Raw genomic sequence first — 71,441 nt, 5'->3', positions numbered from 1 at the left:
AGGACCTCCGAGTTGCACTCCACCACGCAGACACGTGACCATAGTGTATCACATGTGGCGATCAACTTTGGGGGCTGTAGCAATTCACCTGGCAGAGGTGTGTCTATCTGGAAAATCTTCACTGTTGAATATTTGTGCGGACTAAAACTATTACACGGAATTGTCTAAAACCGTTGTAGAGGTGCACTATTTTGCAAACTTCATTAATTTGCAGCTTGAATGTGAACTTTCAAGTTCAAATGGTCTCCCTTTTTCAACCTGTCAAACTTATCACATGTCACTAGTAGAGAAACGACTTTTGATCCACTTTGAAATTTGGCTTTAGTCCCGGTATTTTTCGTGCCCGGGACTAGAGAAACCTTTAGTCCCGGTTGGTAGTTCCAACCGGGACTAAAGGTCCCTGCCCAACGGCTACCGCTGCAGGCTTTTGCCATAGGGGATCTTTAGTCCCGGTTGGAGCTACCAACCGGGACTAAAAGTTAACTTTTACTCCCGGTTGGTCCCTCCAACCGGGAGTAAAAGTCTACTCCTGGCTGGAGGCTCCGTCCGGGACTAGAAAGGGACCTTTAGTCCCGGTTACTGTCTCTAACCGGGACTAAAGGTCCCCTCCTATATACCCCTTCTTCCTCCCTGAGCCCGAGCCACTTCGAGCTCAGTGTTCTTACTTCATCGTCGGCCTCTCTTCTTCCTCATCGCCGGTAATCACAAGATTTCTTCGATTCCTCCATCGATTCTTCGGTTCTAAAAGTTATCAACTTTATACTCTCATGTTTCATCAGTAGCATATCTCATTTTGTAGACTAGATATATGTGGTTTTTTATGGTGGATTTTTTTATTTGTAAGCCATTTAAGCTCAAAATCACTTTAAAGTTTGCATATTTGGATGAAGGAATGTTAAAGTAGTTATTCAAAACTAGTATTCAGCTTTTGTTTCTAGCATGCATAGCACACTTCATGGTTTAGAGATATAGAGAATTTTAGAGTTTTTAATTTTATTTGTTTATAAAATGAGAAATTTATATTATATTAAAAATGAGTATAGAGAGTAGATGGCAACTACTTCCGGGTCCTCGGCCTCTCATCGGGTTCCAAAGCGACTGAGGCCGGACCTCCCTCTCATTGCATGAGGCAAGTGTGAGGAGAAGATTGTGATGGAGTACCGAGTGAGGAAGGAGTGTCCCAACAAGGGTTGTATCTTCTATAAGTGTCCGGATCGTAATGTGAGTTATTTTATCGCATTTGATGATTATGGTTAATATATACTTATTTTCATGATGATTGTGATTAAAGTTCTATTTTTTGTTTTAATTTCAGTGGGATGGCACTAGATGTTCAGACTGGTACTGGGAGGAAGAGTATGTTGAACACATGCAAAACTCTCTTGCACAGGTGGCTATGGTGGCTGATGAGGCAGTGATCCTGCGGAAGAAGCCCATATATATTGAATAAACGCATGATCTGTCTGTTTTAGTTGGGATTGGTCGTGAAATCCTTATGTTGCTGAAGTGCATTTTAGCTTTAGTTTTTTTAGTGGTAGTTGGGATTGTCAACATTGTAGCGAAACTTTCATAAATTAATACCTTGTGTGGTGGCATGCATGTCATATAATTAACTAATTATGTTCTAGGTTTTAATATGGTATGTATGTCATGTAATGCAGATGAGCTGGCATTGGATGTATAATGCTGATCGTCGTTCCCAAGAGTTCATTGAGGAAGTGCATTCTTTCTTACGTGTGGTCGAGGCAAACAAACGTGATGGTTTCATGTGCTGCCCATGTGCTATATGTAAGAATTTGAAGGAATATGCTAGCTCAAGGAGTCTTCATTCACACTTGTTGAAGTCGGGTTTCATGCCAAACTATATTTGTTGGACGAAGCACGGAGAAACCGGGGTTGTAATGGAAGAAGGTGAAGAAGAACAATGGGACGATGATGACATTATTGCTGAATATGGTGCCTTCAATGATACTGCAATGGGGGAAGCTGAAGAAGAGGTAGGGGCAGAAGATGAGCCCGCTGATGATCTTGGTCAGGCCATTCGTGATGCACGAAGAGAATGCGAAAGTGAAAAGGAAAAGATCAAGTTCGAGCGCATGCTAGAGGATCACAAGAAATTGCTATATCCAACTTGTGATGCGGGGCAGAAAAAGTTGGGTACCACACTGAAATTGCTGCAATGGAAGGCAAAGAATGGTGTATCTAACAAGGGATTTGGGGAGTTACTAAAAATCCAAAAGAAGATGCTTTCAAAGGATAACGAATTGTCCGCCACTACGTACGAAGCAAAATAGGTAGTCTACCCTTTGGGATTAGAAATTCAGAAGATACATGCATGTCCTAATGACTGCATCCTCTACCGTGGTGAGGAGTATGAGATGTTAGATGCATGCCCGGTATGTCATGTATCGCGGTATAAGATCAGGCGAGATGACCCTAGTGATGTTGAGGGCGAATGTCCCACGAAGAAAATTCCTGCCAAGATTATGTGGTATGCTCCTATAATACCATGCTTGAAACGTCTGTTCAGAAACAAAGACCATGCAAAGTTGTTGAGATGGCACAAAGAAGACCGTAAGGTAGACAATATGTTGAAACACCCTGCTGATGGGTCCCAGTGGAGAGCAATCGATAGAGAATTCCCGAAGTTTGCAAATGACGCAAGAAACTTAAGGTTTGCTTTAAGTACGGATGGTATGAATCCTTTCGGGGAGCAGAGCAGTAGTCATAGCATTTGGCCTGTTACTCTATGTATCTACAATCTTCCTCCCTGGTTATGCATGAAGCGTAAGTTTATTATGATGCCAGTGCTCATCCAAGGCCCAAGGCAACCTGGCAACGATATCGATGTGTACCTGAGGCCACTAGTTGAAGAACTTCTACTTTTGTGGAACAGACCAGGTGTATGTGTGTGGGATGAGCACAAACAGGAGCACTTTGACTTGCGAGCATTGTTGTTCGTAACAATCAATGATTGGCCTGCTCTAAGTAATCTTTCAGGACAATCAAACAGGAGATATAATGCATGCACGCATTGTTTCGATGACATTAAAGGTATATTCTTGAAAAAATGTTGAAAGGTCATGTACCTTGGCCATCGTCGATTTCTTCTTACGAATCACCCCCTAAGAAAGAAAGACAAGCATTTTAAAGGCAAGGTAGACCATCAGACCAAGTCGGGCAACCAAACTGGTGAGGATGTACTCAATATGGTCAAGGATGTGAAAGTAGTATTTGGAAAGGCACATTACAGCGAACCTATTCCGAACGACGCCGACGGTCACGCACCCATGTGGAAGAAGAAATCCATATTTTGGGAGCTACCCTATTGGTAAGTCCTAGAGATCCATAGCACGATCGACGTGATGCACCTGACGAAGAATCTTTGTGTAGACCTGCTAGGCTTCATGGGTGTGTATGGGAAGTCTAAGGACACACTTGAAGCACAACAAGACCTGCGGTGTTTGAAAGAACGAGACAACCTGCATCTAGAGAAGATAGATGATGGACGCCATTACTTAAGTCCTACCAGCTACACTCTTAGCAACAAAGAGAAGGAAAGCATGTTTGAATGCCTAGCAAGCATCAAGGTACCATCTGAATTCTCCTCGAATATAAAGGGTATAATAAATGTGCTAGAGAAGAAATTCCTAAACTTAAACTATGCACCTACTTTTAAGGTACCTTTGTTTAAGTGCCAATGGGTAAAGGCGACTGGAGGCGGGATAGCAGTCATCAACCAGTATGGAATGACAATCGTGGACCTCATCAATATTGGGTACAAAGACGAACCGTTCATCCTTGCCAAGGATGTGAATCAGGTGTTCTATGTCAAGGACATGTCTACAAAACCGAAGAGAGGGAAAAACAACAACGACCCAATCAATGAACCAAAGTGCCACATAGTTCATTCAGGGAAAAGAAACATCGTCGGAATTGAAGACAAATCAGACATATCAGAAGATTATGAAAAGGATGACCGAATTCCACCCTTCACAGTGAACAAAGACCCAAGCATCCAACTAAATGATGAGGACACTCCATGGTTACGGCGCGATCATAACCAAGGGATATACGTTAAGAAGAAGATCATTGTTGTTCCCGCTTGATATAGTGATGTATTAGACCTATTATGTAATAATTGTGACTTCAGATTTTTCTATCGTGTATTCATATTTTCAACGATTTAAATGAATTTTTTGCTTGACGGTGGATTTCCTGTGGAGAATGTGTGATGAAAAAACAAATGATCAACGTCAATAAGATGTGAAAACTAATTTCCTGTCGAAAAGCAATAATTTTAATGATTTTAATTAAGTAGTACATTTTTGCATGGTGAAAATTATGATTATTATTTACACTATGTTAAATATTTATACGGTAAAACAAAAGAGTTTAGGTTACAGATTTTTCTTATGTACAATAATGCAAAACCAGGTCCAGGAATTCTTTTTATAATTTTTTTGCTAATATTTTATTTACAAGGCAATTAACAACTCTTTGCATATTTATATAAAAGAAATATATAAAAAAAGAAAAACTTCTAGAAACTGGCGGGAAGCCAAACTGCGCCCACCATTACTCCTGAGTGTATCAACCACCCAGGACTAAAGATGGGCTGTGTTTTCGCGGCCCGCCAAAATTCCCTTTACTCCCGGATCGTGGCTGCACCCGGGACTAAAGGTCAGACTTTTAGTTCTGGTTCTAGCCATTACCCAGAACTAAATGACCTTTAGTCCCGGGTGTGGCTTCACCCAGGACTAAAGGTCCCCCTATATACCGCCTCCTCTCTTTCCCCCTCCATCATCTCTTGTTCTTCGTCGAGAGCCACCGCGCCGCCACTGCTCCTCATCGCCTCCAGCACCACCTCCACACATGCGCACCTCTCTCGCCGTCTCTGTCGGCGGCCTGGCTCATGCCTCTCCCGTTCGAGCGCAACGCGTAGATCTAAATCCGCCACCATCGTCCTCGCCCTCACCCAGATCTGATCTGGAACCGCCTCCGTCGTTGTGATGCCATATTCGCCACCGTCGTCTATCCTCGTCCTCATCATCGCCAGCTCCACGCGCCTATCTCCAGCACTGCCTCGTCATGCGCGCGCTTCGTCCCCAGCCCACACGGGCATGCCTCCTCTCTCTGGCTAGCCGCTTGTCCCTCGTCCTCGCCGAAGTGCCTCGTCCTCATCATCACCGCCTCGTCACTCGCGCGTCATCCCCGGCTCCACGTGCACGCGTGCATCACCGCGCGCTCATCGTCTCCCTCGCTGGAGCGCGTCTTCCGCGTCTCATCATCTCTGATCGACGATCCAGCACTGCCTCGTCTCCGTGCCATCCTCACTCGTCACCCCGCCGGCCTCGCCTCGAGCTCGTCACGCCCCGTCGGCCTCGCCACTGTCGTTCACACGTGCCGTATGTCAGCATCCTCTCCTTCCTCGTCCTCAACGGAGTTGGTGAGTACATAGTGTATATATGTGTGTGATATAATGATGATCATGTTGTACATGTATGTGAGTGATGATCAGTAAATTATGTGTGTAAGTGAGTCAGAGTGAGTGAGTGAGTGTGTGTGTGTGATGTGCATTTTTTTGGCATAGAAAAAATAGAAAAATAGATAGAGCACATGACTCAGAGTGAGTAATGCTTTGGAGACTTGAATTTTGAGTGTAGTTATTTAATTAATTTTAAGCACATGACTCGATTCATTTTATAGATATATGGTTTTTATTTTTTATAGATATATCTAGTGGTGTAAAAGCTAGATGGCTACCCCGAGAGACAACATGGATGAAGAAATGATGGATATTATCAACACCGGTACTTAATTTGCCGATGGTAACCAGCAGGATGTAGATGACGGGAGTCAATACCTGGCTCTTGAAAATAACCAAGAAAATATCGTGCAAGAAAATACTGGTGAGGTATATATATTTGAATATTATATATATATATATATATTTGAATATCTATCGTCTATTATGTGTACACATGATATTTATTTATTCTTTTTTTATACGTAGCCCTCTGGATCGACGACCACAACGGCGAAAAGCAAAAATATTCGAGACCCGAAAAAGCCTCCTGAAGAGATCCTCAAAGTACGTTATATAAATATATTCATATATTCATAATTTCTTTTATTGCTCATATATATAAGTAATCACGTGACCAACACACACATATATATATATATATTAATACTTTTTCTTTAACTTTTATTGAAGACTCTATGGTTGAAGGAAAAAGTCATACGACGTGACCAACTGAAAGCAATTCAAGAGACCATAGCATGATTTCTTAATGACCAGGTCTTAAACTCCGCCGGCGAGTTCTACAATGACATGAACGAAGCATGGAAGTCAAACCAGATAAAGTGAATTTGTTATCCCAAGGATATGATAGAATATACAATGCAAGCTTTATTTGTAATATATATATATATATATATTACATGCATATACATATATTGTACGTTATTTTATGTACACACATATATATATATATATATATATATATATATATATATATATATATATATATATGTGTGTGTGTACATAAAATAACGTACAATATATGTATATGCATGTAATATATACATTAGTTTCATAGTTCAGTTTGTACAAAATGTTCGAACATTATAAACGTGTAGAATACGTATATTATTAGCAGCGTAGAATGCGTATTCAAAAACCAAAACGAATCATCAATTGAAAATAAAAACAAAAAAAAAGAAAACCTTTAGTCCCGGTTGGTAATACCAACCGAGACTAAAGGGCCGGCCCACGTGGTCAGGCCGGGAGGCCTCTTTAGCCCCAGTTGATATTACCAACCAAGACTAAAGGTGGACCTTTAGTCCCGGGCGAGAAACCGAGACTAAAGGAGGGGCCCTTTAGTCCCGGATTCGTGCTCTGAAGGGGTTTTCCAACCGGGAGTACAACTTGTTTCTGTACTAGTGTGTATTGCTGTGTGAATTTGAGTCCTGCTGCAGACTATTGTCTTGCTAAGTTTGCATGTTCAACAGCCGGGTATTTTTTAGCTTTTGTTAATTTTATTTCTCCTAAGATACTATTGTTTGTTTAATTATATATATTCGCAGAGAGGTTCTTGAGGCGGCAGAAGGATCATGTACGTTGGAAAATAGTTTCATCACCATGTTGCTGACTTGCTGTGCGCTGCTAGGTGGACCATTTTGTTGAACAAAGCTGAAGCAAGTGTATGTAGTCATTAGTCAATACCAATGAACTTTGACACGGTGACCTTCAGGTCTATCTTTCGAAATGAGACTTCGATCCAAAGGTTCTGGATTTGTAGCACAGAACGTAGGGCAAATGCATGCCTGAAGAAATGGATTTGCATTACTCCTTGAACAAGCGCCTTGTCATGTTAAATCCATTTTGTCTGCATATTTTCGTGGCCGCGTTTTGATGTGTTCTTCAACGATGTGCGACTATATAAAGTTTTGTTTTTAAAATTGCTATAGTATATCCTCTCGACAATTTTCTCCCACAATTTTTATTTCTCATTCATCTCTTCCTCTGCTCCGACTTCATTGACACCTCAGATGATGTTAATGTACAAAGTTCATCGTTAGAGTTTTGTGGTTTAGAGTTGTGTTTTTCGGAGATGTCGATATTAGAGTTGTTAGCTTTGTCGGTAACAGGCCAGCCCAATGGAGATGTGAGTGCGGATGTTGTGGCAACACTAGCCGCCAGCCATATGAGGTGGAGTAGGCTAGTTGGAGAAGTCAAATGCAGGGGTGCCATGAATAAACAATGTTAGGCTAAAGATGGAGTGGATGATGGTGACAGTGAAGGCAGCTAGGGACTTGTTCAGAGAGCAGATCGGAGGCGCTCAAGGTATCTTTGAGCGTGAAAAAGTTTGTGTACGGACTGAGACTCTAAGAGGGGCTTAGGTGTGATTTATGCAACTTAAAACTAATGGTCTATAAAATATAAACCCTAGTAACAATTATGCAAGATATTTATCTAGATGTGCACTACGGTTTTGCTTAGTGTTTGTTATCTCTACCGAAGAGTTTTGCATCCTAGGTTCTAGTCCTATCAACTAAGTTAGCAAGCTTGACTAGGAAAGGTAAATCTCATAACCTTAAAAAGCAAGTAACTGTGGAAGTTTAAATGAGATAGAGAATGCATACTTCTGATGGTGGTATTTTTCATAAGGTATAGAGAAGTTCACGCTTCTCCTTAGCCCTCGTTGGAGCCCCTCGCAAGAATCAAGCTCTCGGTCGGGTAATTCCGTGGATAGGCCCTGGACCTTCCCCACGCGCAAGTAGATCTCTAAGATGACCTCTCCTAGACCCCTGCCTATCGTCTCCACTATCAACCTTCTGGTAGAAATAACACGGGTCCCGTTCCCTCTAGTACACCATCGGTAGCCACACCACAAATGCAGTTGATGTGATTTCGCAACATTACAAGCCCCTCTACAATAATGGTGCGCACACAAGCACTGATTAGTAAGAGGTATGCAAACCTCACTAAACACTAGGCCTAAGCCAAGAGCAAGCGCTAATATGGTGGTCTAACTAGCCTACACACTTCGTAAAGCGTTGAAGTTAATCACCTAATCTTCCTTAAGCACTATTGGTGGCTAGAGCACTCAGAAATGAGCCTAAACTAATTAGCAACTTTCCTCAGCTCCAACTACACTCAAATGGTTGGCCAAGGGAGTATATATAGCCTCCCCCCAAAATATAGTTGTTGGCAATAGACACTTTTTGCCTAAACAGTCATTTAGCCCGTTTAAACACCGTGTAAACGCTACATAGTGGTGCGTCGTTTCGTTTAATCATTCATTTAGCCTGTTTAATTGGTCATTTAGCCCATTTAATGGACTATTTAGCCCGAATAATGGCTAAATGGTATGTGACCGACTATTTGCCGTTTAGCATGTAGGAAAACACTTGCGATCACTGCACTCGTGTAGTGATCACCGGAAAGGTCTAGTGATCTCACTGGAGTTTTTCGGTGCCTGCCACATCAACTAGCCGTTGCAACTATTGGACGGCCTTTTCTCCGGTAGTGGATCTCCTGAGTTTTCTGTAAGGATAGAATGGTACTGCATAGCCTCTGCATAGCACCTAGTTTCTCTAGTGCCTAGCACCAGAAGGTTCTGATGCCTCTGTCTTCTCTCCACTAAGCCTCCAACTCTCTATCACCTATCATCCGATGGTGTGGTTTCTATTGATCACCGGGTAAGGTCTCTTCTTCTTCTCTACCCTCTGCCTATACACCTAGCTAAGCTGAAGGGTCAAGATGGCTGACTAGAGGGGGTGAATAGTCCTTTCTAAAATTAATCGTGTCGGCTAACCATAACAAATTTAGAATTAAAACTATCGGTCTAGCCAAGACTACACCCCTCTATCTAAGTTATCAAGCACCTTAAAAAGATGCTAAACAAGCAATAAGGTGTTAGGCTAGCTAGAGCTCACCTAACCAACTCTAGAGCAAGGTCACACAAACCTATGCCACTAGTACTTCAAGCATAGGGGAGCTCCTACACAACTAGTAAGCAAAAGCACAAAGCTCCTAAGCTCACTAGTAATGCTCAATAACAAGGCAACTAATGCCAAATTAGAGAACACAAATTACTTAGCTACACAAACTAAGCAATGTGACTAACAAGGTTACTAAAACCAAATTAGCCACGTAAGGGAGCTACTTCTATGCTACACAAGCAAGAAGGTAACTAGCAAGCTACATAAGCAAACTAATTATAAGAGCAACTATACAAGCGCAATGTATAAGAAAGTAAATACAAGCTTGTATAACGGGGATGCAAACCAACGGAAAGACAAGGATGACACATCGATTTTTCTCCCAAGGTTCACGTGCTTGCCAACATGCTAGTCCCCCGTGGTCTTGATCGCTCACTTAGTGGTTCGGCGGCTAATTGGCATCCCCCGCCAAGCCTGCACATCGGGCACCGCAAGAACCTACCCCACAAGTAAGGGTAGCTCAATGATACGCTCTACTAGTGTTGCTCTTTGTGGCTCCCACGGGGTGAGCACAATCCCCCTCACAATCACTTCTCTGGAGCACCGCACAATCTTCTTTGCGTGCTTCAACAGAGTCACAAACCACCAAGCCATCTAGGAGGTGATAACCTCCAAGAGTAACAAGCACCACCGGCTTACAACATGATCACCTAGTGCCACTCGATGCAATCGCACTAGAATCGCTCACTCACTCGATCGGATGATCACTATCAAGCACAAGTGAGTTAGAGGGCTCCTAAGCACACCTACATAAGCCACCAAGGCTCAAGGATGCTCAACAACTAGCCCAAGCCTGAGCTCCACCTCTATTTATAGCCCTCAAGCCAAATAGAGCCGTTGGAGCAAAGCTGCTAGTTTCTGCGAGGGCACCGAACACGGCGGTGCCACTCCTAACGGACGAATTCCAATGGCTAGAAACTAGCCGTTGGTCATCGGGCAGGGGTGGCGGTGACCATCCAGCTAGTCACCCGAAGACCCCTCTCTCTAGAAAATTAGGGCAGTGCACCGCTGTGATCATGGCGGTGGCCCCCTCGCCTTTTCTTGCTCTCTACCAAAAAGAGGCGGTGCCTCGACGGTGCACCGGACATCCCATGGCGGTACCACCACCCTCCACATGGTGGTGCACACCGAACATGGCGGTGCCCTAGCTCTTCTACATGCTCTCGGTCGAGGTCAGGTGGGCACCGCCCTAGGGGTGTCGGTGCCACCGGACACGGCAGGGCGATGCCCCCAGGGCAGCACACCGAGCCTAGTTTCACCTCCTTTTCATCACTTTTTCCAACACCTTTGCAAATGTGCTAACACCACCAAGTGTTCACCACCTTGTGCATGTGTGTTAGTTTTTCACAAACATTTTCCAAAGGATTAGCACTCTTTTCTCATTGCCACTCGATCCTAACACGTATGCAAAGTTCGATCGCTCAAGTGGCACTAGATGACCGATATGCAAACAAGTTTGCCCCTCTTAATAGTACGTCCATCTATCCTAAACCCGGTCATAAACTTCTCTACACACCTATGACTGGTAAAATGAAATACCCTACAAATATACCTTTGCCTTGCGCATTCCATTCCATTTCTTCCAATGTTGATGCAACATATACACCAACCATATCACAAATGATATGATCCACTTCATATCATTATGCGACCTTGTTGGTTCATCAATCTTGACCTCACTTGCTTTTCACCGTTGTCTTCGTCCATCGGCGCCAAGTCTTGCTCAAACCGCACTGCCACGCGGTCCATCGCTCCAAAGCCTCCAACTTACCTTTCACGCTTGCAGCCGATCCATCAAGCCAAGTCTTGTTATGATCTTCTCCACCTTAGTCACATGACTCAATGTCATGTCTCATATGCAATGAGCTCCTTCATCACATGTGTGAGCTTTGCAACATATCTAAACTATTTCACCGTCATGGCATGAGTTGCTCACACAAGTATACCTGTGGACTAATCACATGTGTATCTCACATTTAAACACATTAGTCCACCTAGGTTGTCACTCAATTACCAAAACCAAACTAGGGACCTTTCATAAGCCCTGGTGCTTAGCTTTCGGTGCCTCATTGGAGTTTTTTCGGTGGGTGCAAGTTGATCGAACCGATCCTTTTGTCCACCGACCTATTCTCTGGTGCTCCTCCTCGGGTTACCATCGGAAGGTTCTAGGGCCTATATGCAGTGCACAATTTGCTCCTTAGGTTACCATCAGAAGTTCCTTTTGTTTGATGTCTTGGACTTCTTACATGTCTTCTAAGGTCTTCACAACAACTCTTGTCCTTGCTGGAGGTGTTGATCACTTGATCTTCATGTTGCCTTGTCCAAGTCCATCATTGCACCCATTGAACTAAATGCCTTGTATAGTAATATTAGTCCAAATGATCATGTTGTCACTCATCACCAAAACCACTTAATGGCCCTAACTAGGTGCCATTTTCCTTACAATTTGGATGGAAAAGGCCCAAGCAAGAAGTATAAATGAGAACCAATGGATCAAAGTTGATGAAGATCCAATGGGTCAAGTATGATCCAAACCGCAAGGACCCAACCCAACCGCTGTTGCTCTTTGTCTGCTCCTTGTCGCTGCCTCGATCCTCCTCTCTCCCTACCTATGACCTCGTTGGTGGCCTGAGCAGCGGGGACCTGTCCCCTCCATAGTTTTAGTTTTTTTGTGTTGGTCCTTATTTAATTTAGGGTTTGGTTTTCTGACAGCATCGATGAGGTGGCGGCAATGATGGCGCATTGAAATAAAGACTCTCTAGCCTCTTCCTACCTTGATGACATTTGATTTGACGTCGGTGAAGGGTTAGTGAGAGCTTGGTCTATTAGATCCGTTGGCTCTCTTCGGATCTTAGCGGCTGGTGTGTTTATTAGGGGAAGCGATTGGTAGCCTTCGATGCAGCGATTACGCCATCTTCTTTCAATCTATTCTATGATAAGGTCTAGTTTCTTAAACACTCTATTCTAATGGTGAAGGATTGTAGCCTACATTTTTTAGGGATTCGTCTAGTCGATGTTCTTTCAGTGTGTTCTAAATCTCGTTGATGAGTGGATTTTGTGGTCTTCAAAGCTTTGTATGGCAAGAGTGTTTGCAGGTGCGCGTTTCCTTTGTTGTCTATTCAATGTGATTCTCAATGTTTGACATGTGGTCGACGATCGAAAAAACAAGATGATCAAATTGGTGTTGGATGTGCTCTTATGTTTTAGAGGTCATTTTGTGTCAAGTGATTCATGTTTAGTACAATCAATTGTTTTCTGATGAATATCATATGAGACACTCTTTTGAATGTCTTTATTAAAAAAATCTAAAGGGTCATGTATTGGAGGAGGGTTTTTTTTTACCAGAGTGCAACTTCTATAAACCTTTTTTGGTTTTATCACAAAAGGAAAACTATAAATATGTATTTATAAAGTTTCCCTCATGACTAAGGCCATGTTTGGATCTTATTTGCATAGTGATTCTAGATAGTTGTGTAGAATCTAGATTAAAAAAAGGAATAAGGGGTGTTTGTATCTTGTTCTCATAGAGATTATTGGCTTTGATAATGAAAATCTCCAAATAGCAAGTTGTAGATAGATAGTTGGATTCTAAAATCTATTTAAAATTTAAGTGTTTGGATATTATTTCCATTTTCTACTTTATTCTCATTTTTCTTGGACGATCAAACAGGGACTGATTGATATTCATGACAACAACATATTAGGACGTTGAAAACGACATTACTTGAAACCGATTGCCGATATATATATGTGTTGTCGTGCGAGACAAGGACTCTTGCCTCTTGCTGGACCATCTCGTTGATCTCTGCGTGAAATTAAAGTGGCTGGAAGTTGCAGGGGTAGCAATGGCTTCTAGTCAAACATCATGTTCGCTTGTTGGTTTCAGTCAGGGTTTATCAGCTAGCCAACAGTGTTTTCCTCTCACAACAAACCAGCATCAGTCGGGCTTATCAGCTCAAAAACCAACCAACGAACAGGCCGAAAGATGAGGTCTGCAAGCGACATGTTCTAGTTCTAGTCAAACATGAGGTTTGCATGATAAAGTTTGTACTAAATCCGGATTTAGACACGTAAATCTTTTTTAATGGGTTAATTAGATCTATGCCATTATAAATGTAGTGTTTTTAAGATCCACCATTATTATTCGTCATATAGGAACCATGTCACTATAACTCAGTGTCTATTTAAGTAAGACTCCAAACTAAAGGTTGGATGCATGGCCATGCATCAGACTCAACCGGTTGTGCCATACACCACGCTCAACCTAACGAGATGTACAGGGATTGTTGCTTCACTAGGATGATATATTGATATCGGAAAAGGTTGCTACATGGATTGAGGCACCAACTTTGACGCCGGTTAAATGGAGCAAGATTGACGATCTGTGCCAATTGTTCATTGAGATGGGAAATAATAGACAACAAACCATAAGACCGGGAGTAAGATCAATGGTCATGCTAACCAGTTGGAAAATTTGGAAAGAAAGAAATAACTGCGTCTTCAAAAAGGTTAGCAGGACACCGCTTCAAGTGCTCAGTGCAATACACAGGATGAGGCAAGGATGTGGATATGCGCTGGGAACAAGGACCTCGAAATGATTCTACCAATGCACGCGCAGCCGGCACAAACTGCGCCAAATGGGATGTTAGCATAGACAGTGCTATTTAAGTTGTCGTTAATCTTCGTGTAAAGCGAGTTCATGTACTTTAGGGGTGGTGCGGTCTTCACTTCATTGTGAAACCATGCAAAAATATAGGCGCGGCTTGCACATGCATAGCCTTGTAAATTGCTCCTCTTACCGATAAAAGCCGATGACGGATCTTCCAAAAAAAAACACTCAACGGATTGATTTAAGATCACTTTTTGTTGATTATCAAAGTTATAAATCTCCCTTTGTAGCTATTTGATTATAGTCCCCTTCGTTCTAAAAAGAATGAATTCTTATTTTTCAAGAAGTCAAATAGTTTAAAATTTAACTAATAAAATTAAAAATACTAACGTCTATAATACAAAATAAGTATAATTAAATTAGTTATGAAATATATTTTTTCTATTAAACCTAGTTGGAGATATAATTGTTAATATTATTCACTGTAAAATTAGTCAAACTTAAACTAGTTTGATTAGCACATATCCTATAATTGTTTTTTTTAAGAAAGTAGTAGCTATTTCTTCTTTACGTACAATTTGGTTTATTAGTCACAATATAGCCCTATTTAAAATGAGAAATGCTAGCGTCCGGACATTCGGACGGGGCTAACTTTCGGACGCCCGCACGCACGTCTGCTTCACGTGGGGGCTCGCACCACTCCCGTGTCCCGCGCCGCTCTGTGTCAAACGCTCGCTCCATCTCGATCTGCGCCCGCACGGTTTCCCACGCCTACCGCTCGCGTTCCCTCCACACCCACGCGCATGCAAACAGGCCCAACATATGGGGTCCACCACAACATGTGCAAGTGCAACACCAAATCTACTTTTGCAATGTCCGAAACTGTTGAAACACTTGTAACATACGTCTGAAACACGAGGAAAACGTGTGTGTAGCCATTGCAAAATATATGCAACATCTAGATGAAATACTTGCAATATATGTGTGGAAACATATGCAACATCCGGATAAAACACTTATAACATAAGTGTGAAACATATGCAACACCTAGATAAAACATGTGTAACATCCGTTTGAAACAGTTGAAAAATTTAGAACAGATGTTTGCAATATACGTGTATAGCCATTGCAACATATGCAACATCCCGATCTACTTTTGCAACATCCACATGAAACACTTGCAACATGTACATGAAACACCTGAAACACTTGAAATATACGCTTACAACTCCGAATCTGGGTCTGGCCACTTCGGATCTCGTGATGTCGCGAGTTGAGGTCGAGTGTCGCGACGACACCGACATCGACAGCTGCCACGACCTCCTGGTAGGGAACGACGGCGTCGGTAGCACCTCGACGCGGTGTGGGACGGGGCATGGCGCGATGAGGCGGAGTGGGCGCGGCGGGGGATGGAGCACGACGTGGCGGCAGACGTGGCGTGACTCGAAGTGGGATGGGGGCGCCGCCGCGAGGCAGCTTGGGGCGGGCGGATAGCACGATGAGCCGCAACGAGCGATGCAAGGAGTTGGGGATATCTATCGGCTGTCGCAGTGCAGATGGAGTCGACAGGATAGCCTAGATGGGTCTATTGTGCCGGTCGCTGTGCCAGAGTGAGCGTGGAGCAGTACCGATTTAGAATACTGTTGATTACTCGTGAACAAACGGCTTCTGCTCACTCTTCTTCCAGGCCTCCAGGGCACATTGCCTTTTCATTTCTTTTTTATATTTTTTTCTTGCTTGCTGCATTGTGATGTCTGCGGCAGCAACAAAACACAACAATATGCTGGATGCACACACACGGACGGGCACATGCGACATGCCAGCCACAACACGGCTTCTCAGTGTGCCACTGCCGCGCGTAGCCTGCGGCCTGCCGCCTGCCGCCTGCCGCCTGCGGGTGCCGGGTGCGCCTGCGCGTGCGCATTCCACTACACTATACGTCCGCACTTTCTTCCTCTCAAACCAGCTCTCTCCGTAAAGGCGTAAACCCGCACGCAACCATCCCAAACCCCCCGCCGCGGCCCGCGGAGGCGGAGGCGGAGGCGAGCCGGAAACCCTAGCGACCTATACGAACCCCGACCGTCGTCGCCGGCGGCGGCCATGGAGGCACCCTTCGATTTCAAGATGAGAACCATTCTTTGCCTGAACCGCAACCTTTCGTACGGCACCACCGTGCCGGACATGGACTTCTTCGAAGCCGCGTTCAAGGGCGACATCCCCCGCCTCAGGGGTAAGCCGATCGCCGACAGCCCGACCTGGAATCGATCTCCGTTGCGCGCCGCCGATGCGGCGGCCGCTGGCCCCCGGCCACGCTGGTTTCGCCTTGCATTTTGCTTTGCGCTGGGGTTTTGGAGGGGTTTCCGCTTTGGCCTTGCTTCGCGGGGAGCGCGGCTACTACATAGTAGTATACTGGTATTTGTTTGGTCTAACTGCTGTTCACGGATTCATTTTGTGATGGGACTGAAGAGATGGCGAGCGGCAAGGACGCGGAGGAGAAAGCGCTGCTAGCGGACGTGTGCTTTGACGGCCTGGGCCCGCTCCAGGTGGCGGCGCGCATGGGGAGGCTGGACGTCGTCAGGTACCTGGTGGAGGACCTCGGCTTCGACGTCAACCACGGAAGCACCGGGTTTGGTATGTGCGCGCGTTAAGATTCTGCTCCTCTGATGCATCGATGAGCCTCTGATTTTGCGACGTTCGTCATAATTTATCTACCTGTTCCATTAGAGATCCATTAAATCTGAAATGCTGGGTTAATTAAATTCGTGCGATTAAATCCGTGGACTATTGCTTGACGTGGCCTGCTATCATTGAAATTTTGCATCTTTTCTTGCCAATTGTCAAGGATATTTATCAAATATCAACTCTGTTTTGTTGGCTTCTAGCTAACTTGGCTTTTCACTAAACGTCATATTTGCAGCTAGATAGGCCCTGTTTGGTACAGCTTATCTGGGAAGCGATTCCCAGATAAGCTGCACAAATAGAGTAAAAGCGGCGGTCAAAATAAGCTGGTCTGATCCAGCTTGTGCTTTTTAGTACAAATGGGAGCTGTGGGAATAAGCGTGGCCAGAATAAGCTGCTGAAAAACATGGCGTTTGACTGTTGATTTCAGCTTATTTTGGCCATAAGCAGCTTATAAGCTATACCAAACAGGCCCTATATGTTTATTACCTGTGCAAGTATCCTGTGTACATCACGTGCTCTATAGTTGGGACTTGCCGACTTGGTAGATTTGTAATTGTACTGATGATTACATTTACAGGCAGTGACTTTGTTTCAATCTTATATGGCAGGTTTGACAGCTTTGTCTTCTGCTGCATTGGATGGGAGACTGGACACTGTGAGATACCTTCTGGACAACGGGGCTGATCCAAATATGCAAGACAAACTTGGCGAAGTTCCTCTTCACTGTGCTGCAAAATATGGTGTTCCCTCAAAATTTTCTGAACTTTCTATCTGCAGATTTGCTGTTGTATAAAAGGAATAGATATAGTACAACAGATTATTGTGCTGGGATAGTTAGCATTTCTGGTGCTGCTCATTTCCTGCCCTTAGTGAGATGTGGTTTTCTTGTTCTTTGAGCTTTCTTACAAGCTTTGAAAAGATTAATTGTTGATCTTTTGTATGCTTTCCCTATTTTCTGTCCTTTAGTACTGTCCAATAATATAATAAGTGTGCTCTTTACCTTTTGACCCCTGGATGAGATGATGTTGAGGACATCACTACTTTTCCTTCAGTTTCAGATACCTTTTTTTTTATTGCAAGTTTTAGAACTAGCAGTCTCATGACTGGTATTTGAGATCATATAGAACATATGGTTAGGTTCTTCCAGATGAGTTTTACCTAAATTATATGTTCAGAATGTATGATGAAACCATACATTCTAAGATTATATCCTTGTTGTTTAGTCAATTTGTGTAAGAATTCTTATGCTCATGGTATTTAGGAGAGTAAAAGTTTGTAACTTGGATTTTTGTGCTTTTTCTATAGGGCATGACAAAGTAACAGAGCTGTTACTATCTAGAGGAGCCAGTGTTGATCTAACTTATTTTCATGCGACGCCACTACATATTGCTGCTGTCTACGGGAAGGCCAGTGTCATGAAAATTTTATTGGAGCACCATGCAGATGTAATTAACAAACTCCACTCTTCTTAACTTGTGTTTTGTATGCTACCTTGGTAAATAATGCTAATGCATGTAGTTTGTTGGAGTACACTTCCAGTGTGACCTTGTCTCAACTTTTTAAGTCTTTAACTCTTGATATTCATCTGTACTTCCAGTTACTATCAGCTCAAAATCATGTAGAGAGTTGTCAGCTGGAATAAACATTTCATCTAGACCTGTTGTTTTCTACAGTTGCATCTTCTTATTTCCTTATATTTGCGATTGCTCAATCTTTACGGTATAGCATGAGGTTATGGATAGTGCCTTGTTTTTCATCTTTAGTTCCTTCTCACTTTTAAGTATGGACATGGGGAAAAATTCTTGCTGTACCCTCTATGAATTCTGGTTATGTTTGCCACTCAATACAGATATATGTTTCACTGTCGCTTTTTTTTTTGGAAGGCTGTTGTTACTATTAACGCTTAGCGATTCCTAAGAAAAGCATGTTACAAATTGTCATGATCCTTCAGTATTTTATGCTGACTGCAAGCAAAGGCAAGGTTACTTATAATAATAGGGGGTATGTTGAGTTTCTATATGTTTGCTTGAGGTTTTGAATAAGATGACCTTGCATTTGCATCTTGATGTATTCTGTACTTCAAAATATTTTGGCTCCATATTTCTGGTCCAGCATTTTATGTATTGCATAGATCATAATACATTTTTCACTAGAGGTGATATTTTCTTTTTCAAAAAAATTGTAGCCGAACATGGTTTCAGAAGTTTTAGGTACACCATTGGTTGCGACACTTCATGCTACTACGGAAGGACTTGAGGAATGTATTTCTTTGAAGTGTGTGAAGGTACTTGTTGAGGTCAGTTACTATTTCACCTTCACTTAATGTCATTGTATTAATACCATACTCATTCAAAACTAATCCAAGCCGTGGAATCAGCATATAACCGGACCATTTGTACCTTTTAATACAACGGCACACATCTTTTCTGCGGGTTTGAGAGTAAAAATATATTGAAAGTCTAATCTCATAGAATGAGTATGGTATTAACATTTTTTGATAACTTGCTACAACTTTTAATTATATGTAATTCATATCTACAGGCAGGTGCTGATGTGAATTCTACTGATCCTGACACTCCCTTAGTGGTCGCAACTACTCATGGCTTGACTGACTGCATTAAGTATTTGTTGAAGGCTGGTGCAAATGCTAACATTCCAAATAGTTGTGTGAGTATTTTTCAACATTTTGTATTCTTTTTACCTGCTCATTGTTCTTGGTGCTTGCAGTTTTGTTAATCATGCAATGCCTTCCGGTATTTTTTTTTGCCAATAGATATATATATACACTTCTACTGAAGGATCTATTTTTTTATTTTGTTAATCATTGGTTTTATTTAGGATACTTGGGAAATTCTGGCATAAGCATATTTTTGTTGTTTTACAATAATACCTCTTCCTAAGCCATACAATCAATATTCTACAACCTTCATGTTAGTGACTAACAGTTTGTTACCATGTGGCACATCTGTTGATAGCTTCCCTATTGCTACTGCCGCTACTATCCCATGGTCAAATGTAGTCTTTAGTTTGGATCCTACAACTAGGACAGAGGTTGTGCCTTGTTATCTGGAGACCTGTGCTCTTGAGATTTTGGGCAGATGTACTTAAGGAAAGTGGTCTCGAATTTGTGGTAGTTCCAGCTAGTTACGTGAAGAACTAGAATGTCGACATGAATATTACTGAAGTACATATAATTGTCTCACTTGAGTAGTGCTTAGTGTTGAAAAAAGGGAAATAAATAACGTTGCTTCTTTTCTTTCTCGAAGACACAATACAACTACAGATGTCCTTAAGGAAATTGGTCTCAGATATAAGTCTGTTGCAAGAAAAAGGAAGTGCTCTTGGTCATCACAATAGCAATGCTTAATTGTTTTGTATTGAGTTAAATACATCAGAGGTACATGGATTTGTCATGTTGTGCCACTTAGGTCTACAAACTCTGGAAACCCATATGTTCATAAAAAAACATATGTCATGCTATTGTGCCACGTCAGCAAGGAAGCACCACCAAAGCGTTATGGATTTGGGCGCATCATTTAACAAAGCTTAGACTGTCTCCAATAAGGAGACCTAGACCCAAAATGGGTAGCAAGAGACCCAAAATCAGCCTCCAACAGAGTACGGGAGACCTATTTTGGGTTGCCTGAGAGGCACAACCCAAATATGAGTATCCTCTCTCCTGGAAACCCATTTGCAGAAAGGATTCTCTTTTGGGTCTTGTTGTTGGAGAAGATGCCGAATAGGTATTGAACCTTTTGCATGTAGCGCTACCCAAAGGACGAATGGGTCTTGTATTTTAGATGTTGTTGTTGGAGATAGCCTTAGAGACACAGAAATGCATTTTCGGAGTCCATGGACCTAAGTGGCACACCGTGACAAGTTCATGGACTGCTGGTGTATTTAATTTTTTTTTTTGTATTTGTTGCATTCTCTACTGTTTATGTGTGCTGAGTACAGATGAGTCTTGAGAGATCCATATCAGCCTTTTCAGTTGTTACATCTATGCCTGTATGATGTCTGTCATATTTTTTGAATCACCTGACATAGTACTTCTAATAAGGTTCCTCTTCTTGTGTTGCCTAACAGTGTGGTGCTATGCCAATAGAAACTGCCGCAAGCTGTGGAAGAAGAAAACATGTGGAAATGCTATTTCCTTTCACTTCTCCCATTCAAACTGTGTCAACATGGACTGTTGATGGAATTATTTCTCATGTCAAATCGTCAAAACATTTGAAACATTCAAAACATTCAAAGCCCAAGGTATGAACTGTATGTGTTCGTACTTTATCCCTCATTTGCAAGATAGTCTGGGCACATCTACAAAAGGCCAGAGCACCCACACACCATAGTTGTTAAAATCTATGATATTACTATACGATTTTACGCCTTTACAATCTTAACTAAGTGATCTGATTCTATGATCCTAGTCAGTAGTCTACGTTTCTATGATTTTTTTTATGTTTACAATCTTATAAGAAAAACTATAGCTCATGGGCATTTTGCCAAGAAGACCTCACGCGGGTCGAGAAAACCCCCGAGCCCCTACCCCACCCATACACAACGACACTAGCTCATGTGAGAACGACCATGACCTGGGCCAAACCTTAGACCTATGCTTTGGCGTGGAATTTTTTTTAACCGTAGCATGAAATTCGCTCCCACGGGGAGTCGAACTCAGGACATGAGGAGTGCTACTAGAGCCTCCTAACCAACTCAACTCAACTAGAGGCCCATTCGTTGATTACGGTCTTATGTTGGTTTTATTGTGGAGTCTGGTTTTGTTTGGGTGGTTTTATAGATGAGGTAGGTTACACCTTCTAGTATGGTAGGTTTGGAACCATGTTAAGAACTCTCATCGTATAAGAGGGATTTGCTGACTCTATGTAGGTACTCTTACCTTTGTATCCTTTTTCCTGCCCAGAACTTCTGTTTCTCTACTTCTGCTATTCAATGTGCTCTCTTCCATTGTTTTTGTCTTTTCCACCTCTGTTCTTCTTTCGTGACCAAACCACAATTCTCTGCCAGGTATTAACAGACCAATAACATACTGTTATAATCTTCCGGTGAAGTGGATTGAAATGAGGTGAATACTGTACCATGTCACCATGGTGGCATTTGCTTGCAAAACAAGGCTAGGTTGAAATCTTAGTTTACACCATGTTTTTTAGTTATTGCACTTACATTTTTTTAAAGTGATGGTTTGTTTTAACTGTATGCAACTTGGTTATTTCTGAAATCCTTGCATATGTTAGCGTGATGTCACCTCATTGAACTTGGCAGGCATTATATATTTCATGGTTTAGGTTGGGCCATATGATGAAAGCTCAAAAGTTAAGCTGAAATTAGATGGTGACAAGTCTGTTGGGAGAAAGAACTATCCTGCCACATCAAAGCTATATGGGGAGGTCAGTGATATGATTTACATTTTGTTTTTATTATGCTCATCTGAAGCTTGATTTGTCTTCATAATTTAGGCTGAGCAATATGATAAAAGCATGAAAGATGAGCTGAAATTAAATGGTGACAAGGCTGTTGGGAGAAAGGATTACCTTACCCGCATCAAAGCTCTATGGCAAGGTTGGTGGTGATACTAGGAGGAACTTTATGTTATTATGCTCTTCTGATGCTTGACTTAACCTATGCTTGCATTTGTTAGTCGCTGAATTCTCACTCTTGGTAGTAGGAGAATTCTTACTCTCATCGAGAGAGGATGACACTAGGAGTTGGGGCAATTTTCTTGTCTATTTCTCACACAAGCTCACACAAATGCCATGCCAACCTGAGGGGTTGGGGTTACATATTTATAGGCTTCTAGCCAGCCAAGCATATGCTAAGATGCTTGTCGGTGTTTTGGAACCGGGGGTCCCTCAACCAACGAGTGAATTTGTACTGCGTGTCCCTAATCCCGGATGGTGATGCAAAGAGACACAAGGTTTATACTGGTTCGGGCAGTCGAGGCCCTACGTCCAGTCTGAGAGATTGATCTTGTATTCCTTGCACCGGAGTGCTCGTGGTAGGGGGTTACAAGCTGAGTGAGAGAGGGAGCTAGCCCCAGGTCTCGGCGAGGGTGGTGCGAACTGCTTGGGGCGTTGCTCCCAAGCAGCGTGGAAGTGCGTGATTCTATCGGTGTGTTTTTGTCCTTCCGCCCCCCCCAGAAATGGCCCTGGCTACCTCCTTTTATAGTTACAAGGAGGAAGCGAGAGGTACATGAGAAGGCTACTATTTGCTGACGTATTCCGCTCCCTGAAGCAGTATGGCGTCGTGGGAGTTCCAATCGATGTCTAGTCGGTATGGTCTTCAAGGCTGACGACATGCCGCGCTCTTGTACTTTTGTTGACTTGGTGAAACGCCGAGGCCTGGTGGCTGCTGTAGTAGGCTGTGCCGAGACCTATCGCGCTGAGGCCGAGACCCACTGTGCTGAGGCCTGCTGTGCCGAGGCCTTTAGCGGGTGGCAATGTGAGGTCTGGGCGGCCATCGTCGATAGTTGATTTGGGCGGAACAGTGCCGAACATGCGTCTACAGGATACGGTGCCCTGTATCGTCAGTAAGGGATGGTAAAAAGGCGATTTGACCGTTGTCCTGTCGCGGCATGCTGCCGATCGTGGCTTTCGTAGTGAGGGCAGCTGGGTGCATTAATTGGATGCGATAGCCTGCCAGAGTGACTTTTGAGGTGGAGGTGACGAGATTGCGGGACGAGCCCAGCCTCGGGCGAGGCGGAGCATGGCCAGTTCGCCCGAGGCCCTACCGGGAGTCTCGGGCGAGGCGGAATCCGAGGCTCATCGGGGGTCTCGAGCGGGGCGGAGCGGTCGGTTCGCTGGCCCCGAGGTCACAGGAACCCGGTTCTGACTCCCCACGTCGTGTCCGTCCTTGGTGCAGGAGTTTAGGCAGCACAGTAGCCGGTAACCCTTGCACAGTCCCGTCGTGGATGGCAGGGTGCTGACGTGACGGACGTCTGGTCTGCCACGTCGCTGCACTGCGCCGTCGTGTGATTTGTCGGAGTGGTTGAGCGCCTCGATGGGACGTGCGGAAGTGACATGCTGGTCGTACTCGGTCTTGTGCGTCGTGGGGCTCCAGTACGGCTTGATGCAGGACATGGCGGGCGACGTGCGGGTTGCCGTGTAATGACGCCGTAGGGGGCAGCGGCTATGCCGAGGCCGAGCCATCGCGGGGGGCTCGGTGGTCATGGACCCTCAGGCTGCCGAGCCCGTGAAGCAAACTGTCGAGGTTCTTGGGGGGAGTTATTGGCCTTGGGTACTGATTCCGAGGCTACAGTAGCCCAGATGTGGCTCCCCACGCTGCATTGTCCTCGGTGCAGGAGTTGGCAGCGTAGTGAGGCATGGGCGTCACGGTGGTTAGTACAGTGGCGGGTAACCCCTGCCCAGTCCTGCCTCCTGTCCCATCGGCCATTCTGCTGTACTGTGCCGGGCGTGCGGCTGTTGTCAGGGGCAGCAGTTGGCAGAGTCGTCGTGACACGACGTTTTGCCAGAGGGACGGGAGAAGGAAGAGGTGGCGGAGTGCTGCCGAGCCCGCTTTGCGCGAGACAGAGGGTCGGTGGCCCGGCCGAGGCCTTTGACGGGGAATCGGCCGAGGCCCGTGGTGAGGGGCCTCGGGCGAAGCGGAGGGTCGGCCGAGGCTCGCGGCGATGGGGCCTCGGGCGAGTCGGACAATCGGCCGAGGCCAGCAGCGTTTAGCTGGTTTCGATCTTTACGAAGTCTAAGCGGTCGTTTTTTGGATCTTGCTTAGGGTACCCCTTCTCACGGTATCCGACAGTAGCCCCCGAGCCTTGGGGGGAGTGGAGGCACTCCCCCTGAGGTTCTGACGAGAATTGGCTCTTGATAGTTCCTGTCGGGATGGTGTTTTGTCTTCGAGGTTTCGGTGGGTGCGCGCGAGCGCACCCGCCGGGTGTAGCCCCCGAGGCCCTGGAGGAGTGATTTCACTTCTCCAGGGGCTTTTTTCTCTTTCGAGTGGGGAGTTACATTGTGTTTGCCGGGCCCGTGGGTGCGAGTTCGGATCGCAGGGCCTCGACGATGCTGCGGGAAGAGCCCCTTAGCCTCCGCCTGGAGCGAGAGGGCCGTCAGGGGTTCACCCGGCTTTTTGTACGACCCTCGCGCTTCCTTTTCGCTCGGAAGGAGGGTTTGTATTGCCGAGCCCCCTCGTGTGTGAGCCCAAGTCGCTGGGTCTCGGCAAAGTGTCGCAGGAAGAGTCCCTTAGCCTCTGTGCGGAGCAAGAGGGCCGTCAGGGATTCTCCTGACTTTTTATTCGACCCTTGCGCTTCCTTTTCGCTCGGAAGGAGGGTTTGTTTTGCCGAGACCCCTCGTGTGCGAGTCTGAGCCGCTGGGTCTCGGCAAAGTGTCGCAGGAAGAGTCCCTTAGCCTCTGTGCGGAGCAAGAGGGCCGTCAGGGATTCTCCTGACTTTTTGTTCGACCCTCGCGCTTCCTTTTCGCTCGGAAGGAGGGGTGGAAGATGCCACGCTACCCTCGGTGGGCGCGAGCGACGGCATTTCCGGTGAGCTGTTATCGGGTAAGTCCGAGTGGAGGCCCGTACCCCGTTCGCTGGGGGTCGGCTAGCGGTCCTGAGACGCACTCCAAGAGTACCGGAGGGTTTCTCTAGTGGGTGCCGAGGCCGTTCGCTGGGCCTCGGTGGCTCGGTGCCTCCCTACGGTGGGATCCCATTCGGAGACCTCCCTGCCGGTCTCGGACACGATACAGGGCGCGCTCATACAGGCTTGCCCGTAGTCGTCCCTGACTCTTTTGCCCTGGGGCGGCTGTCGAAACCCCTGGGGGCCCAGCCTTCGAACCCCTGGACCGTAACGGGCTTGGGTCGCTTGTCTTTATCTCGGGTGCAGGAAGAGCCCCCGAGCCTCCGCACGGAGCGAGAGGGCGGTCAGGGGTCCTCCCGTCTTTTTTGCCCGTCCCCCGCCCGTCCTTTTCGCTCGGACGGGGGGGGGGCTGTTTGCCGAGCCCACTCGTGTGCGAGCCTGAGCTGCTGGGTCTCGGCAAAGTTGCAGGAGGGCCCCCGAGTCTCTCGCGCGGAGCGAGAGAGCGGTCAGAGGTCCCCTGGCTTTTGGTTCGCCCCTCGCGTGTGAGGGTCTGACTGCCGAGCCCCCCTCGGGTGCGAGCCTAGGTCGCGGGGTCTCGGCGTCTTTTTGCAGAAGGAGCTCCCTAGCCTCTGCACGGAGCAAGAGGGCCGTCAGGAGTTCTTCCGGCTTTTTGAACGACCCTCGCGCTTCCTTTTCGCTTGGAAGGAGGGTTTGTATTGCCGAGCCCCCTCGTGTGCGAGCCCAAGTCGCTGGGATTCGGCAATGTGTCGCAGGAAGAGTCCCTTAGCCTCTGCACGGAGCAAGAGGGCCGTCAGGGATTCTCCTGACTTTTTGTTCGACCCTCGCGTTTCCTTTTCGCTCGGAAGGAGGGTTTGTATTGCCGAGTCCCCTCGTGTGCGAGCCCAGGTCGCTGGGACTCGGCAACGCTTTGCAGGAAGAGTCCCTTAGCCTCTGCGCGGAGCGAGAGGGCCGTCAGGGATTCTCCTGACTTTTTGTTCGACCCTCGCGCTTCCTTTTCGCTCGGAAGGAGGGGTGGAAGATGCCACGCTACCCTCGGTGGGCGCGAGCGACGGCATTTCCGGTGAGCTGTTATCGGGTAAGTCCGAGTGGAGGCCCGTACCCCGTTCGCTGGGGGTCGGCTAGCGGTCCGGAGACGCGCTCCAAGAGTACCGGAGGGTTTCTCTAGTGGGTGCCGAGGCCGTTCGCTGGGCCTCGGTGGCTCGGTGCCTCCCTACGGTGGGATCCCATTCGGAGACTTCCCTGCCGGTCTCGGACACGACACAGGGCATCCCAAGCGTCTCGCTTGCTTGGGCCTCGGCCTCGCATAGGCTCGCCCGTAGTCGCCCCTGACTCTGTTGTCCTGGGGCGGCTGTCGAAACCCCTGAGGGCCCAGCCTTCGAACCCCTGGACCGTAACGGGCTCGGTGCCTGGTTCCTTTGCCTGAAAGGAATCGGGTGGGGGTTACCTCTCTCCCTGCGGTTAGCAACGGCAGGCGCGCCTTTTGAGGCAGCTTTTTCGGGGAGGTGAAACGGCGCCTGCTGCTGCTGCGGTTGGGCGCGACGTGGCGTCAGTCGACGGGACGTAACTGCACGCGCAATTAATGAGGAGGGAGTGGGCGGTAAGACCGGATCTGGACAACCGCGCCGGATTTCCTGGGGGAAACTTCCCCGATTTCGTCGCCCGGTGGTTTCGATTCGTCCCTGCATAAATACGCAAACAGCCTCGCCCTCTCCCTCCTTACCTTTTCCGCGTTCGCTTTTGCTGCCTCCGTGCCGTCGCTGAGAGCATAGAGCGCCGGGGAAGAGAAGTGCGAGGGCGAGAGATCGAAAGAGAGAGGGAGAGAGATTACCGCCGTAGCAGCGTCCTCCGCCGCGCAATGGCTGGTGGTCCCGTCATCCTCCCGGCGGATCCCTGGGAGCGGTCCGACGTCACCGAGGAGAAGCTGCAGTCGCTCGTGGAGGCCGGTCTTCTTCGCCCGATCACCGACCCCGACGAGCCGGAGTGGATTGCTCCGGGGGACGAGTCGGAGCCGAGGCCGCGCGACGGTTACGTGGTGAGCTTCGTCGTCTTCCACGAGCGAGGCTTCGGGTCGCCGGCGGATAGCTTCATGCGGGCACTCCCGCACTACTATGGCGTGGAGCTGCACAATTTCAGCCCCAACTCCATCGCGCAGGCGGCCATCTTCGTCGCCGTCTGCGAGGGGTATCTGGGGATCGCTCCCCACTGGGAGTTGTGGCTCCATTTGTTCCGAGCGACGTTCACCTCCAAGCCGGGGGGAACGAGGGGGGCTCGGAAGGCGCAGAGGGCCGGCGGCTGCACCCTCCACGTGCGCCAAGACCGGCAGTCCCTTTGGAGCCGTCTCCCTCGTCGTCGGTGTCGGATTCTTCGAGCGACGGCGGTGGGCGCGAGGTGGGGACGGCCTGCCTGGAACACCTCCCCGACATCAGGGAGATGGTTCCCGGGGCGCCGGCAAGGAGCCTGACGCCCCTAGGAGGAGGAGGAGGTGTCCCGGGGCCAGTGGTGGCCCGTCCCGGCGCCGAGGCCGGCACACCCGAGGCGCGGGTGTCGGAGGAGCGTGCCGTCGGCCCGATGGGTTCGACGGTGGAGGTTGAGCGGGTGACGGTGGGGGCGACCCCATTATCTCCGCGAAGGGTCGAGGAGGTGCCGGGGTCCGACGGGGACCAGCTGGCGCTGGTGGACACCGGGGCCGCGCTGCTGCCACCACCGCCGCCGTTGCAGAGGGGGCGGACGGTGTCGAAGCGGTTGCATCCCCGTTCGCGGTAAGCGTCTTTCCTGGCGGAGTCCGCTTCTTGTTTGCCCCTTGGTTGCATGCTGACCTTGGGAGTGTCTTTTCTTGCAGCCAGACGCTTCTGGTGGGAGACCCTCCCTTGGCGCCCCGTAAGGCGCTCAAGGTGAACGTTAGCTCTTCCGCCCATCAGGCAGCGGAGGCGCAGGCAGGCGTGCGACGCGGCGCGGCGTCGGGTGAGGCCGTTTCGGAGGAGGCGGCTGCCCAGGAACAGGGGGCCGAGGCGGCCGCGGAGCGAGTGGAGGAGGAGGCTGCCCAGGAACAGGGGGCCGAGGCGGCCGCGAAGGAGGCTGCCCAGGAACAGGGGGCCGAGGCGGCCGCGAAGGAGGCTGGGGCGTCTGCTATTGCCGAGGCCACTGAGGGCGAGGCCGGAGCCCCCAAGACCTCCGACGTCAGGGCGGTGGACGCCGAGGCCATCAAGGTAGAGATGGCGGAGGCCAGAGCCCTCGGGTCCGTTGAGACCGAGGCGATGGAGGTGGAGACGGGGCAAATTTTGGCGCCGCCCCTGGTTCAGACAATCTCGTCTGATGATTCCTCCCGAGGGAAGGAGGCGGCGGACGTCGAGGCGGCCAGTACCGCGGAGCAACCAGTCCCAGATCCCGCCGAGGAGAGTTCGGCTCTTGTCCGGCTACGGCCCGAGCCTCGCGGGTGGAACTTCCCGCGTGTTTTCTGGCGGGACCGGGCTGACCCCGAGGGGGAGCCCGTGTTTGCTCTTGAAGATACTGCAGAGGGGGGGCATTGGGACACCCTCGAGCAGTACCGTCAATTGGCAGTGCGGTCGCTGCAGACAGCGATGACCATTATGGGTCAGGACTTGCCCGGTGTCACGCGGGTAAGTACTTTCCCCTCTCGTGCCGCGTTGTTTTCTCTCCGAGCCCGCTCGCAGTGTTTTGACGTGTGTTTTTTGTTTTGCCTCCTTAGGAGCTCGAGACCCGATCCCTTGGGAAATCGGTGTTCCTGCGAAATGAGAGGGATATCTGGGACCAGCTCCGGCGCCAGAAGGGCTTGCTTGCCGATGCCCAGGGACTATTGTCGGCGCGGAGTGCGGAAGTGGAGGACCTCCGCCTTCGTTGTGCTGACATTCAGGCGGAGTTGGCCATGGCTAAGGAGCAGTCCGCCCCTCTGGTGGCCAAGATCAAGGAACTGGAGGAGGAGCGAGACTCCTTCAGGCTTCGGGCCCAAGAAGCGACGGCCTCTGCGAAGGCTACAGCCGGGCAGCTGGGTGCGGAGCAGAGCGAGCATCAGGCGACAAAAGTCGCCCTGGCAGAGGCTACCAAGGCGGCCGAGGCCTCTCGGGTCGAGGTCTCAGCCTGGAAGGGCAAGGCCGAGGGTAAGTTCCGCTGAACCATGTTCCTCGTTCCATTTGCTCTTTTTGTCCTGGTTCGCGCTTGACTCCTGACCCCTTGCTGCGACGTAGATCTGGAGAAAGAGGCCTCCCAGGCGGCTGAGGCCTCCGTCGCGGCGCAAGCAGCGCTGGATGTCGAGGTCCGGGAGCACGAGGCGCTGCGCAGCGCTGTCCGGTCTGCCTGCGAGGCTCTGGACGTCGAGGAGGTCCAATCAGCTAGCTCCCTTGGGAGCCGCCTCATCGCGTTGAGCGGCCACGTCCGCGAGAGACTCCGAGGGGCGTTGCACACGGGTGTCAAGCGCGCCCTGGCCGTCGTCTCCTCGCACTACGCCATCAACCTCGAGGCTGTCAGCGACGGCTACGTGTTGCCAGAAGATGACGAGGAGGCTGATGCAGAGGTCGTGAGGCTGTTGGAGGCGGCCGAGGCACCTGGCACCGCGTTGGCCAAGCTGTTGGAAGAAGAGGTGGTCCCTCCCGCGCCAGCCGCCGATCCTTGAGCTTTGACCTGGGCCAAAAGGGGCCATGTAACCGGATCGAGTTAGTTGCCGAATCGTGACGTTTTTTGTGGCCGTCGAGGCCCTTAAAGTATTTACGTATGTGTGCTTCTTAACCGTTTTCCATTCTATTTCTAAGTTCGTGCCCTCTGTCTCGATCGCGAAGAAATCCCTCGGAACCTAAGCCGTCCTTCGGCGAAGGGTGGTGAGGGAGCTGCCGTAGCCCAGAGGCGTAGGCCGTTCTCACGACCCGGCCGGCCCTTTGGCCTCCAGACAGGCTTTTGGTCTTTGGGTTTCTTGCGAAGGTCCCGTCGGAGCGCGAGAGAGTTTGGCGTGGAAATTTTCGGAAAAACGGTTGAGAAATGGTGTCCGGGACTTAGGGGGGTTCCCCCTTTTTAGCCCCCGAGGGAGGCTCGACTTTGCAGAGGCAGAGCCGAGTCTCCCTTATTGCGTTATAGTGACGTCGAGCCCCTATCGATAGACAACCTCTCTGCAAAGAACTTCCTCGGAACCTAAGCTGTCCTTTGGGCGAAACGGTGGTGAGGGAGCTGCCGTAGCCCAGAGGCATAGGCCGTTCTCACGACTCGGCCGGCCTTTTCGCCCTTGAGACGATCTTTCGGTCCTTGGGTTCTATACAGCCGATTTGTCTATAAGGGGGTTCCTCGAAAGATTATAACAATTAAAGAACGCTTCTTTATTTATTTCGAGAAACAATGTAAACAACGTTTGGAAATTTAAGGGTAGAAACGACGTAGCTGTTCTATGTTCCAAGCGTTGGTGAAGATTTCGCCCTTCTCGTTGGCTAACTTGTAGGTCCCGGGCTTCAGCACTTGAGCGACGATATACGGCCCCTCCCAGGGTGGGGTCAGCTTGTGGCGGCCCTTGTTGCTCTGCCTCAGTCTCAGCACTAGGTCGCCCACCTTCAGGTCCCGGCTTTGGACGCGCCGGGCTTGGTAGCGTCGTAGGGCTTGCTGATACCTGGCTGAGTGTAGTAGCGCGACGTCGCGGGCTTCCTCCAGTTGGTCGAGGGCGTCTTCGCGGGCAGTGCGGTTGCTTTGCTCGTTGTACGCCTGTAGCCTCGGGGAGCCGTATTCTAAGTCAGTGGGGAGGATGGCCTCGGCTCCATAGACCAGGAAGAACGGCGTGAATCCCGTGGCTCGGCTCGGGGTATTTCTTAGGCTCCAGATGACTGACGGGAGTTCGGCAAGCCATTTCTTGCCAAACTTCTTCAACTGGTTGAATATTCTGTGCTTAAGGCCTTGTAGGATCATGCCGTTGGCACGCTCTACTTGGCCATTCGTCCTTGGGTGCCCTACGGCCGCCCAGGCCACCCGGATGTGGTGGTCGTCGCAAAACGTTAGGAACTTGCGCCCGGTGAATTGTGTCCCATTGTCAGTGATGATGGTGTTAGGAACCCCGAACCTGTGGATGATATCCGTAAAGAACAGCACCGCTTGCTCGGATTTGATCTGAGCGATCGGACGAGCCTCGATTCATTTAGAGAATTTGTCGATAGCTACCAGCAGATGGGTATAGCCCCCGGGTGCCTTCTGCAGAGGCCCAACCATGTCCAGTCCCCACACAGCGAATGGCCATGTGATGGGGATGGTTTGGAGGGCTTGGGCCGGGAGGTGCGTCTGTCGAGCATAGTACTGGCATCCCTCGCAGGTGCGTACTAGCTTTGTGGCGTCGGCCACCGCTGTTGGCCACCGCTGTCCGCGCCACCCAGCTGACAAGCCAGGCGATAATCGGCTAGCCATAGCTCAGGGTTCGTCTCGCCGCTATACTTGGTGAGGTTGGCCGGCTGTCGGAACCGGGCGGGGAAAGGAGCAACGCGGATGGCCCTGCTGAAGACCCGAGGTCCTGGCGGCTCAGGGGAGGGGCTGCGGTCCTCACCACTGTCGTAGCGACCGCCTCGGTGCGGGTGGTAGCCTCGGGCGGCTCCGTCGTCGTGGCGCCGTCGCCTGCCAACTACCTCGTGGTCGCCTTGTACCTCGCGTTGGTGTCCAGGTCGGTCGCGCACCGAGGGGGCCCTGTTGACCGTCGGCGCGCGAGCGGGCTCGGGACGGATCGAGGCATCCTGGCCTTGGCGAGGTCGTGCCGTGGGTTGCTCCGAAGTGCCTCCGCGCCGGCGTGAGGCGGAACTTTCGGCCTGTTGCACTGCTGCGGTCTCGAGGAGGTCGCGGAGCTCTCCGCGGACCCGTCGCCCTTCAGTGGTGGAGGGCTCGGGCATCGCTCGGATCAGCATCGCAGCAGCTGCGACATTCTGGCTAGCGCGGTTAAAGATTGGGGGTGGCTCTCTGCCCTCGTTGTCGTTAATGCGGTGATGAACGTTGCGGGCCCGCCCTCGGGCTCCTCCGCCCTCACCGCGCCCTCGCTGCTCCTGCTCGAGAGTGTCCCGGAGCTGTTGCAGAAGGAGTCGGTCCTGTTCGACCTTGGCCTGAAGCTTGCGGAGCTGCTCCAGGTCTGGGCGACGATACCCCCCGTGGACGAGATTCTCGTTCCGTGCTGCCGGGGCTGCGAGACGCGGAGGCGTGGCACCACCCGTCCCCGCCCGGGGCGGTGAACGAGTGCCTGTCCCTTCTTCCTCTTCGCCCACCGTTGGCATCCCGAGCCCGACGTGGAAGCATTCACGGGATGGATCGTAAGTCCCTTCGTCGTCGGAGTCGGAATAGCCGAGGCAGTAGTCGCTTGCGGCCAAGAATTGGCGTAAAGCCCCAGGGTTGTGGAGTTCGGAGAAATCCACCCCGGGCCACGCCTCGTCCTCGTCCGAGGGGTCGGAGTGGGTGCTCAGGTCGAGAGCGAAGCGCTGGCGGCGTTCCGAGGGGTGCTCGTGAGCGGCAGCGTAAGCGTAGGCGTAGGAGGTGGCGGCATTTCTCAACCCAAAGGGGTATGGGAACGGGGCCGTCTCCAGATTCTGCCCCGCCGGGGTCGGTTCTTCAGGGAGTGGCGGAGCGGAGTTAGATGACTGGGCATCGTCGTAAGCCCCCGGCGATTTTCCTTTGTCCAGGCTCAGGTCGGACAGGTCCCCAGTCAGGGACCCCGTACCAACAGCTGGTCGCAGGATATCGGCGGGGAGTGTCGTGCTGCCCCGGGCTCGCGTAGCGTCGGGGTGGCCTTGCTCGCGCCGTGCCCGGCGAGCGTGGCGAGAGCGGCCGCCCGGACGCCGCCTACGCCTGGGCTGCCGGGGCGCGACTTCGTCGTCGGACGGTGGGGTTCGAGGAGCGAGGAGCACCATGTCGTACTCATGCCCTAGAGACATGAACTCTAGGCTCCCGAACCAAACTATGGTGCCGAGGCGCAATGGTCGTATGTGGTCTGCCATCCGGAACTTGCTAGGATGACGAAGCTGACACGCAGAGTCCCCTACCTGGCGCGCCAACTGTCGGTGTTTTGGAACCGGGGGTCCCTCAACCAACGAGTGAATTTGTACTGCGTGTCCCTAATCCCGGATGGTGATGCAAAGAGACACAAGGTTTATACTGGTTCGGGCAGTCGAGGCCCTACGTCCAGTCTGAGAGATTGATCTTGTATTCCTTGCACCGGAGTGCTCGTGGTAGGGGGTTACAAGCTGAGTGAGAGAGGGAGCTAGCCCCAGGTCTCGGCGAGGGTGGTGCGAACTGCTTGGGGCGTTGCTCCCAAGCAGCGTGGAAGTGCGTGATTCTATCGGTGTGTTTTTGTCCTTCCGCCCCCCCAGAAATGGCCCTGGCTACCTCCTTTTATAGTTACAAGGAGGAAGCGAGAGGTACATGAGAAGGCTACTATTTGCTGACGTATTCCGCTCCCTGAAGCAGTATGGCGTCGTGGGAGTTCCAATCGATGTCTAGTCGGTATGGTCTTCAAGGCTGACGACATGCCGCGCTCTTGTACTTTTGTTGACTTGGTGAAACGCCGAGGCCTGGTGGCTGCTGTAGTAGGCTGTGCCGAGACCTATCGCGCTGAGGCCGAGACCCACTGTGCTGAGGCCTGCTGTGCCGAGGCCTTTAGCGGGTGGCAATGTGAGGTCTGGGCGGCCATCGTCGATAGTTGATTTGGGCGGAACAGTGCCGAACATGCGTCTACAGGATACGGTGCCCTGTATCGTCAGTAAGGGATGGTAAAAAGGCGATTTGACCGTTGTCCTGTCGCGGCATGCTGCCGATCGTGGCTTTCGTAGTGAGGGCAGCTGGGTGCATTAATTGGATGCGATAGCCTGCCAGAGTGACTTTTGAGGTGGAGGTGACGAGATTGCGGGACGAGCCCAGCCTCGGGCGAGGCGGAGCATGGCCAGTTCGCCCGAGGCCCTACCGGGAGTCTCGGGCGAGGCGGAATCCGAGGCTCATCGGGGGTCTCGAGCGGGGCGGAGCGGTCGGTTCGCTGGCCCCGAGGTCACAGGAACCCGGTTCTGACTCCCCACGTCGTGTCCGTCCTTGGTGCAGGAGTTTAGGCAGCACAGTAGCCGGTAACCCTTGCACAGTCCCGTCGTGGATGGCAGGGTGCTGACGTGACGGACGTCTGGTCTGCCACGTCGCTGCACTGCGCCGTCGTGTGATTTGTCGGAGTGGTTGAGCGCCTCGATGGGACGTGCGGAAGTGACATGCTGGTCGTACTCGGTCTTGTGCGTCGTGGGGCTCCAGTACGGCTTGATGCAGGACATGGCGGGCGACGTGCGGGTTGCCGTGTAATGACGCCGTAGGGGGCAGCGGCTATGCCGAGGCCGAGCCATCGCGGGGGGCTCGGTGGTCATGGACCCTCAGGCTGCCGAGCCCGTGAAGCAAACTGTCGAGGTTCTTGGGGGGAGTTATTGGCCTTGGGTACTGATTCCGAGGCTACAGTAGCCCAGATGTGGCTCCCCACGCTGCATTGTCCTCGGTGCAGGAGTTGGCAGCGTAGTGAGGCATGGGCGTCACGGTGGTTAGTACAGTGGCGGGTAACCCCTGCCCAGTCCTGCCTCCTGTCCCATCGGCCATTCTGCTGTACTGTGCCGGGCGTGCGGCTGTTGTCAGGGGCAGCAGTTGGCAGAGTCGTCGTGACACGACGTTTTGCCAGAGGGACGGGAGAAGGAAGAGGTGGCGGAGTGCTGCCGAGCCCGCTTTGCGCGAGACAGAGGGTCGGTGGCCCGGCCGAGGCCTTTGACGGGGAATCGGCCGAGGCCCGTGGTGAGGGGCCTCGGGCGAAGCGGAGGGTCGGCCGAGGCTCGCGGCGATGGGGCCTCGGGCGAGTCGGACAATCGGCCGAGGCCAGCAGCGTTTAGCTGGTTTCGATCTTTACGAAGTCTAAGCGGTCGTTTTTTGGATCTTGCTTAGGGTACCCCTTCTCACGGTATCCGACAATGCTAGTCTAAGATGCTAATATGCTGTCCTAGCTAAGATGCTATCCTCTAGTCTAAGATGCTGTCCTCTAAGATGCTGTTCTCTAGTCTAAGATGCTGTCCTAAAAACAGAAAAACAGCCACAAGGACCATGACCATGTGAGCATCACAGCCCCACAAAGACCAGCCACACATGAGACTTGGCCACTGCCACGCCGCGTCGTCCCGACGAGCAGCGAGACAGAGGGGTTGTGCCACCTGCACGTTAAGGACGTAGAGTCGATTTGCGCTTCTGGATACCTTGGCAAGAAGGCGACGACGACGATCCCAAATCCTCATGACTCCGTCCTCAACCACCACGCGCGAACCGTTCTCATCCAGCTGTCCCAAGCTGATGATGGAGTTCCTCAACGCGGGGATGTAGTAGACTCCGGTGAGCAGCCTGTGCTCACCAGACACGGCGGTGAAGATGATGGAGCCGACGCCCTTGATCTCCACGCCGGAGGCATCCCCAAACTTGACGGAGCCTCGGACGCTAGAGTCAAGCTCGGTGAAGAACTCCCGTCGACCGGTCATGTGATGGGTGGCGCCGGTGTCGAGGCACCACCCGTCAGTCTTGTCGTTGCCGGAGCTGTCGCCGAGGAGGGCGTGTGCTTTTGGCTCGTCAAGGTGGAGGAGAGCTGCTGCGGCCGGTGCCGCTGGAGGTAGCTCGATGCTGGCATGTGCCATGAACAGAGCCGGCTCCTCCTCCTCCGCCTGTGTGACGTGGGCTTGGCCGCGTCGTGGCTGTCGACAGTCCTTGGCCCAATGGCCAAGCTGGCCGCAGTTGCGGCAGGCGTCGTCTCGTGCCGGCTTGTGCCTGCCGGCGGCGCCGCCCTGGGCGCCTCCGCGGGCATCACCCTCGGCACGTCCTCGCGCCCCGGCCTGGGCGCCTTGCGTGGCTTGCCACGCTTGCGGCCGCCTGTCGCGGAAGAAGGCTCCCCCTTCCTCCGGTCACCTTGGCTGGCAAGCCACTGCTCCCGAGTGAGGAGGAGCTTCCCGCCAGTGGTGATGGGCCCCGAGAGGGACTGTGGCTCATCGCTGTCGACGACCTTGAGGCGACCTATCGCCTCCTCGATCGACATCGTGGAGAGATCCAGCAGAGACTCGATCGAGCGAGCCATCTGCTTGTACTTCTCGGGGACGCAGCGGAAGAGCTTTTCAACAGCTCTCTCCTCGCCGTAAGTGTCGTCGCCGAACTGCACCATCTTCTGCAACAGAGTGTTGAGACGGAGAGCAAAGTCATCAACGTCCTCACCTGGCTTGAAGGCCAGGTTCTCCCACTCCTTGCGAAGTGCCTGCAGTGTGGACTTGCGGGCGCGGTCGCTGCCGATGCGTGCCGCAGTGATGGCGTCCCAAGCCTCCTTGGCAGTTCGCTTGCTGGTAAGCGAGAACTGCATCTCGGGCGGGACTGCAGCGATGAGAGCATCTAGCGCCCGTCGATCTAGGTCGTAGTCGACGTCGCCATACCGGACTGCCTCCCACATGTGCCGCACCTGGAGTTTTACCCTCATCACCGCAGCCCACTCGACGTAGTTGGTCTTGGTGAGGGTAGGCCACCCACCGCCGGGACCGACGTCCCTGACAACAGCCTGGAGCCCGTGGTAACCACGGTACCGATCCGGGGAGAGAGAGCCACGCTGCCTGTGAAGGCCGCGCTCTCCATCGACCTGTCGGTACCTATCCGGGGAGAGAGAGCCACGCTGCCTGTGAAGGCCGCGCTCTCCATCGACCCGTCCGCCACCGTTGCCGTGCGCGCCTCCTCCAGGAGCGCCACCGGCGCGTCCGCGCCTGTCTGGGCTGCCGACGCGCTCGTGGGCGTGCGCGGCTGCCCCAGGAGCGCCACCGCCGTGCGCGCCTCCTCCAGGAGCGCCGCCGGCGCGTCCACGCCTGTCTGGGCTACCGCCACGCTCGTGGACGTGCGCGGCTGCCCACTGCGCCGCCCGCGCTCGCGCTGCCTCCCTCCCTAGCAGCTCGAGGTCTGCGTCGGCGGTGTCGTCAGCGGAAATGGAGCTGCCGTTGCTGCCGCGCAGAGCCTCGACCTCCGCTGCCACCGCACGCGCTGCATTCGCCGCCGCCGCTGCCTCCGCCTCCGCTCTGGCTGCTGCCAGCTCCGCCGCTGCCAGCCTCGACGCCCTTGCCGCCGCCGCAGCGGTCTCTGCCGCCGCTCGCTCGCGTTCCTCTGCCGCGGCAAGTTCGGCCTCCTGCCGACGCCGCGTGCTCGAGGCGACCGAGCGCTGAGACTGCCCTGCGGACATGACGCGCTACGGGGGGCTGCTGTGTGGAGAGAGGGCTGCTTCAGACGAGCTAGGAGAGGAGTGAACAGGAGCGGCCGGAGGAGCTGCTGCTGCCAACAGCTGGGGCTGTTGTGGGGCTGGGAGAGAAGATGAGCAAGAGATGCTCAGGCTACAGGATAATACGGCTCTGATACTAGTTGTTAGTCGCTGAATTCTCACTCTTGGTAGTAGGAGAATTCTTACTCTCATCGAGAGAGGATGACACTAGGAGTTGGGGCAATTTTCTTGTCTATTTCTCACACAAGCTCACACAAATGCCATGCCAACCTGAGGGGTTGGGGTTACATATTTATAGGCTGCTAGCCAGCCAAGCATATGCTAAAATGCTAGTCTAAGATGCTAGTCTAAAATGCTAATATGCTGTCCTAGCTAAGATGCTGTCCTCTAGTCTAAGATGCTGTCCTCTAAGATGCTGTCCTCTAGTCTAAGATGCTGTCCTAAAAACAGAAAAACAGCCACAAGGACCATGACCATGTGAGCATCACAGCCCCACAAAGACCAGCCACACATGAGACTTATCCATCAGCATTAACACTCTGCATTAGTAGAGGGGTGTATACTTTGTTTACACCTGCTTGTGTTTGAAAGACCTGAAATCAAACCTTTGTTTTCAGGTTGCAATCTAGAACCTTCATCAGACATCAATATACCATTATGGCATTGATTATAGTCATACACTTTCGATAGCCGGACCCATGCTGACGGCACCGAAATCCTGCCCCTCCCGCGGGGAACTAGTACCAGCAATAGATAGGCCCGTCCCTTCTTGGGCAACCCTTAAAGTCTCTTCTTGTATGGACTGAAACAAGACAAACTACTCGCGGGACCCACTTCTGATCTCTTTCTTTAGTTTTCCGCTTTATTCCTTTATTAGAAAAAAGTAGCTTTCCTTATTAGTAGTGCTAGTATCTTTTCATAATGATTACTTTTTTTTTTCAGAGAACAAACTTCCTAGATTTTGAGAAGCTGAGGCATTGCCGGCTGGGGGGACAATTGATCGAAACGAATAACAACTAGTCACGATTAGGGACAAAGCTCAGCTAGTATATGGGTGCGTTTGGTTGGGCTTTTGGCTTTGGCTTTTGGTCCCAAAAGCCAAAAGCCCAACCAAAAGGGCTGTTTTTGGAGGCTGTTTTTTCAGAAGCAGCTGTTTTTTCGTAGTATATTTTTGAAAGCTGGTTTGACCCTGCTTTTGACTTTTAGCTTTCTGCTTTTTGAAATTGGTGGAATAAAAAACTCTTCCATAATTGTTTCAAGAGAGATAAAGGTAGAAGGTATATTTTATACTTGTTTAACCAAACAGCTTTTAGCTTTTCTACAGCTCACAGCCCACAGCAGCTTTTTCCCACAGCCACAGCTCAACCAAACACACCCTATGTAATGTGTTCAAGGCGCATTTCCTCCAACGACTAGACTAAATAATATGGGCGGAAGGATTGACTTAAACGTTGTTGCATGAGCGGCTTCTAAATGAGTGGTTGATAATTGTCTGCTGTTGTCAAAAGTTGTTGGATTGTGTTGCTCACTGAGTTTGTTTGTTTGTTTTTTTTGTTTTTTTTGTTTTTGTTGTTGTTGTAAAAAGCACTGAGTTTGTATGTGTTCTGATACAGGCAATTGAGCTAGACCCAGCTGATGCAACACTGTATTCAAACAGGAGCTTGTGCCTTCTTCAAATTGGCGAAGCAACAGAGGCTCTGTCCGATGCCAATACTTGCATTAAGATGCGACCTGAATGGATAAAAGGTTACTACAGGAAAGGAACTGCCCTCATGTCACTCAAGGTTAGATCGAAAGGGCATAATTCCTCCTGTATACCGTTTTATGTCACCTAGTGGTATATTTATCAGCTCAAATCTTCATCCCAGGAGTACAAAGAAGCATGTAATGCGTTCATGGCTGGGTTCAAGCTAGACCTTTCAAATGCTGTGATGGAGAGAATGTTCTGGTAACCTTTTATTGACCACAAAACCTTTTTTTTTTTGTGTGTGTGTGGATCTCTTCTCTGGTTTCTTTGGCATGACAGTAAGCCATTTGTATCATGTGCAATGGATATAGTAACCGTTTAGATATATTCTCATAATAATCACAAGGTTTGGTGAACTCCATTTTTGGGATAAACTAATCATAAGCTTATGACAGTTCTGCCAGAATAAAAGGATATATACATTTTAAAGAAAGATTTTATTGAGGGAGAAAAGTTGTTTCTTATGCCGGCTTTTATGGAGCTGTTTAATGTTCTTCCATATTTTGCAGGGAGGCAGCTGAGGCCATGAAAAAGGACCATGTTGGTACAAAGGACTTGGAGTCCATCGATTAGAGGAACCAGCACTGACATGTCCAGGCACTGGGGTTTCTTTTGTGCTGCCTATTTTGTATGGGGATTCTTTTGTGCTGCCCATTTTGTACATATGTAGACAGCCATGGTGATTTCCTGCTACGAAGAATTGTCCCATATACTATGATTCATTTCTCGGCTGGCTAATGAGCAGCTGTGGACTGTGGTACACGGGCCTAATGAGCCGAATGGTTAATTTCTGGACTGGCTAAATGGGCAACTTGGCGGAATATTATTTATATGGGCCAAGGCCTTGATTTGTCACTTTACGATCAGTGATAAGGAGCGATCTCACTCTCTACATTATGATCAGAGTTCCATCCGACTATCCAGGTTCCATTTATTCTTTTTTTTCCCTGCCAAGTCACACGATGAACATGAACATCGTGATCGAATGGCTCAATTCAGAAAAGAAAGAACGAGAGAAAAACGAGCACTCGGGTTGTTGAACTTGTAGCATTGCACATGAATTCAGACAATCGCTGGATTCTGAAGATGTCTCGCTGGATTGATTCTGGAGGAGTATTTCTCGCTGGATTCTGAAGGAGTATGTCCTTTCTAAAATATATGAGACACATGATTAAGCATATATGGATATAAATAAATTAATATAATCCCAAAGCAACAGGACCAATCAAGAGTTTGGGGAAGGGGGGGGGGGGGGGGGGGGGGGGTGCAATCGTGTCAAAGAGAAGAGTTTTAATCTTTGGGATGAATCAGTTTGTCTTTCTCGGGGTCTTTTTCGCAAAAGCATCGGGGGCTAGGCCTGGTCGGCTTTTGGCCTGTTAGACCTTAGAGCCGCGCGGCGTTTGGGCACGTGTCCTGACCTGGCCTCTCCCGGCGCCCCTGCCTAGGCCTGCCGCAGCGCCCCTCTTGGGCCTTAGCCGCGCCGGACCTTTTTGTGGGGTCTCGAAGGAAATTTGTTTTTCCTTTTTTTTCTTTTGCTGCAAAAACTTCAAAAATCCACCAAAACTCGTAGGAAAATCAGAAAAATGAAAAATAATTTTTTGTTAGCTTTATAATTTTTTTCTCTATCCTTAGGTGGTGTGATATCCATAGGTGTAATTAATTCGTGCTTGCATTTGTCATATAGGTCCCATGGAGACCACAAACACGCCTGAACGGATCTCCTACTTGCAACATAGGAGCGGTAGGTGCTCCAATGGATCTCCTATACAATTTCTTGTTACTAAATTTTTAGATGTCCTAAAAATATCATCCTCTTCCCTAAAGAAAGGAGAGCCCCTCCCTCCCCAATACAACAATTTTTTGGTGTGTGGACTTTTTCTGAGCACGCACCCTGCCTTCCTCCCTCCGTTTTGGCACTCCTCTTCCTCCGTCACTACATCTTTCTTTACTGGGAGCCACTCCCTCTTACCTTCTAGATCTCATCCACCTCCAACTTGGGGCTGAGTAGATCCATGATGGTCGTGATTGGATCCATGGCTAAGCCGATCGGATCAAGCTCTAGGATGCTCCTCATTGTTGGGGCTAAGCTCCTTTGTGCCACCATAGAGGGGCGATAATGGTAGGGTGGAAGGGCAGAGTTGTGCCGATGGTGACACCAAGAAGAGAGAGATGGAGTAATATCGACTAGAGAAGAAGAGAGAGATGGAGCGATGTGGAAATGAGAGAGGAAAGAGATGGGTATTAAAAATGAAAAATAAAAAAAGAACTCAACGACTGACAGGTGGACCCCATATGTCAAGCAAATTTTAGGAGAGAGATGGGATTAGTAATATGCTTGAAGGAGGTGACAAAGAATAAAAAAGATGATGGACATAATATACCCTATATGCTCTTTTGAGATACGGTGGATAGGAGATCTATTGGGGATGCTCTAAGGTCACCTACAAAAGAAGTTCCAATGGCGGACTTAGGACTATCCGATAGGGGGCTCGCTACTTGTTTCTCCTCTCTATTCCTATACCTCTATTTCTTCTCCTTCCTCTTCTTTATCTATGTCTAAAATTGTTTGGGGCAGGTGTTAAGGGGATCCATTTCCTGCAAGAGCGTAGGGGGTGGATTCGCCCTTGAAGAAATCCATGTATATTATTTGGTGCACCAAAATTAGCAAATATTTGGTTATGACCTATATTTTTTATTTTTATTATACACTTAGGAAACCTAAAATGTGAACGCACCCATATTCAGTAGGTATGGAAGGTTACGGTTGGCAACAACTTCTCTTTCTTCTCCTAAGGCACTTTTATTTCCTCACGCGTCTTATTTCTCTTCTTCGCCCTCAAGCATACCCAACCTTCACCCATCATAGAGCCATCAACCCAAAGGCTATTCACGGTCCGCAATGCAAAGATGATTGTGTTATTGTGTTCTTGTTGAAACACTATGCCTTGCAAGAGTATGTTGGATGCTTGAGCCGCTGGAAGAGCTCACCACTTTTAGCTATGGTTGTCGCTGCTATTTTCTAGAGTGAGGAGTTCTAGAAGCCGATTTGAAACTTGGATCTTTTTTAGCAAAAATTTCGATTGAGTTGTATTATGAGACATGATTCAGCATTTTGTGTCTAAAGTTTTCAATTTCGAGTTGAAAGGAAAACGTTGTAATCGAAAGTTTTGGATCTGAGTTGAAGATTTTTTATGCAAGTTGGGAGTTATGAAGTTGAGTTAAAATTGAGGCAATCGCTAAAGAACTTGCCTTATTCAAGTTGAAAGATGGGATCTTGGAAGTGGTTAGAGGAGGTGAACTTATTCAAGTTGAAAGATGGGATCTTGGAGGATTGGAAGTGGTTAGTGGAGGTGAACAGCCATCCCCGACAGGGGAGATAAGTTTTCTAACAATAGCAAATAGAAAGCCTCAACAATTTGCTTGTATGAATTAATAGAAACCATTTGTCAAAGAATAGTTTGAAAATACTCTGATACTATATCAGTTGCATAGTCAAAATCTGCAAAAATAAAAATAAATTGCAATGTGTTGATAATCGCTTCAACGTATGATCTAATTAAAAAGAACAGTATTATGTCAAGAAGATTCAACAAACAGCACTGATTGGGATGGTTGGAAGTGAAATGTCATATGGAGAAAGGGCTGTTTAGCTTGGCCTTTTTAAGTAGACAAACCAATAGTTTGGGTAGTCATGCTGAAACCTAAGGGATGTCAATTCCAGATAATTTTTTAGCTTATGACCATACCGGGCAGGACTTCTTCCACAATCATCCATCTGTACTAGTGAAGGGTCGAGATAGCGGACTAGAGGGGGGGAGGGGGGTGAATAGTCTTTTCTAAAATTAATCGTGTCGGCTAACCGATACAAGTGCGGAATTAAAACTATCGGTCTAGCCAAGATTATACCCCACTATATATGTTCACTAGCACCTTGCAAAGATAACAATTATGCAACAAAGGTGCCGGGCTAGCTAGAGCTCTCCTAAATAATTCTAGGAGCAAGGTTACACAAACCTATGCCACTAGTACTTTAAGCAACAAGGGAGCTCCTACACATGCTAGTAAGCAAAAGCACAAAGCTAACTAAGCTCACTAGCAATGCTCAATAACAAGGCAACCAATGCCTAATTAGAGAGCGCAAATACTTAGCTACACAAACTAAGCAATGTGACTAACAAGGTTACTAAAACCAAATTAGCCACGCAAGGGAGCTACTTCTATGCTACACAAGTAAGAAGGTAATTAGCAAGCTACGCAAGCTATCTAATTACAAGAGCAACTACACAAGCTTAATATGTATAAAAGTAATTGCAAGCTTGTGTAATGGGGATGCAAACCAACGGGAAGAACAAGGTTGACACGATGATTTTTCTCCCGAGATTCACGTGTTTGCCAACACGCTAGTCTGCGTTGTGTCGACCGCTCACTTGGTGGTTCGGCGGCTAATTAGCATCACCCGCTAAGCCCGCACGTCGGGCGCCGCAAGAACCTACCCCTTGAGTGAGGATAGCTCAATGACATGCTTTACTAGAGTTGCTCTTCGCGGCTCCCGCGGGGCGAGCACAATGCCCCTCACAAGCACTTCTCCGGAGCGCCGCACAAGCTTCTTGCGTGCTTCGACGGAGACCACCACCAAGTCGTCTAGGAGGTGGCAACCTACAAGAGTAACAAGTACCACCGGCTTGCAACTCGATCACCTAGTGCCACTCGATGCAACATCACGATGCAATCGCACTAGAATCGCCCACTCACACAATCGAATGATCACTATCAAGTATATGTGTGATGGAGGGCTCCCAAGCACTCACAAGCAAGGACACTAAGTCCCTTGAGGTGCTCAGCACCAGCCATGGCCGAAGGCCACTTCTATTTATAGCCCCAAGGGTTAAACTAGCCGTTACCCCTTCACTGGGCAACGGTCGGGCCGACCGGACGCTCCGGTCGTGTTGACCGGACGCTGGACCTCAGCGTCCGGTCGCTCGCAGACGACCACGTGTCCCGATTCCAACGGTCACTTGACTTGACCGAACGCAACAGCACTCAATTGACTGGACGCTGGACCCTCAGCGTCCGGTCGTTTCCAGTAAGCTCCCGAGCATGACCGGACGCGTCCGGTCGAACGTGATCGGACGCAGCCAGCGTCCGGTCACACTCCAGCTACTGCGTCACCGTACGTCAGCCTGACCGGACGCAGCCTTCCAGCGTCCGGTGCATTCAGATCCAGCGTCCGGTCAGTTGACCGACGCCGGCATCTTCGCGACCAACTCGTTTTCACTTCTAACTTCTTCACCCTTGCTCCAATGAGCTAACCACCAAGAATTTGCATCCGACGCAATAGAAAATAGGTATTCCATTTTCCCGAAAGCGCCGAATCCCATCCGGCGCAATAGAAAATAGGTATTCCATTTTCCCGAAAGCGTCGAATCCCATCCGGCGCAATAGAAAATAGGTATTCCATTTTCCCGAAAGCGCTGAATCCCATCCGGCGCAATAGAAAATAGGTATTCCATTTTCCCGAAAGCGCCGAATCCCGCCTCGCAAGCTCGACGGGAGAGAGAGGGACCCAAACCCATCTCAACCCTGCAAACACCACCGCCTTTGTAAATGTGCCAACACCACCAAGTGTACACCACCATGTGTATGTGTGTTAGCATTTTCACAATCATTTCCCAAAGGATGTTAGCCACTCAACTTGCCACGCCACTCGATCCTAGCGACAATGTAAAGTTAGATCACTCGAGTGGCACTAGATGACCGATATGCAAACAAGTTTACCCCTCTTGATAGTACGGCCATCTATCCTAAACCCGGTTATAAACTTCTCTACACACCTATGACCGGTGAAATGAAATGCCCTAGGTTATACCTTTGCCTTGCGCATTCCATTCCATCTCCTTTAATATCGATGCAACACATGCACCAACACGATCAACAATGATATGATCCACTTCATATCATCACATGATCATATTGGTTCATCGATCTTGACTCTACTTGCTCTTCACCGTTGCCATCGTCCATCGGCGCCAAGTCTTGCTCAAGCTTCACCGCCACGCGGTCCATCACTTCAAAGCCTTCGACTTGCCCTTCACGCTTGCAACTGGTCCATCAAGCCAAGTCTTGTCTTGATCTTCTCCACCTTGATCACATGACTCAATGTCATGTCTCATGTGCATTTAAGCTCCTTCATCATCACATGTGTGAGCTTTGTAACATCTTCAAGCCATTTTCATCTTCATGGCATATGTTGCTCATACACATGTACCTGTGGACTAATCACCTGTGTATCTCACATAAACACAATTAGTCCACCTAAGTTGTCACTCAATTACCAAAACCAAACAAGGACCTTTCAACTAGAACCTGTCCTAATGGGCTTTTATGAGTCTTTTTTTACTTTTCTTTTTAATATAAGGAAAAAGTCAGCATTACCCCCCTCAACTTTTGTGAAAGCCTGCTTTTTCTCCTAGAACTCTAAAACCGGATAAACCACCTCCCTGAACTTTTAAAACCGCTCGTTTTACCTCCCTGACGTTATAAGCGGTTTTGTGTTTTTCTTTTTTATTTATTTTGGCTGAATCTTTAAAAAATCATAGTAAATCACAGAAAAATTATAAAATAAAAAAATCAATTTTGTTGGATTCAACATGAGTAGATCTACACAGTGAACATATAATATCATATGCTTTAGTACAAATTTTTTATTGTAGCTTTAAATCCACTTTCATACTCATTGGATCATGTATAACTTAGTTGTAGATTCATATAGGTGTAGGCTTGTTAAAAAATATTTATAAATATAAAGCATAGATCTAAAACTACATCAAAAAATTTATACTAAAACATATAATATTATATGTTCACTATGTAGATCTACTCATGTGGAGTTCAACAAAATTAAATTTTCCATTTTATGATTTTTCTGCGATTTACTATGATTTTTTAAAGATTCAACCAAAATAAATAAAAAAGAAAAAAATCGCCTTTGAAAACTGCTTATAACCGGTCATGGAGGTAAAACGAATGGTTTGAAAAGTTCAGGAGGTAGTTTACCCAGTTTTAGAGTTCAGGGAGTAAAACAGACTTTCGCAAAAGTTGAGAGAAGTAATGTGGACTTTTTCCTTAATATAATGATACACAGTTCTCATATGTGTCAAAAAAAAAGATTTGACTCAATTCGGCCCAGTAGTCTAGGCAATGCAGAGTTTTTTTAAAGCATGACTAAATTCCTACATTCAACCAAGTGCTGACAAAATTGAGGTCACTAGTGCAGTTACTTGCTGGTGACCTAAGGCTATGCCCAGTTGCACATATCACTAACCAACACTAACATCATCCACATTGTCTTGGCTCATAAGTCAAGATTATGTTCGTTTGAACTTATCAATCATGGTACCGTGTTTTTCTCTAAAAAAACAGTGTTTCGGCTTCTCTTATAATCCGTCTCTTTCAGCTTGTTTTTCAACCAAAACAGTATTTCTCTCTCACAACAAATCAGCCGGAACAATGTTTCGGCTTGTTTTTTCAGCGAAGCTAACGGGGCCAGTATCAGCCGGCTTATCAGCCGCAAAAACCATCGGCCCTGCAATACAGACACGAACAGACATACTCAACAGGATAAAACAGATGAGCGAACAATCACTTCAGCACTTATTGTAAACTGCAATATCACAAACATTATTCTAATATCCTCCTTTTTTTTAATTTTTCCTGTAATAAGGTGATATTCAAAGTTATACAAGAATAAAGTGGATATTCAAAGTTGTACTAATTACCGGAGAATTAAGTTAATGAGCCATACTATGAAGCTATGGGAGAGAGTTATCGAGCATCGCTTGAGAGCAATAACGCGGATCTCTATGAACCAATTTGGTTTCATGCCCGGAAGGTCAACCATAGAAGCCATTTTCTTAATAAGACAAGTTATGGAGCGGTATAGGGAGAAGAAGAAGGACCTACACATGTTTTGTATTGACTTGGAGAAGGCTTATGATAAAATACCAAGGAATGTTATGTGGTGGGCTTTGGACAAACATAAAGTCCCAACGAAGTATGTCGGGCTCATTAAGGACATGTACAACAATGTTGTGACTAGTGTTCGAACAAGTGATGGAGACATGGATGACTTCTCGATTAGGATAGGACTACATCAAGGATCAGCTTTGAGCCCTTATCTGTTTGTCTTAGGGATGGATGAGGTCACAAGGGACATACAAGGGGACATCCCTTGGTGTATGCTTTTCGCGGACGATGTAGTGCTAGTTGATGAAAGTCGGACATGAGTGAATCAGAAACTGGAGTTATGACGGGAGACTTTGGAGTCCAAAGGTTTTAGACTCAGTAGAACTAAAACTGAGTGTATGAAATGTGACTTCGGCACTACTACTCGGGAGGAGAAAGATATTAGTTTGGAAGGTCAAGTAGTGCCTAAGAATGATACCTTTCGATATTTAGGATCAATGCTACAGAGAGACGAGGATATTGATGAAGATGTTAGCCATAGAATCAAAGCAGGGTGGATGAAGTGGCGCCAAGCATCTGGTGTCCTATGTGACAAAAGGGTACCATAGAAGCTAAAAGACAAGTTTTATAGGACAACGATTAGACCTGCTATGTTGTATGGTGCAGAATGTTGACCTACGAAAAGACGACATGTTCAACAGATAAGTGTAGCGGAAATGCGTATGTTGCGTTGGATTTGCGGTCATACAAGAAGGGATCGAGTTCGGAACGATGATATACGTGATAAGTTAGAGGTGACACCAATTGAAGAAAAGCTTGTCCAACACCGGTTGAGATGGTTTAGACATGTCCAACGGAGACCTCCAGAGGCACCGGTGCGTAGTGAAATCCTAAGCCAGGATAGTAACGTGAAGAGAGGCAGAGGAAGACCGAAATTGACTTGGGTAGAGGCAATAAAAGAAGACTTGAAATGATAGAATATACCCAAAGACTTAGCCTTAGATAGAAATGCTTAAAAAATAGCTATTCACGTGTCTGAACCTTGATTGCTTCTGCTGGGTTTCTAAGTCTAGCCTACCCTAACTTGTTTGGGACTTAAAGGCTTTGTTGTTGTTGCAATAAGGTGATATATTTTCTATACAGAGATAAGCTATACTTTCTCCATGAGCCATATGCTACAGAAACCCAGCAAAAACCTGGTCCAAAAGCACGCTACAAATGTTAGCTGAACCAAGTTAGCAGACGGCACATTGTTATGTAAATCAGGGCAATTACAACACTCCCATGAACAAACGGAAGCCCATTGGTGGTCGGCAAATAGAGGCACCATGATCCACGAGGCTAAAGTAAACTGCAACTAATGGTTGTTCCTAGCCTGCTTGCTGATGTGACCTGAGACTATGGTTGCTTTAGATGCCCCTCCCCTTCAGCAACCCCACCCACAGAGGTGGAGCTGTGGCTTATTGAGCTCAGCTGAGATGGCTGACAAAGAAGTTCTGCCTCTGGGTGCCGTGCATTGAGAGGAATCTCCAGCAGCAAGTCCTGATCAGAGTTGGCATACTGAGGAGGGACAAATAATGATAACTTTTCTGGGGGTAACATGAATAAGTTAAGTGCTCCTCCAGTGCAAGTTGAATCTTTGGTGGCATAGCGAGATTTTGGCAAAGATGAGTTTTTAAATTGAGTCGTCAAAGCTCCAGATTTTAGAACTCTTATAGGACTCCTCATGGTACCATCGAGTTCTGCATGTTCACAAGCAAAGAAAATAAGAAACCTTTCTGTTACAGACATAAGGAAATAGTAAAATAGGAATATATACTACATAAGACATTTTTGGATGTCACATCTAGAAACTTGATGCAAGTCAGGATTAGAGAAAATAATATTGCTAACCTGAGTCGCTCTGAAAGTGGTTGTCGTCACGGGATCTTTTGACTGGTTTTATGGTAGACTTGGTAAAGCCTTTTGATCCACTGATATTCTCCATTCCTCTTGTTTCCTTAATTTCCTTTTCCTGAACAAAGAGAAATACCTAATTAGTCATGTACAAGCAAGCTTGGAAGTTCATATCAGCAATAAGTCAAAAGAAGATAAAGTGGAAGGGTTGCCCCGGGGGAGGGGGGAGGGGGGAGGGGGATGTCCGTAAATGTATTAGAAAGCCATTTGGATACCTTTAGCTGTTTATAGCACTCCAGCCATTTGCATTTTGTTAAATTAGTTAAGGCAAGTGTCTTTACTTTCTTCCACTCTTCATCACTACAGAAAGATGAATCAAGAATTCCCTTTCCAAGCAGTAGACTTGAGCGTTTTGAGGGCCGGGCCAGGCCGAAAAAAAGGCCGATTATTTGGGGCCGAAAAAGTCCCGTCCATGACCATCCCACTGGGCAAGTCGGGCCTAATTTTTCAGGCCGTGCGCGGGCCTGGGTGGGCCGCCCGCGCATTTTACACTGTAAAATAGCTAAAGTAGTATTTCAGGCCGGGCTCGGGCTAAGAATTTTTTTTTCTGGGCAGCGGGATCTGTGCCCAGGCCCTGTCCACTATGGTTCGTGGGCGGGCCAAAACCCGGGCCAAGCCGGGACGGGCTCAATTTGCTCAGGTCTACCAAGCAGCATTTGGTAGCTGTCTATAGCATCAGAAAATTGGATAGAACTAAATATGGGTCTAAGGCTGCAGCAAGAACAAGATACAAATGAGGACTAGCGTAAAGTGGCCTCAGGTTGTGTTACTTAAATTATGGGCAAGAATAAAGTAAACCTTTCAGGTGTCAAGGAGTCTAACAGGAGGAAGAAATTTGAGCAACTGTTGTTGGTCCTCTTTAGTTAGATATTTCATGAAGTTAGTATAGTTGATAACATCCTGCTCAAGAAGAAGACAGTATATACATGTTTAGTTTCAATGATGATTAGCCAACATATGTATATGTTAAACATACTCAGTGGTGTTCAGTCCAAATAAACATCTGCAGACTACAGATCATCAACCCAAACAAAAAAAAAGCATGTATAGGACGGATACCTCTAAATCTGCTGAAACTAAAGGTGAATCAACACTCTCCAGGATATGTTGATTTTCATAATGAAGTTTATCCCTGCAAAACAAAGATAAGACCGAAAAAGAAAACTTAGATTGTTTCTTACCGAAGTAACCTGTGTAACCAATACTGAATGAGCATAGACAATAAAACCAATGCTGAAATGCCCACTTCTATGCTAATAAGAACATAAAAAGTATAATACCTTCTACCATTATCTTCAATACGCGGAAGTGACCTTTTTGGTCTCACAGTTGCAGCATTTAAGTTGATTGCTGCCTTGTTTCCACTATGAGAGACAAACAACACAGACCCTGAATAGGATTCACTTGTAATGTATGATTTATTATCTGCAGGAATGGAGCTTGCTTCTGATTCTTCCTCCAGTGATTTTGAGTTCGGATGCCTTAGAAGCACACTTCCAGAGCCAATCTCAAATGAACCAAGAGGAGTTTCACTATGGTAAAGTAGGTCTTCCTCTGATGATCCTGAAAGGTAGTATAACTGCTCTTCATGCATGATGGAGTTAAGATCTTTTGCAAGCTTTTCTACAGATGAAGGCTTCGGATGAGTGACACAGCTCCTCTTTCTTGATGGCACTAGGGATTCCCAAGCATGTGATTGTGCTGAACCTGAATTGGCAATATATCATAGCCAAATGACTTATATAACAAAAAAAAAGGAAAGGTAATTTCTAGAGTATGGAAAATCTTGGGAATTGATATTAGATCTTTATTTTGTTTCATAGGCTCAATGTGATTAAACACCACTTCAGAGATGTGGTAAAAGACGACACGCTATTGCATATCATCCATCAAGTATTGTTTTTTTAGCAAACCAAGTATTGATATTTAGTTAAACATTGTCTTATTAGATATTATGCTCCATGCCATCTGAATCCAATATGTGGACCACAATCGTTCACGGTTACCCCATGATAATAGTAAGTAATTTAGTCACAAGTAGCTAGTGATTTATCAAACCACCATAAGTTCTAAACTTCTTGCGAATTCATAGTTCTAAACTACAGACATAACAGGAATTTAATAAAAAATTATATTTGGGTGGCACCAATACGGTTGTGAAAAACAGAGAAGAAAAATAAGATCTGCAATACAAGCTTATTATTAATATGATCTCTCAAAGGGTAGCAGTAGAATAACTATATAAAGATGTCTAATGGAAATTTTAGTGTATTAAGCATAACTTTGTAGACAAGCATACAAGAATGTATTTCTGACAATCATCTGGCTTGAGTCCAATCTCAAGCGCATACTCGAAGAATGAGAGAGCACCCAAATTATATTATTAAGCAATAACAAAGTAGGCATGAGATCACTGACCAGTCATTTCACTTGCATAAGCAACACGACTCTCAGAGTATGATACTGCAGATCCAGAACTAGACCAATTGCTTGGGTCAGCACCCCCCATCTTTTGGAAATTCTGACCAGAAAATGGCCCATTCTCCATTATGATGTGATTTGATTTTTTCTTCTGGGACTTTGACTTTGATGTTGGTGGCTTCAGCCTACTCACTCTAGGTTCATCATCATCCTTGCGATGCGTTGGAGTGTAGTTTGCCAATGAACCCTTTGTTCTCCATCTCGAGCCACATGCATTGCAGAGCACTGGCTTATCTGGTGGCCCATTTCGCCAAAGGGGAGTACCTGTTCCAGCATTTCCCATGAGAAAACCATCAAAACTGATACAAAAATATGGGCAGCACACAAGTTCGGCAGTGTGCCCATTACTACTATTTACAGGTAGCAAGACATGGTGACATCATGGTGCTACGGTAGGGAACATAGAAAAAGGGTAAGAAACTATACATCATCAAGAATGTATCGAGAAGGCATCACGTAACCAATCACATATATTCAGATATTGTTTTCAAAGCCTCAATGGTTAGTTCAACTGTACAGGCATGTAATTCTTAATATGCTGTTCTACGCATTGGCCATACTGAGTGCTGATAGCCACTTCAAAGGAGCATTTTGCTGTAGTAATAGTTGAACAAAGTTCAGACCATATAATGCTGCTGGCACAAGATGGGATAAACCTGTGTAATTACAGAGCAAAGCAATGTTTTCACTTCAATGGCATCCTGAAACTAAGCATATTTCTGTAGCAGCAGCAGCAGCAATTGAACTCTAAATGGCAGAAGCAAATGGTTACTTTCTTCTTCTTGAATTGGAGCCTGAGCTGAATCTAATCTCTCATTATCTGCAGAAGTCATCAAAGAAGCGTATATCCACCGTAGTCAAACACAAGCCTAAATGTGTTCCGTGAGCATGGTACAAACCGTTCGTCACGTTCAGAATTTTATAGGCAAAGACCCTTGAAACCTCAACCATATCCACAGATTTCTCTTGAACACTGCTGGCAGTTCAATGAATCCAGAGTAGTAATAACCGCCAACGAAAACACAAAGATGAGGAATTCGAGTCCGGTGTTGTCTAAGGTCCGCTTCCCAGATGCATAATCGGGGGAAATCATCACCCGTAAAGTACTAGCTGCTAAGGAACAAAGAGGGAAAGGGAGGAAAACAAGACAAAAATAAAAGAACTGGAAGAAAAAATTTAGCTTTATTCAAGCATAAGAGCTCACTTGTGACTCCGCAATGATGGCAGGGTCCTTGCTTTCCCATGATTCCCTCTGCTCCTCACCTTTCCACGGGTGAAGAAGAATGGACCAGAGGAAAATCTCAACAAAACAAACACGGGAAAACAAAGCAGAAACAAGCAGTTCTCCTGTACAGGTAAATTCTTGAGCAAAAGAAAGGAAAAAAAAAAGTATTTCTCTGTATGAATCTCGTCAAACCCAGAGGGGGTTCATGGGGACAATTCCACAGCCCATGGAGATGCTAAAGATTGCTTTGGTGTTCTTCCTTTCTCCCTCCCCTTCTAGTTGTTTCCTATTGTTCCGTATGGGTGGTGTGTGTGTGTGTTAGGCTATCTCCGACGCAACGCCCAAAATATAGGACTTATTCATTTTTTTAGTAGCGCAACAGTCAAATAATTTATTGTCTATTTGACATCTTCTCCAACAATAAAATTCAAAATATAATCATTTCTATAAATGGGTTTTCATGAGAAAGGATGTCCATATTTGAGTTGGTGCCTCTCAGTCAACCCAAAATATAGGTCTATTGTAAAGTTACTCTGTTGAAGGCTGATTTTGGATCTCTTGCTATCCATTTTAGGTGTAGGTGGTCATATGGATTCCTTGTTGAAGACCGTAGGCAGGATGAAAGGTATTTGGGGACGAATCCAAAAGAATTATAATTTAAAAGGTGTATGTGTTTTATTAGAGTTAAATGTACCAAAGGTTTATTAACTTGTGAGGAGGTTTTGGTTAGGTCTATCAACTTCGAAAGTGGTTTTTTGGGTCTATAAACTTTATATGCTGTGTCACTTAGGTCCATACTTCTCTGCGTTGGCTTCTCGCGCTAACGTGGTATGATGACTAGGCTTCTATGTTCTACTCCCACGGAAATGTTGCTGCTGCCGGTTGAAGTAGAGCACGCCGTCCTGGACCCTTAGCTCCTCGGCCTGCTTCGCCATCTCCAGCTGCTGCAGCGATGGCGACAGTGAGAGGGACAACCCCTGGCCTTCCACGAACGGGCCCCGGCGGCGCCGAAAGCCTGGAACGCCTCGTGGTGCTGCTGCACGTCCGCCGCGTAGCTGCTCGACGCCATGGAGCTCCAGCTGCGGCCGCTGGACGACGTGGAGGTCTGGTCGCAGCCTCGACGCCCGCCCTCCCCGCGTAGCTGCTCGACTCCATGGAGCTCCGGCTGCTGGACGCCTACCTCCCCGCGCGGCCGCTCGACGCCATGGAGGTCCGGCCGCGGCCGCTCCACGCCCGGCTCACGCGTCTCCCCGCGCAGGTGTTGAGCACGGTGTCGAGGGCGGGGAGGGCGGGCATCGAGGCCGTTGAGCACGGTGTCGACACCGTCGGGCACCGCGGCCATGGCCAGGCAGCTGATGGTCCCGTACGTGTTATGGATAACCACGTTCTCCTCCGGCAACGTCACCTGCATGCTGTTGAACAGCAGCGTCATGGGCGGCCACGCCACGGCGGTGGTGTTGAAGCACGTGTTGAACCCTCCCAGCGAGGACACGGGCGCGCTGACGCGGCGCCGGACCTCGTCCCGCATGGCCACGTATGCCGGAGCCACCAGCCGGGTGAACATGGTGTCGGAGTCCAGCACGATGCCTGCACCAGTCGCCGGGTCGAACGCCAGCGCCGGTGTCGGGATGGGCACCACCTTCTTGCCAACACGGATGTCGGTCATGTTCACATAGTAGAGCGACGACCGGTGCGGGTTCGCCAGCAGCGGCGTCGTCTTGATGCACTGCGGCTGGCCGTAGCGCCCGAGCCAGAGCGTCCCGGACAAGTTGAGCGACTTGAAGCTAGCGAGGTAGTACGAGAAGGTGGCCTGGTACATGTCCCTAGTCTGCGACAGGAACGACGGCGGGCCACGGCCGAGCCCCAGCAGCCCCTGCGGCGCCGCGGCCGTGCCGGTGGCCCTCTGTAGGCACCCGAAGGTGTAGGCCTTCATGGCGTCGCCGGCGACGGCGAGGGAGTCCTACGACAGCCCCGCCTACAGCGAGGAGTCGGCGTAGGTGAGGTTGAAGCCGCAGGCCCTGCCGCTGCACGCCGCGTTGGGCGCCTGCCGGGTCGAAGGGCGGCATGGACGACGTGGGGCAGCCCATGCAGCCAGCGCAGGGGATCCACGCGGCGTCGTTGCTGGTGTCGACGGCCAGGAGCAGCTGCTACAGCGGCGTGCCGAGGCGGGCGTGGCCACGTGCCGCTAGCGAGTCTAGGTACAACAGTCGCGACACGCCACGCGACGCCTGGTCCGCTAGGAACCCCACCCATGACGGCGCCGCTGTCCCGGGGCCCTGTGGCGAGCAGGGACCGAACGCGTGCGACACCTGTAGCGTGTTCCTGGCGTCCGGCGGCATCGCGGGGCACGACGAGCTCGAGCTCGAGTGCGACGTGGCCGCGTCGCCCGCGACCACCACCAGCAGAAGCACCGACAGCATCCTAGCACCGCGCAGGTCGAGGCCATTGAGCACAGTGTCGACGGCCGCAGCCGGAGCTCCATGGCATCGAGCAGCTGCGTGGGAAGGGCGGGCGTCGAGGCCGCGACCGGACCTCCACGGCGTCCAGCGGCCTGGCCGCAGGGACGAACGGCGGGTCGGCCTCGCCGCCCAGCACCTGCACCATGCCGCGCATCCCGGGCCGCAGCGCGGGTTCTGGGCTGGAGCACGCCAGCCCCACCAGCAGCTCGCGTCGTGCCTCGTCCTCGTCGAACTCCCCGCCCAGCCGTGGGTCCATGGCCTCCAGCAGCCACGCCTCCCCGCATTATCCTCATTGTCGGCGCCGAGGCCGTGGCGCTCGCCCACAAGCTGTTTGAGAAAATACATTGCCAAGGCTGCTTCAGAAGGACATGTCAGCAGGCCACGTCAGCACGAGAAGTCCGCGTGGAGAAGTATGGACCTAAGTGATATGGTATACAAAATTTATGGACAAAAAAAACACTTTGAAAGTTGATGGACCTAACCGAAACCTTCTCACAAGTTAATGAACCTCTGGTGCATTTAACTCTTTTTATTATATCTAGAGAGAGAAGCACTTAGGAATTGGGCAAAGTTGGGAAAAAAGATGAGGTACAGTGAGAGAGAAGAGGGGAAACTTTTCTTTCTCTCTTGTTTCTTTCGGCCTTTGGGGTTGATTTTTTTTGTGATTTCATTTCATTCCCAATCGCATTATTATTCATCTGGATGTGACTAAGTTGGAGCTGAGGATATTTCCTTGAACTAATTATTAGTCAATTTGCTTACCTTAAAGCCCTCCACTCCGGGTGCCATTAAAAGAATCTTTTTGTCTTGGGCCATTTGCATCTTACCCCCTTGAGAAAGAACACATGTTCAGTCCACCAAAGTCGTGTATCGTAGTGCAACACACGAGCTCAACCGGCAATGCATTGTTACATAACAAAGTTGAGATTGAAAAGTCCATTTTGATAGGTTAAATGCAATTTGGTGTATAGATTTTAGGGATAGGTTGTAAGCTTACAATATTGTCGGTAAAAGGTGAGAAAAATACAGGAAACATACGTTTCTTGAAAAAGTATAATCGTTGCAACTAATTGATCCATGCCTCTCATATATTATTATAAAACAATTTAGGCATGTATTTATAAATGTGTTCCAAAAAAGCAGAATATGAGTTATCTTTCGCGCTACAATGGTTAGTAACCTATGTTGATAAAGCCTCTAGGCATCAATTCATGGATAAAGATTTGACGCAAAGATGACATGGAGGTGACCAAACAAAGGTGGAAAGTATTCTTGAAGTGATGCTTTTCAGTACATAAGGTAAAGCCAAGGACCGGGAAGGAGTGTGAATTTATATGATGGTAGGAGAAAGATGTAGAGCTTAGAATGTGATGCTAAGAACTCCAAATGGGGCAACTAGGAAATGGCAATGGAGTGAATTGCGCGCCAAGTGCTGCCAATAGCAACAATGTCAGGTAAGAACCCCTTAGACTAGAGTTGAGGGCTCGTTCGTGTGACGATTCGCACGAAAGGGGGGTGCAGCTCGTCACGATGCCCCCTGTCCCCATCACTGCCTCCGGCTGGCTTCGGTAGCCTCCACCATCTCACCACTGTCCTCCGCTGCCTCGACCGCTCGGCTCCGCCAAAGCACTGCCACCTCCACTCACCTGCCTACGGCCATTATAGACCGGTGAGCCATCCTAGCCCTTCTCTATGCCTGCCTATGACGAGAGCCCTCTAGAAACCATGAAACCCTAACCCTCGACCCCTAAACCTACTACCTTCTCCGGCAATGGCATTGGGCAGTGCGGTCGCGCGCTATCACTATCGCATGACTGTGTGCAGTAGAGTTCCTCTAGAGTTTAAGATCATCGGGCATCCTTTAGATAAGTATGTGGTATCTAGTGGTCGGACAGACATCGTGCCATAATCCTCATCGCATGTGGCCACGACACCATGCTGCCCTAGCCACTACAAATGGTTGCCACCGCAACCACTGACCTAACACTAAGCTAACCTCCTCGGTGTAGGTCTACACCATACAATACGGGACTAGCGCTCACAATCCCATTATTTGTGTGTGTGTGTTGTCTACCCCTATTTGGGAAAAGCATAGAGTAGGAGTGGAAGGATGGAGGAGAAGAGTCCATTTCTGTTGTCTTTGTAATTATCGGACTTCTGATGGCCCGCTAGACTAGAAACGAGGTGTGGATAGGAGAAGAGAGGCAATGAGTAGTGTCACCCTAGAGCGATAGGGGGGTTGAATTCGGATTACTAAAGGGTACCTAAGCATATAAGATAACTACTATTTTTTTTGGAAAGCACCACCTGATGCGCCCTTCACAGGAGGACTGATGCCGGACGGGGGATCGAACCCTCGCCGGCCGGCTCCTCCCTTGGAGCCTTCACCACTGGCCCACATGCCCATCCTTATATGAGGTAACTACTATGAGCTTCTGCTAGTACGTTACACCAACCAAAGTAATTTATTCTTCACCGGATGAATTCACCATTGATGCAATTCTTGAGTTAACTAGAGGATGAACAAGATGAAGTAAAATAAAAGTGAACACGTTGGGACACGGCTTAATTATGCCAGGCTAATCAACCGGTGATTGCACATAGTGCTGTGCCAGGGCGACGGAAGCAAAGTGCGAATTCGGTGGAGTTTTTCCTAGCATTTGGCTTGTAATTTTTTGGGATGGGGTGATAGGGTGAGTTGGCACCTATTTGATGCCTCCCTCCGTTTCTTATCCCGTTCAAAAGAGAGAACAAATAGAACTACCACATCGAAGCCAAGCCTATCTGCAGGAAAAGAAAGAAAGAAACTAGGGCCTCCATGCTTAGATCAACACACGAATATGTACACCAGATGTACTCTATCTATATATCTCATACCCCCTTGGCCTTGGCCACTTCATTCCATGGTATGTCACCGTCTGCTTCTAGGCTTCTACCTAGCTAGTGTTGTATGGTCCATTGGATTTACTTTCTTCTAGAAAAATCTGTTGGAATTTTCTTTTGAGAAAAAAAAAATCCATTGGCTCCATATATAAAAATTAGCACAGTATTTCCCAACATTATTATCTTAGGAGCCTTCTGTTTCTGAATATCTGTGTTTGGTATATTATATATATAACTAGCAAGGTTGGGCAGCCTGGCTGGCTTGTACCAACCAGTGTGGCCACCATGTTAACCGTATCCAGAAGTCAGAAGAGAGACCGACCTTTTGGTGGGCTCAACAAGAGTAAAATATGGCTCTTTTTGGTGGGCTCAACAAGAGTAAAATATGGCTCGCATGAGGTGACCCTGCCCCTGCCTTGACGATGCATGCCTAATTTGCTTGGCACGTAAAAGTCGCCTAATTTCTGACGCAGCGTTTGTCTGTCATCCCTGATTTGAATAATAATGGCGGCCTGTTTTTGGTGTAAACATACGTCAGCTGATGGAGCCGCTAGTACTCTCGGTCTCGGAACGTTTTGCTAACGCTGTTCTTCCTAGCGGCTATCGTTGAATGGCTGACAGACAAGGCAAGCCTTGCTCTCTAACACAGGGCGTGATTGGTTGCTTTGGTGATGGGGAGCCGGGATGGAGAGTCGGTCCAGGATGGTAAAATGCATGTTCAAACCGTGCACCTAGTCATGTTTAGTTGTCTTTGTTGTTGGTCCAGTACGAGATGGAATATTGTTTGTTGCATGCATGAATGAGAGTTTTAAGTGTATGATATATAGACCCTATACCATGGGTGCATCGCGTTGTCCTGCATTGCGAGGGAAGTGAAAATCGAGAAGACAGAGCTATGCGGAATGGCGGAGGGCAGAGGAATGAAACGAACAAGGCAAAACGTGCGAGGCGGGGAACCAAACACGGCAAAAGGAATGAGGCGAATCAGGCAAAACGTGAAAGGATAGCCTGATTCGGGCAACCAATCACCCCATAGTGGCTATTGACCTCCTATCAGGATAGGGGTAGCCGCATGGTGCGGCCACAGTCGTGGATTGGTTTGGCAACAAATGAGGTGGCTACATGGGGCTCTCCCTCGTGGAGGTGCAAATCTGCGCGGTGGACCCATGCATGGCTCGTTGGAGGGGATAGTTGCACGCCATGGTATCCACTAGTGAATGTAGCGCACCATTGCGCGCCTACACATATATATGTATATTACACATGCTGATGTTTCCAAAGAGTTTATGCATATTTATATTACACATGGTACTGATGGTACCACTTGTTTTACTTGTAGCTAAAGTAATACAGTTTAGAGTACATGGCCTATATAATATACAAACAAGAGGCCTAAGAGGAGGTTCATTGCTACATGGTACAGCATAATTGTTGATCAGGATCGCGCTGGGTTTTGTACAGGCTAACAGAGTGCACATGGTCTGGGATAACCATTCATGTTAAATCTATGAAGCATAGTGCTGTGTATGTCGCAAAATGATGCAGCAGACACTTTGTTCAGCGGGAGTACCTGCTTGGAGAGGCAAAAGTTGGGTTTATTTTGGAAATAGATTTATAACGTGAATGGGAGGCTAAATTCTGACATAAGTCTGTGTCTGTAGTATATAAACTACAATGTTTTTCGTTTTTCTGAGCGGTGTGTGCGGGATAATATGAGATAAGAACGATCACTATTGGAAATAGGAATTTGAGGGGACATGGGAAAATATTTATGTGATAACAGGTATAGTCAGAGTGTATTTATAACGGTATATGTATGTGCTGACCTGTTGCAAAAGTACATATGTAGGTACGGAGCTTTGCAATTGGCGGTCTTTGTTTCAGGTTTGGAACTCCCAAGTCTTGGCCTGCATTGTCTAGGACATATATCAGGATCAGGACATAGACAGCCTTGGAATCTATGTATATATGTAAGCGCGATGTCTGTATGCTTACTTTTTCGCTTGGTTTTGTAATGGTGGGTCTGCATTCTCACTTGGACCATCACTGTGAACCAGGTTTGTGTTAGATGCTTCAGCTGGTGTTTTGGTCTGTAGCTGACATAGCAAATTTGAACATGTACATTAGTTCAGGACCTGAACTGCATATATGGAAATAACACAGAATTATCTGATCTATCGTGGGAGCACCAAATTTGCAGATACTATGAGAACAAAAATTAATAAGGGAAAATTTACGCCGCAGCAGCTACTAACCTCTTCATCTGTTGCTGCACTGTGGAAGAGTGACCTTTGGACAGATTGCTCGTCTGGGAAGAAGCTATAAATTCAAAAGCGTATAAATATGTTATGAAGGCCTACATAAAAGCATGGAGGACATTTAGATTTGATCAGAGGTTGACTTACTCAGCAACAGTGTCCTTTTGGGGTGTTTGTTTGAGAGTAATACTAGGAGGTGGTGTGTACGATAGCAGGACGAAGATGTATGTTAGTATAGTGAAACGCAAATAAATATAAATGATACAAATAAGGTGGGCGCACCGAAATGTTAAGAGCACCTGTGCTGACAACGGTTAATACTTCTTGGGTATCTACAGCGGGGTGTTGCACAGAGACAGCACCGGGTTCATAATGTTTTTTTTGGGTAAAATACAGGAGCACACCGATGTCGCGCTTGTTAGATGTGGAAGGATAACTACATTTAGTCACAAACATAAGAACATTAGCTAGCTGGCATGGTGACTTACCTGGTAGGTGCCTCTTATAATGTTGTGTCAGCAGGTTGTAACTATGGTGCAGATGGCTGTCAACAAATGGGGAGCTGTGTGAATCAAAGGGCAAATAAAGAGTAGGTATTAAATGAGCATATTTTTCATGCATCCAGATTAGAATCACAACTAATGAATCATAAGAATAAGATGGCATAAGTGAGCCATACTGAAATCCCCAAATTGGTCACATGCTCTACTAAAAATATTTTTCCCTTAATATTCATACACTGAGCATGTATAAGTATCCATGAATCAGAGGTTCTCATATATGCAGTAAATACAAGGTATTCCTATTTTACAAAGTTAGATAGCACAGCTGTTGGAGCCTATTTTTTGGTATGCAAATTGTAAAATAGTGTCTACAACCAGAATAGCAAACCTGTTGGAGTTGCTTTAAGTGAGGTAAGGGCTATTTGCTTCATGAGTGTTTCGTGCACTTCTGTCCCCAACTGGGACTGCAGCGGAGTTGACCAGAGGTAACATAAGGAATATAGGAATGATTACTTCTATTGTTTATTTGTTTGTCTAAATTACTTGTAGAAGGCAGTGCTATGATTGGCCACTTTGGTGCAGATTTTAAAAGTAGTTACAGGTCATCACTTCATCATGCATTTTAAAGGGAATATTTAGATAATTTTGAACCATTTTAATAAGCTTAAACCAAGTTAAATCAATAACGCAATCATACTTCATCATAAAAGGCAGTGTAGAATTTTAAAAATATCCCTAACTATAACCATCAGTACTAACAATACGTCAAGCACATTTATATTATGTAAATATGGCATGTCAATAGGCAACAACAAATCAACCAATACTTCATCAACTGAACATGTGGAGGTGGGAAGGTAGTCACTCACATAGCTTGGAAGGCTGCAGGTTCGTTTCCTGGTAGCACATAGCAACCCAATAATTCACATTATTTGGCTGCAGTAATATAAAAAGTCAAATGTCCCTGCGAAATATTATGAACGAATCTAAGGGTGCATAGGCTAGCAATACATGGTCACATGTCTAGGCAGACAAAGAAGCACCAAAAAAGGAAACTGGGTAGGCAGGAGACTAATCGATACCGAGTAAAACCTATAAAGGGATGACATTGGAAACTAAGAAGGTTGAGAGGGCACAGGCTACGAAAACCAATGTTAACAAATGAAATCATCACAATCCAACTGAATAAGAGTGGAAACCCAATAGAATACGAAATGAATGAATACACAAGATGCTTCGTTAACGCTACAAAAGCATGGATTCAATGATACACATGTCTGTAGACGCTACCGAAACCGGAACAGCATACCAACAGATGTACACAGGAGCAGCTGAGAATAAATTTACCAGCACTAAAGAACAATAGATGTATCAAAACCCCACCAATATGAATTTGTTGCAAGGAAAACACGAATTCGAACCATTGCAAAACTTAATGTGCAAGAAGCAAAAAAGGCAATGTGGAAGACCAACATTACTGAGGAGCTCATATCTGAAAAATGATGGAACCACGAAATCATCATGAGCAATAGGAAAGCAATGGAAAATAAACAAATATAAGCATGAAAGCTAATTGCAGTCTGACGTATTGATGGTAAAATTGAGTGGCCTGAATGTGCACAGATGGAAATACGCCTGTGATAAGATGGAAAGGCAGCAGCGGGAAAACCACCATGGCTGTGATAAGCTGGAAAGGCTTCACCCTTTTTCGTATGCTCGGTAACATGCATTACACGAAATGAGTAACAGTAAACGTAGTTCAAATCACAAGAAACCACAAAGAAGGGCTGACGGAGCAAACCATAGTACAGCACAATTGCACAAGAGCACAAAGCTTCGACAACTTTTTTTTTGCAGATAGCAGTGAAGCGCATGAAAGAAGATTGGATTGTTGGCGGGGAAAAATAGCTCATCATTGCATATGCCAAATTGCCTCAGTTCACTAAGACAACCAAAAAAGACCATATACATATGTAATGGTCAACATCATCCCATACGCCAAATGGCTCAGCTGAATAAAGGTGAAATACAAATATCATAAAAGACCAAGTCTTCATCACAACATATGGCTATGGCTGACTTGAAATGAGAATCAGAAGAACATAAAAAAGTGATAACTATAACTGTCTATTCTCACATGGCATCATTGAGATGGGGAATTTTTTTCAGCATCATCGGCATTGAAATATGGTCAACATAATAGGGAAAACAGCAACGGCATACAAATATGGTCGGATTTATCGGATGCACCTGACCACATCATCAGCAATGATATATGCTCAGGCTATATATACATAAAACAGGTAGACATTGTTCCTATTGGAAGAAAACGAATGGATGTATTAATCTGTTCATCTTGCGTAATAATAAATAGACAGACGGGGATGGAGAGCAGGGGCAAGGACGTGCCCTTTTTTGTACGAATGGAATTAGTCTATCAAGCTCTAGTGCAGATCAGACGAGGGAGAGAGAGGAGACTGCAATGGGACCAATAGAGATGAGACGGATTGGGAGGGGGCGCAGGGGCCCGATGGGGCCGGCAGCCCCGTGGTAGGGCTGCTCCGGGAGAGATATAGAGAGAGAGCATACCGGGACGGCCGGTGACGGAGAGGCAAAACCCTAGGTGGGCGCCGCCGCCGCCACGCTGGGGGCCCACCGTCGCTGTGCGGCGCGAGGGGGCGTGGAGGAGGCGAAGGGAGGAGGGCGGCCGTAGTTGCGCCGCCCTGGCCGTGCGCTCCGTGTACCGTCGCCATGGTCGCATGGATGGAGAGAGGGACGTGTGCCACCGTGCCGCCCGCGCACCGGCCATCGGTGGAGGCCATGCAGCGGATGTAGTGGAGACGGGGAGGGCTGGCGCTGTATCCGGCTGCTCGCCGCAGATCCACCGCCTCCGTTGGCTATGCGAGGTGGACGCTGTGCTCCAGCCTCAGATCGGCCGACGGGAGGGGCTCCACGAGCGGCCGGTCCAGATCCACCGCCGAGGTTGCTGATGTGACCTCCCCGTCTTCATGCACGGCGACCACGGAGGTTCCTCCGCCGCCAAAGGCCTCCGGCGCGTCAGGGCGTCCGCCGGCTGTTCGCGCGGCCGTGGGAACGACCGGCGACAGAGGGGCGAAACCCTAGGCCGCGCGACCCGCGGCGCTGCGTCGCGAGGAGGAAGTGGTGGCGGTGGTGGAGAAGGAGGAGGAGGAGGAGAAGGAGGGAGGCCGTGGCCGCGCGGAGGGTAGGCCACCGCCGAGGCCGTCCCGCACCGTCGCCTGAGCCGCGCCGCGAGCCGGTAGCGAGGGAGGGAGAGAGAGTGAGAGAGAGCGGAAAGCAGGAGGGCGTCGGGGCCGGTGAGAGCCGCCGAGGGCTTCGTAGCGGTGGGGCGCGGGTTGTTGCGAGCGACGGAGGCAACACGGCCGTCGATCGGAGAATCGGACGGACAGCGGATTTCGGGGCGACGTGGCCAGCCTGAGCGGCGGCCAAAGTCCCCCGGTTTGATAATAAGAGACACCTTAGTTGTTGCTGCTCAGATAGGTCATCGATAGTCTAGTAGCTGACAACAATTACAAGCTACTCTTCTCCTGTATCCCTCCACTCCTTCCACTCAATCCTTTTAAAGCAATGCCATCCTAAGATTGTCTCCAATAAGGAGACCTAAGCCCAAAATAGGTAGCGAGAGATCCAAAATCAGCCTCCAACAGACTACCTATACAGGAGATCTATTTTGGGTTGCCTGAGAGACACAACCCAAATATGAGTATCCTCTCTCCTGGAAATCCATTTGCAGAAATGATTCTCTTTTAGGTCTTGTTGTCGGAGAAGATGTCGAATAGATATTGAACTTTTTGCCTGTAGCGCTACCCAAAGAACGAATGGGTCTTATATTTTAGGTGTTGTTGGAGAAAGCCTAAGACTGCAAATTTTTGGTGCGTCCCTTCTGTTCAGTTCTCCACATTTCCTTGCGTATAAGCAGGGAGCGACTCTACATTTTAATAGGAAAGTCACAGCGTTTTTTCTCCGTGTTTTAGAGCTGTATACCTGGTGAATTTTTAGTACTCGCCAATGGTAATGCAGCCTATTCGGCTGGGGCTGAAACGATCGTGGATTATTACTGCTGGCTGGTTTGGTGTGAGAGAAAAATACTGTTCTGACTGGAAATTTACGATCGTTTACGACCAAGCGAACAGACTGATGGTACATTGGTCCTCCAATTGGGTTAGGAATGATTTGAAGGTGAAATGATTTGCAGTTATTTTTTTATAAAAGTGTTTTTAGTTGGTTGGGAGCTAGCTTTGCAATGCTCGCACCGTGACCAGTAGGGCTGGATAAAATACTCGTGGCTCTGCTAACTCACTCGACTCGTGGTCGGCTCGGCTCGTTTTAACTTTTTCACGAGCTGAGCTGGAAGTGTAGCTCGCTGTTTTAACGAGTCAGCTCGCGAGCTGCTCACGAGTTAAAACGAGTTGAGGCCTATCAGCTCACGACCATGAATTCAAAAGATGATGACGCTGACCTAGAAATGTCAACATATTCTATTGGTATGTAATCCTTATTTTTAGCTGTTTCATATGGATTTTGATTTTATAATTACCGTGGTACTTAAATGTTGATTTATGGATTATTTTTCAGGGAGAAGATGATGATGCTGATATTGAATTTATGGACTTTCCTAAGGGGTGTTTGGTTTCTCCTCCTAAACTTTAGTCGCTGTCCCATCGGATGTTTGGACACATGCATGGAGTATTAAATATAGACTAATTACGAAACTAATTGCACAGCTTGCGACTAATTTGCGAGACGAATCTTTTAAGCCTAATTAGTCCTTAATTTGACAATATAGTGCTACAGTAAACATGTGTTAATGACAGATTAATTAGGCTTAATAAATTCGTCTCGTGGAGTACCGACGGATTCTGTAATTTATTTTTTTATTAGTATCCGAACACCTCATACGACACCATCACGTGACACCTTCTAAATTTTAGTCACCAAATCCAAACACCCCCTAGGTCTGTGGTGACAAGCAACTAGTAAATATGCTGGAACTGCATAGATCATAGATGAACCAACTATATTATATGGTTGATATTTTTTATGAACCCAATATGTATTAATCATGTATGATTACATAATAGTGGACGTCACTTTATGAAATTAATATAGCATAAACATTATAAACATGTGTCCTAACTAAACAAGTCAGCTCGAGCTCGCTAACGAGACGAGCTGAGCTACGCCTCTAGCTTGTAATATTAACAAGTTGAGTTGAGCTAACGAGCCAGCTCAAGCTGAATCAAACCGAGTTGGCTCGATATTCCAGCCTAGTGACCACGTTCTGACGTGGCGTTGGCAAAAAAAAAAAAAAATCCAAGAGAGCATTTATTTGTACGTACTTGTCAAAAAAAAAATCAGCAGTTGGACACGCAAATCTGCCGTGCTCCCGCGAGAGAGTTTAGGTGCTAAGCAAGCAACGACGGTTGCTACTACCATTAGCCAAGTAAGTTGTGCGTATATAGTGATTAGTCAGTCAGTCAGTCAAAGCGGAGTTCGCTTGAGAAATTTAGAGAAATATGAATGAATCTAGAGGAATTTGTGAAATGGTAATGTTCGTGCTCGGGTCAAACGACGGGCTGTTGGCATCCACCGGTTCAACTTTACCGACTCTATTGTTGTAAAAAAAAACGGGTGAATGGCCCGATACGAAAAAAAAAACTTTGCCGACTCTATTGTTGTAAAAAAAACCTTTGCCTACTCTACGGCCGCATTAGCAGAGAACTGATAGAACCCTGTCACAACAGGATAAGTCCCGAAAAAAATTTGTTCCAGAATGAAGGTTCATACAGAGCTTACCACCGGCAGCAGCAGGTAAAAAAGAATAGAATTTTTTTTTTGAAAAAAGGAAGAGAAGAATTTTTGGCTCGCCGGAGAATGTGGCTCACGTGTGGGGGCACGCACGGGGCAGCACCCAGGTAGGCCCTGCATGCTGTGAGCCTGTGACATGGTGCTGATTAGATGGATGCTAGAAACTAAACGCGGCGTTGCCGTGCAACTGCCAGTATTAGGCTACCTCCGATGTCAATGTGGAGTAGAAATGACTGCATTCACATTAATATATCTATTTACTTATCTAGTGGCGCAAAATATAAAAGAAGCATCGTTAATTACAAGACTAATAAATTTTTAACACATATCTTTTATTTTTGAAAAGAAGGAAGTGGGAACGCCATTTATATATCACTCTCAGAGAAAAAGACTGCAGTTGATGAAGCTTTATATACAACAAAATGCATTTTTCTTTGTTACATCACCTTCTCATTAATATATCAATCATAATGATATTCAAAAAATAGAGGCATTTCAAAGGAGGTAAAGAGATGGAGTATTCCTCCTTCCTGTAGATAATTAGAATCGCATTAAATCTTGGTAAGATGAATCCTTAAAAATTACTACATGAAAAAAAAAGTAGGATCGATGTATAAAATGTGGTTGTGCGTAGATAAATTGTATCTTTTCTGAACTCCATAGTGAGTTTGTGCTCTTTGAGAAATATAAAAAAGCAGGAAAGGCTGCAGATACTTTACAACCTATATGATACATGGACACTTGACAGTACTCCTCTAGAGATGCTGGTACGGATTGGACAAAAATTCAATTTTAGTATGAGATCAGATGTCAATCTTTAGAAATCACGGTCACCGCTTAACGCTTGTTACTATCACTTTGGCATAGGTAGTGAGTTGAAGGTGAGTTGCTTACCTATGCTCTGCATCATTAGCCACCCCCTTTGCTGACTCCACCGCTGGCCCCTGGATGGAGTCATGGCATGGAGCACAAAACCGATTTCTCATAATCAAACCACTCATCAACAATTCCATGCTACAAGCAAGTACGGCATGGAAAATCCATCAAACCGAAGAAATATTATATGCCTAAATTAGGATATGGGGATGAAATCCACGTGCAAAAAAAACATAATCAGCGCACTGAAATCCATAAAACAGCAATTAATCTCCAACACATTTTGTTCACGTCCTGTTCTAGCTAACCTGTGTAGAATGGAAATCAATTAGCCAACGACCACGGCACAAAAGAAAGAAAAAACCTCTCTAGAACGCACGCAAGAAAGATGGGAGCAAGGAGCTTTAGGTTTTTTTTGTTTTGGTTTGTTTTTTTAGGTGTGTGCCCCCTACTGGTATTCAGAGAAAAATTGAAATGATTTCTTTCCCCACTCTTGAGGATTGCACGTAATTTGAGATGGCGTTGTTCCATGGAGGCAGATACCCTGAGCATGATCTGGCTAAGTACCAGAGAAAGAATAGAAATTGCAGTAAACAAATCTAATAGCCAGTTGATGTGGTTGTTGCGACCCACAGCTGATTGTGTTGCCTGTTAGCAACGAAAGGTTAAGGAAGAGCATTTTTTATCAAGTCTAGTCACAAAAAACATGGTTGAAATGCAGTACCAAGCAGTAAACCATACAATATTTGACACAATTAAAACAATCGCTACCATGACTCTATATCATATCATGGGTTTGCGTTTATTCAGCATATTTGGATGATTTCACAGAACAACAAGTAATACAACTATAAGAGATTTTTTTATGTTACGACAGTTTGGATATTATGGTGCCTAATTGAGAGATTAATCAGGCAGCAGTAGAATAGCACAACGTTCTAAAAGCACAGAAGAATGGTTCATTTACTCTTTATCAGCCGCAAGCTTGACTTTGCTCACCGGGGCCAACAGGCACCACTTTACTAGCATTCAGCTGCAACCAGAGCAACATTGTTAAGCAAAGAATTAATTCTACATCGTTTCTTCAGTCTACGCACACAAATACAATGTGGAAGTCCAAAGTGAACAAAAATCAAATCTTTATTTGAACACTTCCGAATGCTACTTCCCCAGAAACATTATCAAACAGTGAATTAATGTACACTTTAAAAACATAAGCTAATACGTTTCTCCAGTTGAATACCTACATCATCCAAAAGGCACAAAGAAAATAAGTGTAGACTGCGAACATCCATTAAATTAAAAGCGTGAAAGGAAATAGAATCACAGATAGCTACTCGCCCAGGGACATTTTCAGGTAAAAAATTGATTATGCATTTGAAACAATAGCATCTCATTTTTACTGAAAAACAATGATCAGTGGGGCAGGGCTTCACCTGGAGCGCGTGTTCAATCTCCTGGTTATTTGTGTTGGCTCAGAGCAGATGGTCCCTGATGGCGCTCCTTGGCATTGGGGTCGTGGAAGGAGAAGGACACGAGGAAGTGGTCTGCCACGCCAGTTGCCGACGCCATCGCCGGTGGCTCGCGCCGTCCAGGGAGCACTGTCGCAACAGTTAGCTGCCTGGCCACCTATTCAAGCAAATGGAGGAGACGGAGGCAAGTAAGGAATTTGAACTCACGGCATTGCGAACGGCCATTTCTTCAAACACCCTGAGGACGTACCTCTGCCGGCTGCAGTAGACGTATGAGTTGGCGAGATTCTTGGCGACAAAGGCGTGGAGTTCAACACCTACATGGACTCAGGCTGGGCGTCGTCCCACGCTTCGCTTCCATCGTCGTTGCCTCAAGCTGTGCGATTGGTTGCGTGCCGGGGTCGATGACTGATGGCGGTAGGCGAACTACGGAGCGCGGCGACAGTGGCCGGGACACGAGTGCAATGCTTGAGGAGCCAGTCCCACCAGATCCATAGCTGCCAGGCCTTCCTCCCACCTGATCGTGCTCCCCACCATGAAAGATGCCTCGACGAGTGCGGAGGCGGCGCTCGGTTGGAAACTGCTCTCTGGGCTAGGAGGGGCCGGGCCGGTGTGGCGCCCCTCATAGCGAGCGCGGCAGTGGCGTGACCTCGGCTGGGGCTGGGGTAACGGTCGGCAGCGTGGCCTGGGCGGCGGCTGGGACGGGGGCAGTGCTCGGCGGGGTGGCAGTGGCGGCCGTGGCGGAGGCGCGGTCGGGCCCGGGCCTACGGGAAGAGGATGTCGGGGCCTTTGGCCGAGGTGGCGCTCTGCGGCGTGGCCTAGGCAGCCTAGGACGGGGACGACGCTCGGTAGGGATGGACCGGTGGCGACGGCGGAGGCAGGAGCCGAAGGAAGCCAGCGTCGGCCCGGGTTCACGACGATTCATGGTTGACCAGGTTTGTGGGTTGATGGGCGAGATGCCCGATCAGACCCGCATCGGACGGTCAGTGTTGCGTGACGGGTCGATCAAACGGCTCCCGGGTTAATGGGTGACGTGGCACTAGCTGGTGCCCGCGGTTAAGAAGATGATATCCATCCACATGTAGCAGGTTAGATTAGGCATCTCGATTTGCTGTTGGAGGTGGTGGGTCATGCTGGGTTGGCTCCCCCCCCACCCCCACCCCCACTGTCCTCACGGCGCGGCTCCCCGTCGATCCGGTGATATGAACAAACCACCGAAGCAGGCTAACTGAACTGCGCCTCGGCTCCCCCAGCACCTGGCTGCTGCTGTGAGAACGAGCGCTAGCTCGAGCGATCGTTTCGATGCTGTGAGAACGGCTGGGCGTGCGTTGGATCTTGGGATGGATTTTTCAGCGTTAATGCACGGCCACGGGCATCTGTCCGGACTAGTCTCCTAGGCCTGTGCAACAGATAAGCACCCCATCTCTCTAAAAAAAATCCCCATCCCGCCTCACAACGCGCATGCCGAGCTGAAAAGGCATTCCCAAATTACTAAGCAATGACTCACAGCGCTTGCTCGTATACAATCGTGGATTATAAGCTGGAGCTGTATTTTTCTCTCACGTCAAACCAACCAGCAGTAAATAATCCACGATCATTTACGACGAAACGAACAGGCTCAATCGCCGCAGCCGCATGACTTGCAACTCGCGCTGCCAGGCTAATCTATGCCGATAGACTACCAGAATGGTTGAATTCTCCTAGTGTTTTTAAGTTGTAGTAAAATACTATCACTAATCCTAGCACATGGGATCCACACTAGGAGATATTTGGTAGGGAAAGTTTATACTAAATTTTGAATGTTAAAACACTAAGAGAAGCCCACATCACTAGAAGTCTAAAATTCTGGTTGACTACTGCTACCTTTCTCTTCTCCGTTTGGATCCGGGGACCGACATCCCTCCTCCACCAGCAGCAGGCAGTAACGACTCCCGACGCCACCGCGGCACCTGCATCTCGCGCTGGCCGGGCTAATTCCGCCCCACCGCGCAGTGGCGGAGCCAGAGCTAAAATCAAGAGGGGGCCAATTTCATAAGCTCATGCCACACCTAACTAGATGCTACTACCTTCCAGCTTGCGCTTGCTCCATGAACAAGAGAAGCCAGCAAGTAAGATGAAAAATGAGATGAAGTGCTTGTGCATATGTAAAACTCGTTTGATG

The 71,441-nt window shown here is 48.0% G+C and overlaps 2 protein-coding genes, 1 long non-coding RNA gene and 3 pseudogenes across 3 annotated transcripts; 2 read left to right on the top strand and 4 right to left on the bottom strand.

The window, feature by feature from the left end:
- The first annotated feature begins 16,103 nt into the window (after positions 1–16,103).
- LOC136543456 (uncharacterized) lies at positions 16,104–40,213 on the top strand (annotated as a pseudogene).
- Positions 28,985–32,554, top strand: LOC136510171 (uncharacterized). Its single transcript, XM_066504722.1, has 3 exons — positions 28,985–29,479; positions 29,567–29,937; positions 32,234–32,554. Exons 1-3 carry the CDS (start codon positions 29,248–29,250, stop codon positions 32,552–32,554), a joined length of 924 nt encoding a protein of 307 aa, XP_066360819.1. The 5' UTR covers positions 28,985–29,247.
- Positions 35,594–37,575, bottom strand: LOC136472828 (uncharacterized). Its single transcript, XM_066470537.1, has 2 exons — positions 37,051–37,575; positions 35,594–36,987 (listed from the first exon to the last, which is right to left on the bottom strand). Exons 1-2 carry the CDS (start codon positions 37,573–37,575, stop codon positions 35,851–35,853), a joined length of 1,662 nt encoding a protein of 553 aa, XP_066326634.1. The 3' UTR covers positions 35,594–35,850.
- An 8,153-nt stretch (positions 40,214–48,366) lies between the features above and the next one.
- Positions 48,367–53,288, bottom strand: LOC136472820 (GATA transcription factor 26-like; annotated as a pseudogene).
- A 539-nt stretch (positions 53,289–53,827) lies between these two features.
- On the bottom strand, positions 53,828–55,402 carry LOC136452055 (aspartyl protease AED3-like; annotated as a pseudogene).
- A 12,447-nt stretch (positions 55,403–67,849) lies between these two features.
- On the bottom strand, positions 67,850–69,338 carry LOC136472813 (uncharacterized). The gene is made up of 3 exons (XR_010762434.1): positions 69,245–69,338; positions 68,776–68,841; positions 67,850–67,946 (listed from the first exon to the last, which is right to left on the bottom strand). It is a non-coding gene; the product is annotated as an uncharacterized lncRNA (long non-coding RNA).
- Between the last annotated feature and the right edge of the window lie 2,103 nt (positions 69,339–71,441).

This window comes from Miscanthus floridulus, chromosome 1, assembly GCF_019320115.1.
Source record: "Miscanthus floridulus cultivar M001 chromosome 1, ASM1932011v1, whole genome shotgun sequence".
Classification (NCBI taxonomy): domain Eukaryota; kingdom Viridiplantae; phylum Streptophyta; class Magnoliopsida; order Poales; family Poaceae; genus Miscanthus; species Miscanthus floridulus.
This window is presented reverse-complemented; position numbering and strand designations above follow the sequence as displayed.

Coding starts and splice junctions, on each gene's coding strand:
- LOC136472828 (XM_066470537.1), bottom strand. CDS start 37,575: ATGTCCGCAGGGCAGTCTCAGCGCTCGGTCGCCTCGAGCACGCGGCGT. Junction 36,988..37,050: donor ACGGCAACGGTGGCGGACGG/GTCGATGGAGAG, acceptor AGGTACCGACAG/GTCGATGGAGAGCGCGGCCT.
- LOC136510171 (XM_066504722.1), top strand. CDS start 29,248: ATGGCTAAGGAGCAGTCCGCCCCTCTGGTGGCCAAGATCAAGGAACTG. Junction 29,480..29,566: donor CTGGAAGGGCAAGGCCGAGG/GTAAGTTCCGCT, acceptor GCTGCGACGTAG/ATCTGGAGAAAGAGGCCTCC. Junction 29,938..32,233: donor AGGCACCTGGCACCGCGTTG/GCCAAGCTGTTG, acceptor CGCTCGGATCAG/CATCGCAGCAGCTGCGACAT.